Here is a 72089-nt window from a genome sequence, read left to right as displayed (position 1 = left end):
CTGCTTGTTCTATAGGTTGGGCTGAGTCTAGGGTGGAACTAATTCGGTTTAACAAGATCTTTGTGAACATTTTGTACAAAATTGAGAGCAAGCTGATAGGACGGTAGTTTTTAATATTGTGAATACTTCCTTTCTTGTGTATCAGTATAATCTTAGCCTTGTTCCACGATAATGGGATTGAAGCATAGTGCAGGCAGGAAGTAAATACTTTTGCCAAGTGATTTATTGTTACCTCTCCTGCCAGTTTGAGGATGTCAACGCTGAGCTCATCATCACCCGGCACTGTTCCCTTCTTCATGGTATCTAGAGCACACTTGACTTCCGATGGGAGTATATATGGAACACTAGGTACATAATTTAATTTAGATACACTCAAATTTTCCCTTGGATTGCTATACAAATTGCTATAAAAGTCTCTGATGAACTTCAAAACCTCCTCCTTTTCAGTGATTCGACTGTCGTTTCCATCGAGTGCGATAATCTGCTTTTTACCGATTGTGAGTTTGCGTTTGGCTGACTTTAAACTTGTCTTGTTCTCCAAGGTAAGGTAAGGTATCTTCAGTGAATTTCTGTATGTCAGTTTTCATTTCTCTTCGCACTGCCTTACATAGTTCAGAATACGCTACCATGTCACGATCGGTTTGGATTTTCATTTCTCTCGTCTGTTGTAAAAGGGTTTCCGTTTTGGCACTGAATTTCTTTGGTTGTTTATTTTTTTGGCACAGGCCACCGACTTCTTGTGCACTTGAAACAATCATTTCCGCCAAATCACCATATTTAGTTATGTGGAACTTGCTTTGGAGGACTTCTTGGAATTTCGAGGAACGTTCTTCCAGATTTTTGAGGTTGATTACCCTTCTCTTCCCTTTCATATATATATATATATATATATATATATATATATATATATTGTTCGATATAGTTCATGGCGTTTGGTCTGGGCGGACGTCACAAGACATCCGTTCAAGTTGATCGTTGATTCCTGGACTCAGTTTTTTTATTACAGAGAGCACGCAGCCCTCTGACCGAACACGCTGAGCTACCGTGCCGGCTTAAAACTTTGCGCCGGAGGGGCTCCATCTGAGCCACCGAGGGCACAGAGGATAGCGCGACTGCAGAGGACTTATCCCTTGAACGCTTCCCGTGAGAGCCACATTCCAACTGTCCACAACCTACGTTCGTAGTGTTCCTAATAGATATTTGCCCATTCACTCATTACTCGCGACAGACTAAGCTGACGAGTCCCGTAAGAGTTCCCGAAAGAACAGATACCATTGATGACCGTGAAGCTAGGAAGTACAGGAAATTAGTTATACGTGGTGACTATAGTATTAATTGTGTGACTGAGCGTGCAAGAAAGAGATTGCTGGTAGATTTCCTTAATTCATATCATCTGATGCAAACTGAATTCTTTCTAACGGCAGTGCAGGGGAACAGTAGCACAGACATAGATAACATTTTTGTTCATTCTTCATTGCTAGTGTGACATTCTGTTAGCAAAAGGTAAATGGTCTTTAAGACCATGATGCACAAATTTTAACGCTAAAAGTTTTTTGCGCTCTATAACAAAATAAATACAATTATAAACTGCTTAGGAAAGCTAAACCAGTTGCAATAGAGAACCTTTTAAGCTTCATTAAGGAACGAGATTGGCATGATGTTTATAGTGCTGATAACCTAGACGACACATATAATGCTTTTCTCAATACATTTCTCACACTCTTTGAAAGTTGCTTTACATTAGAACGTTGAAAACAGAATACTGGCACCAACAGGCAGCCTAGGTGGCTCACTAGGGGGATCTGGACTGTAGGGTGGATCAGGTAAAACGGTCGAAAGAAGTTTTGTGAGCTTCTCCTTCGCGAACGAACTTGTGTGAGGCCTTACGTTGTCATGGAAAGAGAGACGTCAGTTTGCATTTCTGTTGAGACGAGCAGCACACCGAAGTCGTTTATTAAATTTTGTGAGGGTATCGCAGTACATTTCCGGGTTTATCGTTGCACAATGAGAGTGGATATCAAAAAGAGTAACCCCTTCAGAGCCCCAGAAGACCGTCGCTGTGGCTGAGGGTGCTGCTTTGAAGTTTTTCTTCAGAGGAGATGTGGTGTGGCCCCACTCCAGGGATTGAAGTTTTTTTCCGGTTCGAAGTGATGAACCCATGGTTAGTGACCTGTGGCGATGTTCGACGAAAAATTGTCAGGATGATCCTAATAACGCGCAACTAATTGCACGCAGACGATCCTCTGTGCTCCGTACGGTCTTCTGTCAGACGGCGAGGAACCCAGCGGGTACATGTACTACAACTGATGGACCACTGTGTCAGAAGTACCAACAGAAACGTCCAGTTGTGCAGCGAGGTGTTTGATTGTGATCTGTCAGTCACCTTGAATAAGAGTGTCTGCACGTTCCAACACTGCAGTAGTCACAGCTGTGTGTGACCGGCTGTCAAGCGGGAAATCGGACAGGTTTGCGTGAACTTGTTCGATGATGACAGAGTCCTCACTCAACGACTCGCCTTGCTTTTGTTCACTACTAGGTCTCCGTAGACACTCTGCAAGCGCCTATGAATATCTGCGATGCTCTAGTTTTGCGCCAAAAAAATCTCAGTGAGAGCTCTCCGCTTGGAACGCATCTCCGATACATACGACTTTTTGATGGCTACGTATAGCGCCAGTCACCAACTGCATGAAACTATAGAAGCTGAAGCGGGAATATTTGACTATGTCTCACAACAAATTCCGCAGTTTTTCAACCGAAACTGGCTCAGAAAAAAAATGTGTTGCATTATTTATTGAATGCCCCTCATAACTTTCGCGGCACAGCTCTTCTTCCACTTTCCCTGACAGGACGCTCCTGCGCGGGTGAGATGCTGTTCTCGCACCAGAGGGCACGTTTGGCGGCGTGCAGTCAGTAGAAACGCCACCCGTGGCTACCCATGTCGGCGCGGCAGGGGGAAGGGCAGTCGACTGTACGGAGAAGTACTGCCGACATCATCCGGAGATCAGTGCTGTGGCCGCCGTGGAAGTGGCTGCCAATCCTGTAGTGCGTCACCAGGGCGAGGCATTGACTCGGCGGCCGGGTTGCCTGTCAGCGGGCTGATACTGGCTAGTGCCCGTCAGTGGTGCCCACAACAGCTTGAGGCACTGGCGGTGACTGCGGCGTCTAGCGGCTGACAAGTATTGGGGTGACGCCGGGTTGCGCTGGGCAGCTGCTGCATTTCTTTTGGGTCCAGAGTTGCGGGCCCAAGTAGTCGTCGCAGCCAGCAGTTCACAGAAGAGCGTTCGCTGGTAGTCAGCAAGCGAGACGGAAAGAGGGGCAACCTGGAGTGCCGTGGAGTCGGGCAGCGTGTGGAGGGTCATGACGGCCAAACCAGGCCCTGCTCAAGCTGTACATGGACGTCGCCCACTTGGAGTGTGGACAGCGTTTTTTCCTAGTGTCCAGAAGAAACATTATTTATTTTCTTATTTATTTATTTAGTAACATTACAGAGTGACCGACTGCCTTGATAACTATGGTGGGTCGTCTGCTGCTAAAAACAAGTAACAAGATGCAATCACACACGCTTCATCTTTGTCTACAGCTTCTCTCAGTGCTATTATTTTGTCTTTTACATAATGGAAGTGTGTGGGTTTTATTTTGTCAAGTTGCGCAATAAATTGATCCAACAAGTATCCTTTGGCTCCTGCAAGAAACAATATCCACCTCACACTACTACAGAAGTCAGACAGACGCTCCTAATGTACCAACAAGAACTGCTTGAAAAACATTCAGCAACAAATATCTTCTGGAGTCGTCCACTGTAAGGAAAAGACACAAAAATATTCTATATATTCTTACGTAACTAGTGGGATACTTAGGTACGGGAGTATTGCTTAGTTAGTGTAAGAAAAACATTAAACGAACGAAAAATATTATTTATTACAAAAAATTCTGAGAAATCAAGTGAAACTTTTCCTTATAAAATAATAATAAATTTCTGGGTTCTTTTTGGAGCAGTAGATTACCTCTTATGGATAGGAATGCTATTACTTTACAAAGTATGGAAAGGTTCTTTTCTCCCATTTCTTTAAGAATGTTATGTACTCGGCATAACTTGAACAACTTTTCTAGGTACTGTCAAGGCTGTCGCATGAGAAATGTAGTGGAGTGCACTGTTAGGGAGGACAGATGGGGCTCGCATATACTGTAGTGCACAATACCATGAGCTGTGACGACTGCTGCCTGCGTCGCTCTCTGCTGGCGAATAACACAACTATCTGGATTTTCCTTCGCCAATCAAACTCTCCCTACGCCTTGATGAAGACAAGGACTCCTATCCGCCCCTAGTCTGACTATTCGCGTGGTACACTAGTCAGATAACCATTCCACCGCGATGCCACTCAATCCTCGCTCGCAGGCATTTAACTACTACCGTGTCCGTGTTCACACCGCACAATAAGTGTGGTGGCCAACACAGTGAACAACGCTTAATCGCGAGCGACTCAATATAGAGTGTCACTCCGATTCGCTAATGACAGAGGTGCTCACCCAGTGAAGTACTGAGGAGAGACTTTGTTCCTCACTCTTTGCGTACACATACGAGCGCACTCGCTCTCGTTACGTGTTCCCGCTCAAAGAGCGACAACGGAACGGCCCCTTTTTCTGGAAAAGTTGCAAGGGCATATCATTCGCTGTCTTCCCTCACTCCTCTGGCTGTCTGCGTCAGAAATATTCTGCCAATCAGCGTTGCTCTTTTAAATGGAAGAATGACGTTTCGTTTGAGTCGACCAATGCAAAAATATGTAGCATCTCCGTTAGGCGTATACTGTCCTCCTGTGAGAATTCCGTAACTAAGCAGTCGGTCCATGAAAAAATGCGTCTTCTGGACGCTCCCACACAATGTAGCGGAATTTGCTTTAAAGTCGAACACGGCGGTCGTTATCCCTTCGATCTAGCAAAAGCTGTCTTCTCTCTGGGCAGTCACTTCAGCTGAAGTAGGTATGTTGTTGACCCAGCCCTCTGCAGGGACTGTCTTCCCAATGGGATGGTTTCCTCTTTAGAACGAACATTCCTGTGGCCGTCATGTTGTGTACGCCAGCCTCGACTTTTTCAACCTTGGTGCGCACTTGCGACTTACTTATTAGATTTACATATCGCTTACATGAATTCGTACAAAATTGACGCTACCTTATCGAGTTTGGATTCGAATGAAGCGTCCTGATGTGCAGAATACGATTGTGAGGATGGAATATGTAAGAAATGAAGGTCAGGAGACCACGCCACCTTACAATAATTACATCATTAATAAAAACATGTGATACATAAAGTACATTTTGGAAAAGGGAAACAAATTGTACTATATCCTTAAGCAGAAAACAGTAGACGAAAAGAAACAATAAAATAATGAAAAAAGGCCCCTTTAACTGGGTATTTCAAGTGTGAGGGCTTCAGTAAACACTTTGAGCCTGTATAACGTGAATGAGCATATTATATTCTACTCTGACTACTACTCTATGCAGGTAGGTCGTGAGATTAGCTCTTCTTGGTGTGCGTATAAGGTATGCCATTACTATTTGTTGGTATAGTTACTTCCTGCATTTGCCCGCATCATAATCGGGAGAGAAGCCTCGGAAGTTCGGAAGAGTGACCTCGAGTCTCGTATAAAGGCACTCCTTATCAGTGTACATGAAATATATTCGCAGTTGCAAATATGGACTACCATCAACTGTGTAATGGAATGGAGACAGTGAAAATTTATGCAAGACCGGGACTCGAACCCGGATTTCCCGCTTATAGCGAACGGTCGCTTTATTTATTTTTCTTTCTTTTCCATTTTGTTCGTTGCTGATCGTTGTGTTTGGTCGTTGCGGACGTCACATGACATCCGTTCAAGTTCGTTTGTTGATCCTTCCACTCAGTTTTTTTCATTACAGAGGCCAACCAGCTCTCTGGCCGAACACGCTGAGCTACCGTGCCGGCTAATATCTTTAGGCTAACAGAGCACGACCCACGGCCAGGCCCAAACTTCCACATGTCGTCAACTATGTTTCTACAACCTGTACTCGTACATACATTGTGTATATTTCTGTACAGGAGAAACATTTTACTTCAAAGTCGATTGCCCGGTGACGGCGGATAAATACGATACTGCTGTGCCTGTGTTATTCCAAATTACGATGCAAAGTTCCTTCGCACATGCATGCACCCCTTCAGGATGTGTTCAATATCATTTTAAACCCCCATATAGGCTCCAGCATTCTCTTCGTATTTTTTAAACGAATTGGTACGAGCGAAACTGTTGCTTGCAGTATGTTAGGTGGAACGTTGGCTAACACTCAGGTATTCCTGCTTTCAATTCATCCAAGTTCCGTGGTTTTGTCTTGTAAACCTCGTCCTTAGCCCACCCCAAGAGAAAAAAACTGCAAGGCGTTAAATCAGGGCTGCGGACAGGTCATACATATGCACCACGTCTGTCGGTCCAACGGACCTGGGAAATAATCATGCAGCCATTCGCGGACATGATTTGCGAAATGTGCAGGTGCTACGTCCTGCCTGACGTTAAGCTGAGGGTTGTCCCATTGTGAAATTAGTGGCCATACATGATCTTGCAGCATTTACAGGTATCCATCGCCGTTCATAGTGTTCCGCAGAAAGAAAGGACCAAAACCTCGGATGAAGTGATACCGCACCATAGTGTCACCTTCTAGCGCCCCTGTGCTTTTTCAACACATTCGTGTGAATTTTCCGTTGCCCATTGATGTCAGTTATGCCTGTTTACAAATCCTCCAACGTGTAAAATTACCTCATCGGTCCCCAGAATGTTCACAAAAATTTATAGCCTATCATCATTCCAACCCAAGAAAATTCCATCGTTCTCCATTCTTCTGTCACAGTTATCATGAAACAACTGCTGCATCGTAGTAACTGTGTAACGTGGAAGATCACTTTCACCAGATCCTTGATGATTTCTTAGTGCTTCTCGTGAACATTTCACGGAACTTTGTCAACATTGTCTGGTGTCCTCGAAGTTGGTAGACTTCCTGATATTCTTCCATCAGCGACACTCCCTGTTGTTAGTAATTTGGAATGGCAATTATTAACTGCTTGCGCATCCAGTGTTGAACGGATCCCTCGTTCAGCCTTCAACACCTTTGTACTCGCACCAGAAATCCCCAGACTTCATAACTAGGTGGTATTTTGTCCCGTTCTTCCACAGTCAACACAGGCTGCATTTTACAACTGAAACAAAAGAAAAAAAAATGATGTTAATCACAATATCAGGGAGTGCTGATTCTAACAGAAATAGTTATAAGAAAATTAGTTCATAAGTAAAGAAATTATAACTATTTAAAAACAAGGAGTTACTTATCAGAAACCGTGTATGTTGTGCGTTCGTGTTGTGTAGCTGAGTCTTATTACATTGCATATGTATTTTTATGTACAATATTATAAAGTTCACAAGTTTTACAATTTGTATCTTATACAGTTTACATATTACAAAATTATTTGTTTGAAAATAATGATCCAAAGAACTAAAGAATGACCTCTTATACTTTGTACAAACAAGAAAATTCGATGTTTTATTTCTTGTTACTAACGTATTTCATGTATGTATTACTTGCAGCATTGTTGCAATCGTCTGATCTGCTACTGTGGTGTATCTCGTGATACTGGTGTTTTCGTGTCGACATCTGTGTCTGTATGTTCATCTGTTTCCCATGTGTCATGGGTGTCATGTTGTGGCGTAAAGTTTTTGTCTGGTTGTGATCTTGTATATGGTAGTGGCTGCTTGTAAGTCATGTGTAGTGCTCTTGGTATTTCATTCCTTTCTCTTAAAATTTGCCCTACGTCTTCGTTTTCTGTCATCGTCTTACGTTGTTAGTTTGTTGCATTGTAGTGTTATTTTTCAGGGGGCCCATGTCGTCCACATTCACATGTACGACTTTGGCTGAGGTCAAAGCTGTGCAGATGCGTAGGTTAAGGGCCGTGGCCAGTCAGGAAGTGTACTATATCTTGATTGGTCAACGTGTTTGAGTCTCAGCCGTTCTCGGATGTTCGGGAAGAAGAGGAAGACCCGATGTCCTTGTCAGATGTATCCCACTCTATGTGCCATGTCTCAAGCTTCCAAAGATTTAATTGCCGTTTTTCTTTAATATCCTCTCATGTTATCGCACGTAGTTTGTCCAGTTTTCCCGTTTTGAAGCAGTATGCTGTTGCTCAGTGTCTAATGGTTATGTCAGATGGGTTTGTTGCAAAAACAATGCATAAGCCTTCTACGAAAGTTGTGTCAAATGCCTCCGACATTCTGAGCAATACAGCTCTTTGTCCACGCCTCACAATTGATTTTTTGGGGGAGAGAGGCAGTCGGTGCGCCCAAACATTTGCTGCTAAGTTCGTAATAGACACAAAGAGGGCTGTATGACACATTGTTAGTGTATGCAATAGTAATTAGGTTGTGTGTTGGAAGACAGCATCCCACACCCAGAGACGAAGAACCATGAAGAGTTTAGTTATCTACAGAAGTCTAGCTCTGTGCTTCTATGACAGGTTTTGTGAGAGTTAATTTAGTGTGTGATGGGTATCGAATATAGTGTTGCATACCATACTGAAGAAGTGCTTAACAGATACCACGGGAGGCCACCACACTGAGGCACACCACTTACTTGTTGCCTCTCAGTTCCGACCAGCAGGTTATCACAGATGGCTCATCACAAATTCGGGCCATTTTCTTCTTTTGTACCACGTCCATCTGCGCGTCATAATCGTCCTGTAATAGTGTTGCCAGTTGCCAAAGAGATTTCTGTCAACCGCGGACTACTTTCTGTCCGCCTAGTAATGACAGGGATGAAGATTCTGTCGCCGACAGACTGAACTGACTACACCCCACGGACACTCCTCCGATTCTGCATCGAGACGACTCAAAGTCTACATTCAGCTCAATACAGTTCTTGCAATTACGCTAGGAAACACAGTTACACGAGTTTAGTCCTGGAGACTATTGCGACTTGGCAGTCGCTGTTGCGGAGCTGTAGATATAGCAAAACGAGTGCCTGCATAATTAGGGGAGAGTGTTGTACTTTGGGCAGGGTCCACTTCGGTTGATTCGGTGTAGCTCTGCCATCTGGTTTGATGTAAATTAACTACTGCCATGGTGTTAACTATTATGTCTACTCATTTGTAACCTTTGAAAAGCAAACTAAATGTGTTTATCTTGTTGTTGTTGTCTTCAGTCCTGAGACTGGTTTGATGCAGCTCTCCATGCTACTCTATCCTGTGCAAGCTTCTTCATCTCCCAGTACTTACTGCAACCTACAGCCTTCTGAATCTGCTTGTCCGCAGCTCGTGATCGTGCGGTAGCGTTCTCGCTTCCCACGCCCGGGTTCCCGGGTTCGATTCCCGGCGGGGCCACGGATTTTCTCTGCCTCGTGATGACTGGGTGTTGTGTGCTGTCCTTAGCTTAGTTAGGTTTAAGTAGTTCTAAGTTCTAGGGACTGATGCCCATAGATGTTAAGTCCCATAGTGCTCAGAGCCATTTTTTTTTTGAATCTGCTTAGTGTATTCATCTCTTGGTCTCCCTCTACGATTCTTACCCTCCACGCTGCCCTCCAATGCTAAACTTGTGATCCCTTCATGCCTCAGAACATGTCCTACCAACCGGTCCCTTCTTCTTGTCAAGTTGTGCCACAAACTCCTCTTCTCCCCAATTCTATTCAATACCTCCTCATTAGTTATGTGATCTACCCATCTAATCTTCAGCATTCTGTAAGTAGGCTGTTTAGGTTTTCTTATTGGCAACACCACCTCTGTATGAAAATCACTGGCCGTGCTGTGTGCAGTCTGTGTCTAGTTTGCATTGTTGTCTGCCATTGTAGTGTTGGGCAGCGGCAGCTGGATGTGAACAGCGCGTACCGTTGCGCAGTTGGAGGTGAGCCGCCAGCAGTGGTGGATGTGGGGAGAGAGATGGCGGAGTGTGGAAATTTGTCATGAACTGCTATATATATATATATATATATATATATATATATATATATATATATATATATGATATTAAGGTAAATACATTGTTTGTTCTCTATTAATATCTTTCATTTGCTAACTATCCCTATCAGTAGTTAGTGCCTTCCATAGTTTGAATCTTTTATTTAGCTGGCAGTAGTGGCACTTGCTGTATTGCAGAAGTTCGAGTAACCAAGATTTTTGTGAGGTAAGTGATTTGTGAAACGCATAGGTTAGTGTTAGTCAGGGCCATTTTTTTGTAGGGATTTTTGAAAGTCAGATTGCGTTGCGCTAAAAATATTGTGTGTCAGGTTAAGCTCAGTCTTGTATAATTTTTATAAGGGGACGTTTCATATGGCGACCCTGCCAGGATACCTCACTGGAATCTTTTGATTTTTTCTTGTAGTTTGTGTAATTAGTGTAGCTTTTGTTTATTGCTAGTGCGTAATTGTAGAGAAAATCTCCTTTGTAGTTGCAGTCTTTCATTGTTGTACAGTAAAACAGTTGTGGCATGCATGTAGATTTGCACCAAGTATTTCACAGCTGTGCTTGCAGTTAACTACATATTATTTTCAGTGCTATGTTAATGTGTTCTCTTATTTTTGCTCTTCAAATTGTGCTTTTCTGTGTAATCGTGTGAAATATTGTGATAATAATGGCATGTGAAAAACGTAACACTAGGCTCCAAAGTAAACTGAGAAATAATAGTGACGACGAGTGTAGCTTACCAGCACCGCTGTGTAATGAATTAACAGACATTCAAAGTAGTAATTTGGTAACTGTGCATAGGGAAATGGAGCAGGCGTCAAATAATGGTGTAGACAGTGAAACAGGTAGTGAACAGGGAAGCATTATCGATCGATTGGTCGGCAACAGCTCGCCTTAGGAATCGGGAATGACAGAACACAATATTGCAAATACTGTAGACTCAGGTTTTGGGTTCTCACCGTTTTCTCAAATGAGTCAAGAAACATTTTCTGCTTGTCAAAATGTGAATGTTGCCGGTGCAACTTCACTGCCGAATAGCACTGAGGAACATGTTTCAGACACCAGTGCATTGTTATTACAGTTAATGCAACAAATGGGACATAGGCTGCAAAAATTAGACACAATGGAACAAAATCTTCAAAAGTTAGACACAATGGAACAACACCAGAGACAAACACAGCAACAGTTAGACACAGTGTAACAAAATCTCAAAAAGTTAGACACAGTGGAAGAAAATCTCAAAAAGTTAGACACAGTGGAACAAAATCTCAAAAAGTTAGACACAGTGGAACAAAATCTTAAAAAGTTAGACACAATGGAACAAAATCTTCAAAAGTTAGACATCACACTTGAACAAACACGTGAAGATTTAACTAGTGAGTTACATAACATTGAATCGAAATGTCAAGAAGTCTGTAATGACGTAAAAACACAAATTTGTGAGCATTCTCAATCTATTTTTTCGCGGCATGAAAATGCATTACAGAATCATGAAGCAGCCATAAAAGAACTGCAAACCATTGTTCATGAAAATCATGAGACCTTGTGGGCTAAAATTGACTCAGTTGCATCTACCGATTCGGTTACGCAACTTGCAAAAACTCAGGAAATCTTGAAGGACACAGTAGATTCGATTTCAACACAAATGGACACTCTGAAACTTGGTTCAGAAAAACACACTGAGGAAATGTGTTCACTTTCGGAGAAAGTAGCCGAACTTTCGGATCAGGTCACTAACTTATCTACAAAGGTAGATGATGATCTGAATGACACAAGACCTGTAGCCTTCACTGACACAGAAGAGTATGAACAAATTAGAAAATTAAAACAAAATCAAAATCAAATCAATACACAGTACAAAAGAGAAATCCGGGAAGTACAAGATCAGTTGACGCAGGTAATACAAGAATTACATATTTCAGAGGACACTCGCGCTCCAGTACGGGAAGAAGGACATAGAAATACGGAACAACCACAAAATAATAACACAGGACACTTCGGAAATTATGAAAGAAATTGGCAAGGCGCATTGGATTTTGAGATGGAACCGCCGACACGACGTAACAATGACCGATATGCGACTCGCCGACATGATGATTTTGACTATAAGCTGTTCATTACTACACGTAAATTCAAAACATTTAAGAATTCTGGCAACGACATTCATCCACAAGCATGGCTCCATCAATTCTCTCATTGTTTTCCTCCCAACTGGTCGTTAGAACACAGATTAGAATTTATGTGTGGCTACTTAGAGAATGAACCAGCTGTAAGAATGCGATCGGTCATTCACGATTGCCACAGTGAAGGAGAATTTTACCATGCCTTCCTCTCAGCATATTGGTCTCAAGTCACACAAGACCGAGGAAAACATGGCATCATAATGATGAAACATTTCGAACAACCTGAATTCTCCAGTCTTGTGAAATATTTTGAAGACATGTTGCACAAGAATCAGTACCTGTCAAACCCATACAGCCCCTCAGAGCTCATCCGCATTTGCTTAATCAAATTACCTGAACATTTACGACATATTATTTTAGCAGGACGTTGCAAAGACGACATTGAAGCTTTTCAGGGACTGTTACAAGAATTAGAAATCGACACAGACAGTCGCGGGATGCGAAAACAGGAAAACAATCACTACAGGTCACATCCGTCACAATTTCGTGACGACAGAAACAATAACTGGACACGACAAGTCTATTCTTACAAAGCAAATCGTGACCAAAACAGACGCCACCCATATGAAAACCACTGGCAGAGTAATAACAGTTACAGAGAAAGATCGTATTTCTGTAGTAATGAATATGACAGAGATTACCATAGAAACAGACAATATGGGAACCAAAATAATTATTATCAAGGGAGACAGAATAACTTTAGATGCAATGGTCCAGCGCGCAGTTACGATTCAGGGAGAAATTCTCCACCACATGACCGACAAACAAGAAACTATGTAAACTACCGACAAAACGACAGACGTGATTTTCATCAGAACTGGCGGGATTCTAACAGAGCTGGGCCCTCTCGGCAAGGCGAATTTGTAGAAGTTAGGTCTCCTAATCCCAATAACAACGCGCGCCAACAAAGCGACAGACAATACTCGCGCCGCAGGCACCCACGTGCGCCGGCTGGCTCAGAGAAAAATAACATAGAAGCTAGCCTTGAGAAAAATTCCAGTATTCTTTACCGACGCATACCGTATGATAATTGCGTTCAAGTTGAAACTCTGTGTACTAGGAAGAGTAAAGGTTTACACCACATTTCACATGTAAAACCGTTTATTGAAAGATAATCTGTTTTTTTAACTTTGTCTTTGCCATATAAGTTTTCACTTTACATCGCTAGTATACTTTGTCAGACTTAGAATCTGTTAACATGCAACAATGTTTGATGTTAAATATCCAGTCAAGAACCAAGAGAACTTATTTAAACAGAAATTACGAATGCATTGTTATTGTGAACAGACGACACAGTGGTTAGTTTATGTGACAGCTACACGATTTTATCACGACGCTACTAATGAATGACAATTTACAATGTTGCTTTTGCAGTGTTTCTGTTTTATATCTGCACAGTTTTCTGTTTTATTCTGGAAACTAAAACATGTTTTGGTAGTAACTTTTGTGGTATAGCTACAATGAGCCTGCCTTTTCCATAGCACAACAATACGTTACAGCACAGTACTTTCTTCATCATGGCAATAAGCTTAATAACTAAGATATCTATACGCATAGCATTTCACTTTTGTTTATCATGAGGTAAGTACATTGACTTCTGCACAATTTAGCTTTCGGAGGACAATAACTACGACACTTCCACAGAGGTTCTCACAACAAGACGCACAGTTTAGCGCTACAGTACACGTATTTGAGTGATTAATTTTGTACTTAAAACATTTATTTTTTAAAGATATTTGAAGTACAATGATACAAAGGTTTTCCGTAATAATTTCATTCCATTGTTGTAATCTGTAACACCTGAGGGTATAATTACATTAATCCTCAGGGGGGTACACGATTACTTTGTGTACCATGTGTTTGGCAAGCACAAGGAGCCCTAGCTAATATGGTATTTGCTTATACAACTTTACACATCGGTACCATATTTCTCTAACACAGAATTACACAGCTATCTGATCATTTAACAGAGAAAGAAACTTTTTTTACTACATCAGTGACAGATGTTTACGTAATTACACAGTTGGATAACTTCACACTTATGAAATTGTATTTTGTCTGTACTTTGTGAAATGCTCATATTTTTCGGAACCATTGTGATATTATGAGAGCTTTGAATGATATATTTGGTATGGGATCATGATTTTAAAGTACGTTTGAGGTAGATGACACTATTGAAATGAGCAGAGAATTTTCTTTAGGTTTTGAAATTATTGCATAAAGCTACGACGTTTTTGAGATTTGACTGAGATGTTTTGATGTTATTTTTATGACGACGAATATGTATATGTGTAATAAGGTAAGGAGTAATGAATAGTGGTTAGGGACTCTGACTTGTGAAAAAAGGATGTTGGAAACCAAGAATCGTACTTCAAGAGTTATGAAATGTGTGTAAATGTGTGAATGTATCACAATGCCGGCGAAAATTTTTTGGACACTGTTATATTCATAAGATTTTGTATCTACACATTTGCAACGCGAATTCTCGATCTCTGAAATTTTTTATATGAGACTGCCACTGTAGCGGAAACTGCTGTCGTAAATATTTCCGTAAGAAAGTGACCACCTGCACGTAATGCGTCGTGGGCACCCAGCTGTGTCAGACGCCTGGAGAGAAAGCCATTAGTGTGTGTGCCATTTCAGAGGCACAGGTAGAAAAGACAAAAAAAGGGAGGCCATTATCCTCGCTATTGACATTCCTTTGTAGAAAGCATCGTAAATACGACACGCTCAAACTTGAAAACATGTGATTACACTGTGGAGCTCTTAATTTATGATATTCACTAAAATGCCTAATGAAATGATGAGAAACATTTTACATCTATTGTCTTTCTAGTTAGAGATTGTTCATTTTGTTTAATATCTAGTTTCTAGTGGCACTGCAGCATTGGTTAAAATAAAATTTTATAGATGTACTAATATAAATATTTTCTGTCTACAGATCGAGTAAATAATAATTTTTTCAAAAAAAATGAGGGAGCACAAAAAGACATTTACCTTCACATGAACTGCATTCATAATTTTCTTTTCAAGTACTTGGTAATTTTTTTGGTAGAATAACTTCTTGTGGTGCACCACTTTAATTACTTAGACATTAATATGTGATTATATATTTCCCTTATCTGCATTGTTATCTTTAGTGTACTATTTTTTCTGCTTGAGCTATGTCATGTTTAGGTATAAGTTATTTCATTTTCTGCTGCTGTTTGCCAGGCATAATGTTACTGAATTTGACTTTGTATTACGCTGTTAAGCCAGTTTGCTACGCATTTATTTTTCTTGTTTGCTGCACAGTGCCTTATATTAGTTGTAATATTGCAATTGCTTTGCCAGTTTGAATTTTTTGTCATTGATGTTTGTGTTACTTGTTTTGTGCTGCTGCATTGCCTCGTCCCTTAGTTTAGCATCTGAGCTCAGTAGATTTAAGTTAGCTTAAGAGGGGGTAGACTATATAAGAAACTAACTATGATGAATTGGATGAAATGCATTGAGAAGATATAAGAAAATGGTTTGGCCAAAAAAAAGTAGTGTACAGTGGAGAAAAACTATTTTGAAAGAGGATGTGAACAGAATACAGAAAGCAGGCTTAGATAGTACTTTTGGGAATAATGATGAACAAAGGGAGATCTCCATGCAAAATACTGCAGTAAAACAAACCCTGTCCTTTCCTTTTGTGTCATCCCTCTATATGTTTGTGTACCCTTGTGTATTTGTGTTTTTCCTGTCTTTATGTGTTTAGCTGATGAGAGCTATGTTGTAGAATTTTTCTAATACTATGTTATTTACTTTGTAAAGATGTTGAGACATTATTTATTCTGTTTTGTTGCTCATATGTGAAGGTGATGTTTCAAAAGTTATTCTGATCTTTATGTATGTACTTATGTCATTATTTTTGTAACACTGATGTATATGTTTATTTCTATTCTTTTGTAAAGCCTGTACTACAAATGTTCTCTGTATTGTTATGTTCTTTAATGATGTATTTTGTACCTTTGTAATTGTATTCTTATGTTATAATATTGTAATTGACACCAGTTCATCAAATTAAGTAACTTGTAAGCATTCATTTCACTGCACACATTTCTGTTGGTCATAGTAATGCACAATATGTGAGAAGTTGGGACTGTTAGTGTTCGCACATGTGTTAATAATTCAGCAAAGGACTGGATAACAGCATTGCTGGTTCTAAGGACAATTCCAGAAACTTTGTGAGTGCACAAGTGGTGGTTTATGGACTTGCTATATTGTCCGCAAGACTCTTCAATGGTGATTGTGCACCCGCACAGTCACATCAGATGGCTGCTGGCCATCTCTACAAGGACTACAGTGGGTCTGCGTCTTTGCTGACTCACCAGTACCATTATTTCCACAAGGACTACAGTGGGTCTACACCTTTGATGATTCATCAGTACCATTATTTCTACAAGGGCTGTAGTGGATCTGCACCTTTGGTGGCCCACCTATATCATACTCTCTACCAGGACTACAGTGGGTCTGCACCTCTGGTGGCCCACCAATGCCATAATCTCTACCAGGACTACAGTGGGTCTGCTCTGTGATGACCTACCTACCAATAGCCTTCAAAACTTCAAATGACTCTGTTGTGGGTTTGCTCTGTTGTGGCCCATTACCTGTCTGCATGTCAAGAGTCAGCACTGTCTTTTCGTTGGAAGGACAACACTACTTCTTCAAGACTGCATGGAAATCCACTACTTCCGTGTGCATTTTCTTCTACTGCTCAGACTTCGAGAAAAACACTGCTATTTTACTGTGATGAACGATCAGGACTGTCTTTATGGACTGTGAGAAAATTTTAGCTTTTGACCAACATTGTATCAATAAGTGTGTGCATTTGATTTCTTCGTTACTGTAATTGTGAAAAATTTTATATCATTATTGGCCAGTGCCCAAAACAATTTGTAAAATTTTTTTGTGGGGCTGTTTAGGTTTTCTTATTGGTAACGCCACCTCTCTATAAAAATCACTGGCTGTGCTGTGTGTAGTCTGTGTCTAGTTTGCATTGTTGTCTGCCATTGTAGTGTTGGGCAGCGGCAGCTGGATGTGAACAGCGCGTAGCGTTGCGCAGTTGGAGGTGAGCCGCCAGCAGTGGTGGATGTGGGGAGAGAGATGGCGGAGTTTTGAACTTTTTCATGAACCGCTATATATATATATATATATATATATATATATATATATATATATATATATATATATGATATTAAGGTAAATACATTGTTTGTTCTCTATTAATATCTTTCATTTGCTAACTATCCCTATCAGTAGTCAGTGCCTTCCATAGTTCGAATCTTTTATTTAGCTGGCAGCAGTGGCCTGCTGTATTGCAGTAGTTCGAGTAACCAAGATTTTTGTGAGGTAAGCGATTTGTGAAACGCATAGGTTAATGTTAGTCAGGGCCATTTTTTTTGTAGGGATTTTTGAAAGTCAGATTACGTTGCGCTAAAAATGTTGTGTCAGGTTAAGCTCAGTCCTGTATAATTTTTATAAGGGGACGTTTCAATTCTTCTGTAGCACCGCATTTCAAAAGCTTCTATTCTCTTCTTGTCCAAACTATTTATCGTCCAATATCTCACTTCCATACATGGCTACACTCCATACAAATACTTTCAGAAACGACTTCCTGACACTTAAATCTATACTCGATGTTAACAAATTTCTCTTCTTCAGAAACGCTTTCCTTCCCATTGCCAGTCTACATTTTATATCCTCTCTACTTCGACCATCATCAGTTATTTACCTTAATCGTCAGTTTTCTTGGTGTGGAAGTATTTTTCTACCTCCTCTACCTCCTCTCTACCTCGTGTAATGAATGAACAAAAGAAGACGTTTCGAGAAGATTGTTATCAAGGTAAATAGTGAATATTCTATTTTCATTGAACTGTGTGACATCCTTCTAAGCTGTAACCTCGAAGTATGGACTATTATTTATTGATGCACTGCTGATTGTTCACCTTGGGCCATTCTTCCTGTTGTACCTTGGTGCATCGCCCAAGGTACAACATGACGTTTTAAATATTTTTGTTTTGGTATCCTATTTGTTTATATTATTTATAGGAAAATGCCAAGAAGTAAAACAGGGAAAACCATGGAAAAAGTGGATTGTGTTGCGCTGTCTGAAGCTGTAATGGATGTTTCATCCAATAAAACTAAGGTTAGATCTGCAACAAAGAAATATGGACTTTCAAAAACTACCTTGACTAGGCATTCATTAACCGTGAAGGGTAATGAAGAAGAAGACGCATTTGTATGTGTATCCAGGAACAAGCTTTTCCCGAACTACAACCTTAAATTATGCAAATATTTCTGAATTTTATAAGAATTTGAGAACTGTTATGTCTAGCAATCATTTTCCACCAAGCGAAATTTATTATCTTGGTGAAACTGCAAATTCAACTGTCCGCATTTCACCAAAATTTATTTGTGAGAAAGGCATCAAGCCCACGCCCGGGTTCCCGGGTTCGATTCCTGGCGGGGTCAGGGATTTTCTCTGCCTCGTGATGGCTGGGTGTTGTGTGCTGTCCTTAGGTTAGTTAGGTTTAAGTAGTTCTAAGTTCTAGGGGACTGATGACCATAGATGTTAAGTCCCATAGTGCTCAGAGCCATTTGAACCAAAGGCATCAAGCAGACTGGTAGCATGACTTTTGGAGAGAGGGGAGAGAATATTACGATGATAATTGCTGTCAATGCCATTGGAAATCACATTCCACAGATGCTAATATTCCCAGGCGTGCACTTTAAGGACCACATGTTGTTCGGAGCCCCAGCTGGAACTATCGGACGAGCAAATCCATCAGGGTGGTCAAATGAAGAACTGTTGTGATGAATATGTGCAGACACACAAATTGTTGCAATTTCAGAAAAATTAGACGATTTATCGAGAGAAAGAGCTTCACAGATTAAGTGAATGTCCACCAGCGCACGGCAAGAGTTTCTACTGCTTGTCTTCGCGCTTGCCAAACCCTACCCTGACCAATTTGATCGTTGAATTTCTTCCCAATTGAGAAAGTTAGGAGTATTACGGAAAGGGTCCCGCAACCACCTCGGTAATTTGACTGTTGTGTCCGACATCTTGGACACTGAGGTGGCGGGTAATAGTACAGTTAGCTAGAACTCTTTGAATAAAAAAATACTTCATTGCCTGCAAGAAAACTTATCTTTGCTCGCCATGCTCGGCTGTAGCTGTGAAACTGCACACATGGACTTTTAGTTCAGAAAACACTCAATGAGCCACGATTAATGCGTGGCGAATTGCTACACTTTCAGAACTGCCGCACAGTGGCTTCGCTACAGTCACTAGAAAAAAACAAGTTTGTAGACGCTTGTCGACATACTTCTGATAGCGTTGGCACGTAGGCACAGTTCACGAGAGACGAAAGTCTCTTCACTCTCCGGCGGTTGACACGGACAGTGTGACGGCCAGTAGGCAACACAACGACGGTACTCCGATAGGAACTTCCTGGAAGCGGGCGGGATCCAACCTCGAACACAACTGCAATACTTGCCTCTGGCGACGCTGTTTCAGGGCTGAGGCGCGGCGGTGGCACCTGGGAGCCACAGGAGGCTCGGACTCTTCCTAGCATCTCATTGGTGTCTCGTGAGACCGCTTTGCTGTGCGGTATCTCTGTGGTGGTCGATACTTCTTGCGCCGCTCGATGCTCGAAGATGGCGCATTGAGGATCTAACGTGCCAATTAAACAGAATTTAGCACGGAATCTCACAGGAGGACCTCCAACAACTCTGTCAATCAATGCCAAGCGGAATAAGGTCTTTCAAAAGGTCCAAAAGTGGACCAACGAGTTACTGATTTGCTCAATTTGTGAAGCTCTTTCTCTTGAATAAATTATCCAATTTTTCTGAAACTAATGATTTGCTTGCACTAATGGGTGCGGGAGTTACGACTCCTGGGGAGGTGGGTGGGTATTGTACATGGCTGTGTGTGCTGCCATCTTGGCGGGTGACCTTGAACGAGTTTCGCTCGGCCGCCGCTAGGGCTGGGAGGATCGCGCTAGAGTTTTAACTAAGCGCGATCCGCTGGAAAGACCCGTTTCCGGTCCCGATTCCGACCCATTTGGGCAATTCCCCAGTGGTGCGTCGTTTTTTATTTGATTTTTTAAAAGAATTACTTACGGAGAGAACATTGTTTATAGTTTGACACTGAGCGTGAAGAATTTAAATCGATGTTGTTTATGTTTCTATATTACAATATACGGTTATCAAAGGTTATTTCACATTAAGTCCACGCTCGTACAACTAGAGCCTGAACCCCACCCCTCCCGAATCCTAAGCTACATTATTTTTCTTTCTTTTTTTTCTTTTTCAGCTGAAGGGTTTCATATGTTATGGATAGCAAAAGCCGAATTCTCGTCGGGCATTTACTTGGAAATAAGTCGAACCGAAAATAGGAGAGGTAGTCAACTCTTTAATTATTACACCGAGAAATAAAAGCTACTTAATTAATATATTTTTTTTTTCGTTTGCGGGTACATGTCTACAGTCCTGGAAGACGTTAATATCAGCTCGCCACGGTTGCTTTGAGCGCTGCTAGAGGAACAAAAACAAAACAACGCAGCTCATAAGGTGGAGTATGATGAATTCTCCCCCCCTCCTCCTCCCGAAATTCTCCTAACACGGAATTAAGAGACAGAAGGACAGTGGAAGAGATCGCCTGACTAAATATATTTTACAGTAATTTTGAAATAAAAATAAAAATTTAAGCAGTAAACTCAATACCAGATAAGTATTTTAAGGAGAATTTGCAGGACCTATGGACTCAACGTTAAATAAGGAACGAGACGAGAGCATTACCACATTTGGCGAGGAAAAGGGCAACAGTGACGTCGCAGCCAGTAGCGTGGCTATATAACGGCGAGACAGCAGCAATACGGCTGTCTTTTACCACTTGACAATGGCTGAGGAGAGCTCAGTCGAAAGCTCATAGATTTTTAACCACCTGAAGAGACTGGAAGTCCGATAAGATTTTATTGATTCATATTGCCGTGAGACCATGCATTCATGCAAGTACCTTTAACTCTGGAAACAATGAAGATAAGAATCTGAAATTTTTACAGGTAACTTGTCATTGTTATTTATGTCTACTGAAGCAGAATTAAGAGGTAAGATACGAAGGAACCAAAAAATTATGCAATTTTTTATCATGTATACTTGTACATGTAAGATCCTAAGATTCATACCTATTCAACTCACTACCGTGATTGTGCTTCAGTAGGTGTAATGTGTTACAACAAAACAGGTCACAAAGTTTCATGTAGCTATCACAAGTTATTTTTGATATACATTTATATAGGTACGTAAATACAAAAAAAGTCATTTTGAAAAAATCACGTTTTAACTTTAAAATGCTATATAACTGTCAAAAGCACCCAACAGTTAAGTAACCATCATCATCTTTGCCACCCTTCCTGTCTATTGGCTAATGGACAACGCTGACCATTCCTGCCCTGAATCGTTACTGGTGACGATAAATGCTGTCTTTATACTAACATAAAGAAAGGCAGGAATGTTTAACATCAACCAAGGTAAGAGCTCCCCGCAGAAAGAAGTGCACGCATCCACAAAAGATACATGTTACAAGTCTGGTGGAACAGCGACGGAGCGGAGTACTACGGGTTGCTTCCCCGTGGTGTAACCACCACTGCTGGCATTTTTGCCAACAACTGAGACGTCTTGCAGACGCAATCCAAGAACAACGACCAGGAAGACTGCGTGAAGTGAGGCTACTCCATGATAACGCCCGTAACATTCTGCTAGACTGACAAGAAATACTATTCAGGAATTTGGTTGGGAATTGATTCCGCAACCACCTTATTCACCTGATCTAGCGCCCTCGGATTTTCACCTTTTCCGTTATTTATAGAACAACCTTCAGGGAACTTCCTTTCCGGATGAAAATGCGCTCCAGTCATGGCTGGAGTAGTTCTGCGCCTCAGTACCACATGGTTTCTGCGGTAGCGGAATTGGAAAGTTACTCCATCGTTGGCAGACTGTTATAGATAGTGAAGGATAATATATTATATTACTGATGACAAAAGTCTCTGTTGCGTGTATCTGTTGTCTTTAATATGGGAAACGCTACGAAGGTATGCACCAATCCAATACAACCAAGATGTCAGCAAAGTCACCCATCGTTGTGAATGAAACGTCGTGTTGAAGGGTGAATATGGGTAAAAGGACTAATACCATCATCTAATAGCAACATCTAAACTCAGCAAACGTTGCGGTGGGTACTTTGCGTATTAGTATCATTTTACCTCTTTTCCTGTTCCAGTCGCGAATGATTCGCAGAAAGCACGATTACCTCTGTGTGAACTCGGATCTCCCTAATTTTACGTTCACAAAACCACGCAGTGATACAGGACGCCTCTCTGGGAGCGACTGGCACTGGCGTTGGCTGAACATCTCTTATAACGCTTTCGCTCTTGCTACATGAATCTCTAACGAGACGCAATGCTCTTCTTTGCATCTTCTCTATTTCCTGTATCAATCCTGTGTAGTACTGATCCCAGACTGACGAGGAATATTCAAATATGAGTCTAACTAGGGTTTCGTATCCGACCTCCGTGGGTTAACTAAATTTTCTGAGGGTTCTTCCAATTAATCTCAGACTGGCATCTGTCTTCCCTACGTTTAGTGTTATGACGTCGTTCCACTTTAAGTCATTCCGCAGCCCTTCTTCAAGATATTTAATGGATGTGACTGGTTCCAGTGAGTGTTATGCAATAGTGTAATATGCAATAATGTGTTTATCTGCGTATTTATACACTATTCGTTACAGCGCAGATCATCGGAAAATCTTCCTCCACTTCGCTACAATTTTCTAGCGTTGCAACTTCTCTGTATAGAACAGCGTTCCCCACGCAAAGCCTCTTCAAAATTCCGACGTTATCTACTCGATCATTTACATATACTGTAAAAAGTAATGGTCCAATAACATACCCATAGAGGTGCTTTTGTGTCTCAAGACTTCTCTGTGTTGAGATTGTCGTACTGTGTTCTATTTGTTAGAGACTCTTCAGTCCATTCACTCATCTCGTCTGGTATTGCGCACGATCGTATATTATTCATTAGGCGGCAGTGTGGGAATATATCGCCCGTCTTCCAGAAGTCTAGGAACGCGATATCAACATGGGCGCCGATATCTACTGTTTTCTGGGTCTCGTGGATGAACAGAGCGAGTTGGATTTCGTAGGTTTGTAGTCGCAGCTTGAATTTTTGAGGTGATACAACTTAATGACTTCTCTCGTTTATCCTTTTTACTACTGTCTTTGTCAGTTATTTAGGTCCTCACATAGTAAAACTCGATTGTTTCTTTCGGTGTCTGATTCCCTTTTTTAATCCCGTCAGCATACACTGAGGTGAAAAAAGTCATGGGTTATATTCCAATATTGTGTCGGGCCTCCTTTTGCCCTGCATATTGCAACAGCTCGATATAGTATCGACTCAACAAGTCGTTGCAGATCCCGCATACTGAGCCACGGAGCCTCTACAGCTGTCTACAGTTGGGTTAGTGCTGCCGGTACAGGATCTTGTGCGCCAACTGACTTCTCGATTGTGTACCATCAGTATCGATGGAATTCATGACAGGCGAGCTGGGTGGCCAAATATTCGCTCTAATTGTTCAGAATATTCTTCAAACCACTCGCGAACAATTGTGGCCCAGTGATATGGCGGACTAAATGGCTCTGAGCACTATGGAACTTAACTTCTTTGGTCATCAGTCCCCTAGAACTTAGCACTAATAAAACCTAACTAACCTAAGGACGTCACACACATCCATGCCCAAGGCAGGATTCGAAACTGCGACCGTACGGACGCGCGGTTCTAGACTGTAGCGCCTAGAACCGCTCGGCCACTCCGGCCGGCTATGGCGGACTGTCTTCCATAAAGAGTCCATCGTTGTCTGGGAACGTGAAGTCAATGAATGGCTGTAATGGTCTCTAAGTAGCCGACCATAACCATTTACAGTCAGCAATCGGTTCAGTTCGACCAGAGCACCCAGTCCATTCCATGTACACAGCCCACACCATTATTGAGCCAGCAGCAGCTTGCACACAACCTCAGTCCATGGCTTCGTAGGGTCTGCACTACACTTGAACCCTTCCTGCAGCTCTTACCAGCAGTTGTTACTGGGCCACGGTTTTCCAGTCGTCTAGGGTCCAACCGATATGTTCAGAAACGCAGGAGAGGCCCAGCAGGCGATCTCGTGCTGTTAGCAAAGGTACTCGTGTCGGTCGTCTGCTGCCATAGTCCATTAGCGCCAAATTTTGCCACTCTGTCCTAACGGATACGTTCGCTGTACATCCCAAATTGATTTCTGTGGTTATTTCACGGAGTGTAGCTTGTCCGTTAACACTGACAACTCTACGCAAACGCCTCTGCTCTCGGCCGTCAACCGCTGCGTTGTCCTTGGTGAGAGGTAATGCATAAAATCTGGTGTTCTCCGCATACTGTGGACACTGTGGATCTCGGAATACTGAATTGTCTAACAATTTCCGAACTTGAATGTTTCATGCGTCAAACTCCATCCACCATTCAACGTCCAAAGTCTGTTACTTCCCGTCGTGCGGCCTTATCACGTCGGAAACCTTTTCACATGAATCACCTGAGTACAAATGACAGCTCCGCCAATGCACTGCCCTCTTTCACATTGTGTACATAATACAACTGCGATCTGTATATGTGCATATCGCTGTCCAATGGTTTTTGCCACCTAAGTGAAATTCGAGTGTGGGGCAAACTGCGATTCAAAAAACCGACTTCGACCGTTGCTAAGATGTACTGTTTCACTCTATCAGAAGACTTGACCAGCAACTGAGTTAGATCAACTTGGACCGAATGGGTCGAACATACTGAAAATCGCTTAATCTATTTGTTAGTGACGGGGGGAAACACAGAGACAAAACAAAAAAGTGTCATCCCCGGCTCGGTGTTTTTCTTGACGGAGGAGAGGCCAATTCGTCCGGAAGTTGGGCAAGGCTGCCGGCGTGTGCAGAGGTTCCAAGAAAAGGCGTAGGGGTCCCGCGGTACGTGTACCACATGGGAATGCGGAGAAACCTGCGGGCCGTATCATCAGCGGCGCTCCCGCCTGGCGCGCACTCAGGTGAAAACAGCTGACGGCTGCGCGCCTAACTGCGTTTGTCTGCCGGAGGTGCGGCCGCCCGCTGCTGAATCCAGATTGTATCTCATACGGCCATCAACACGCCGCAGTCACACTGTGTGCGAGGGTCGCAGAACTTGTAGTTGAGGGCAGCCTCTCAGACGCTTCTCACGGATGGTTATACCATTCACTGCCCCATGATCAATGTGTGACCCGCTTTAGAATACCGGGAAATTTTAGTCAAGCAATATATTAATCATATGTAGTTGGCATTCCTTAGACATATAGAGCCCCACCTTCATTTACGATAATCATGCATGCCAAAGTAGTCAATTAAAATTTGTACCAGCACGGAGATTCGAACCCGTTACGCTGTACTGGCACTAGAAATACCAGACCTGCATAGACTATCCGAGTACGTCTCCCATGCCCTTACAAATTCCGACTCACACCTCAGCCCATTGCTATTTAAGTTCTAAACTTGCATCAGTATTGCCAAGGCTCTCCGATATTGGAATAGCACCTTAGCAATGAGTGAAAGAGGCTAATCCTGCCTGTTCCTCAGGTGTAGGTGATATATTAATCATATATAGTTGGTATTCCTGGGACGTATTGAGTCTCACCCTTATCTTTTATAATGGTGTAGGCCAAAGCAACGAATTGAAATTTATAACAGCACTGATGCAAGTTTCCAAAAGGAATAGTAATGGGCTGAGGCGTGAGTTGGAATCTATAAGAGTGAGGTGGGATGTGTTAGGGTAGCCCATGCAGTTCTGGTACCTTTAGTGCCAGTATGGTGCAACAAATAGCGCTTCTAACTAACAACCAGGAAACTAGCATTCGATTGCTGTTGGTAGTACAAATTTTAATTTATTGCTTTGGCCTACATGAGAATCATTAACAAAGAAAGTTAATGGGCATGTTTATTATTTTTGTTACGAATTAATTTTGTGAGTTTCGGCGAAAACCGGCGTTGCCCGCGCCTGCTGGTCTGGAATCATCAGCCAGGAGCTTTTCCGGCGACGTATGGGCGTCGGAGCTACTAGACTTTCATGTTCATTGCCACTTTTCAGCCGCTCTTCCACACAGTCCCTGAAAAAGGTTTTACCAGGAAGAAGGTAAAGCCCAGCACAAGGGCTGTTGTGTGGAAGGGGAACCCAAGGGTAACAACAGCAACACCACTAACAGTTAAAAATTTTTAACAGAAATTTTATCTTACAGTTAGCAAGCTTAATTGCATATAGCACGTATTTATGATAATGACATCTTAATGAGAAAAAACTTTTTTCAGATCTCGCTTAGCTTGAACAATCTGAGATATATTTAAAACAATAATCTCATAAAAAGATAAAAATTGGCTTTAACAAATCCCAAACAGTGGTATTTTAAGTAAAATGTTTGCTTTACATATTCAGCAATTATTAACGCAATCAACATCTTGAACAACTAACAACTTCCTGAAATCGTGTCAAAACTTGAGGCTAACAAATAATGATGTTTATAAATTGGCTGATTAATTTTGTAACATCAAGAATACCAACACTGATAAGTCCATTGGTCAGTTCATTTCAGAAACGATTATTTCTCAAGACACACGACTGGCTAAAATCGTAAAACTCAGTTTCAATAAATGGCTAGCAATGAGATTAAAACGTGATTAAATGAATTTTGTGCACTCGCACGGAATGCAGTTAAGTTTCCAAGTGGCAAGCAAATTAAGCGAGGCACTTTAACAAACCTTCAAACATAATAACTTTAACAGAACTGTTGCGTACATAACGTTTTCCATAATATTCCAAGGCCACGGCACCGACCCGTTTTGCCACAACAACATTAAAAATACGGTTATTGCATTGTGTTGTTTCCTCTCCCGATCAACTGATCGGCTCAGACGATTTGGACCACCATAAACAACTTGCTTGTCCAACAACATGGGCAGGCATGTTTAAGTGCACTAAAACAGAATAAGTTTATAACATTACTAAGGAGCAATAGCCGGCCACACCGAAAGCTTACATTGCTTAAAGGGGCGTGTGGCATATGAGCATTGGCACGAAGTTCAACTCCGTTATCTGACAAGAATGAAACCTGAATGTACTAAGTTGCTGACAATCTGCACTAATAAGTTCAGTGCATCTAATAACAGCAACCACGACACAGCAAGAAAGCTTCTACAGTTGTGAATGCTGTTTCGATCATGTATTTCAGCTGACCAAGGTATACCACAAAGTCACCTCCAAACGTAGGCTTGAGCCTACTACACTTGTGAGACCTTTAAGCAGCATACACAGTTCAAAGCATTAAGCTCAATTCGTAAGGAACATCCACAATCAGCTTGTGATTCAACTCGCCGCTTTATGAACAGTCCTTATACCAAGGATTGTCCGATGCGCAGCAAGACTCACCGTTTCCAATAGCCGGAATTGGGCCCATCGGGCTCCGTCGACATCGTTCCTCGCAAGCGTCTTCTAAACAAACTGCATGCCTATAAAATATCGCCTCAGTTGTGCGACTGGATTCGTGATTTCCTGTCGGAAAGGTCACAGTTCGTAGTAACAGACGGAAAGTCATCGAGTATAACAGAAGTAATATCCGGCATTTCCCAAGGAAGTGTTATAAAATGGTTCAAATGGTTCTGATCACTATGGGACTTAATATTTGAGGTCATCAGTCCCCTAGAACTTAGAACTACTTAAACCTAACTAACCTAAGGACATCACGCACATCCGTGCCCGGGGCAGGATTCGAACCTGCAACCGTAGTGGTCGCGCGATTCCAGACTGAAGCGCCTAGAACCGCTCGGCCACTGCGGCCGGCTGAAGTGTTATAGGCCCTCTATTGTTCCTGATCTATGTTAACGAGATAGGAGACAATCTGAGTAGCCGTCTTACGTTGTTTGCAAAAAAATGGGTCTGAGCACTATGGGACTTAACTTCTGAGGTCATCAGTCCCCTAGAACTTAGAACTAGTTAAATCTAACTAACCTAAGGACATCACACACATCCATGCCCAAGGCAGGATTCGAACCTGCGACCGTGGCGGTCGCGCGGTTCCAGACTGTAGCGCCTAGAACCGCTCGGCCACTCAGGCCGGCAGTTGTTTACAGATGATGCCGTCATTTACCGTCTTGTACAGTCATCAGATGACCAAAACGAATTGCAAATTGGTTTAGATAAGATATCTGTATGGAGCGAAAAGTGGTAATTGACCCTGAATAAAGGAAAGTGTGAAATTATTGACATGAGTACTAAAAGAAGTCCTCTAAATTTCGATTACGCGATAAGTCACACAGATCTGAGGGCTGTAAATTCAATTAAATAATTAGGGATTGAAATTACAAATGACCTAAATTGGAACGATCACATAGATAATGTTGTGGGTAGAGCAAAACAAAGACTGCGATTCATTGGCAGAACACTTAGAAGGTGCAACAGGCCTACTAAAGAGACTGCTTATACCACGCTTTTCCGCCCTATCCTGGAGTATTGCTGTGCGGTGTGGGATCCGCATCAGCTGGGACAGACGGATGACATCGACAAAGTTCAAAGAAGGGCGGCTCGTTTTGTATTATCGCGAAATAGGGGAGATAGTGCCACATACATGATAAGTGAATTGGAGTGTTAGTCATTAAAACAAAGGCGTTTTTCGTTGCGACGGGATCTTCTCATGAGATTTCGATCACCAGTTTTCTCCTCCGACTGCGAAAACATTCAGTTGGCACACACCTTCATAGGGAGAAATGTTCATCACGATAAAAAAGAGAAATCAGGCCTCGCACAGTAAAATTTAAGTGCTCGTTTTTCCGCTCGCCGTTCGAGAGTGGAACGGTAGAGAGACAGCTTGAAGGTGGTTCACTGAACCGTCTGCCAGGCGCTTTATTGTGAATAGCAGAGTAATCACGTTGATGTAGATGTACGTAGTAGTATCAATAGACAATAGACAATAGCCTCCACTTCACAGCCCCACGGACCTCTTCCGCGAAGGACAGTCGTAGCCGACCAAGGCAGCAGCAGCCGACTGATTCCGGCCGGGTCTCCACAACCCGAGTTGACCCACAGCACTCTTCTCAACTTCCTCTCTCTATAGCCGTCCGCACGCATCTCCTCGTTCGCGTCGCAAACCCGTCCTCTCGCGGTTTGTTTCTCTACCCGACCTCTCTAAATTCTCGCAAGGATCTTCTTCAGTCCCTGAAACTGTCTACGGGATTAGTGGGCCAGTCGAGCTGCATCAGGGTGCCTGAGTGTCCCTCGAACCAAGAACGTATGTATGCAATCCTGGAAAGACGCGTATGACCACAGCACGCTCATTATGAAGACGCGGGGGGGGGGGGGGCTTCATCGTATGCTGCAGTGATAGTTGGGTTCTAAAGGCAGAAATCGGAAAATGCCTCTTGCGGTGGTACTAGGAATGTCTGGTGCCAACCTATGTATTACGGACATGTCGGGCATGGTGCCTGTGATGAACAACACCACATCCTTGCCACCTCTCCCCCCCCCCCCTTCCAAAAAAAACTTCCTTACCGTCACTGTGTATTGGATTTGCTGGCAGGGGAAGGTGTGGGCCCAGGTATCACTGGGGAGCTAAGTGCTGGAACTGTGGTCGATGTCAAGCTGCTCCCCACACCCCGACATTCACTTTGCAAATGTCAGGGAACGCCGGCCAAGAAACTGGTCATGTAGTGTACAACTACACCCAGGAATGGAGCGACTTCTGGAACTGGTAATGAAGCAAAGGCGCCAGTGGGTCTTCGGATGCATCCAAAAAAACTGCTAGGTGGATAGGAGCCGACTCCTGTGGCAGAAGCTGCTGACTCTGTGATGACATCGACATACGTGGGATCTCTGTCCAGCGCCGCCAGCTTGAGACCGAGGGGCGACTGGGGATGCGAGATGCCGTAGGGCTCCGTCTTTGAAACCGAGAAATCTGCAGCAGAATCTCACAGCCAACAGGAGAGGAGCTGATTCTCATGCTGCCTGTGTATCCCAGACAACCCTTGTACAAAATAAATAGGTCGGCCCAATAGTCAAATGACGACTCCCCCTCCCTGAGACAATCACATCTGGGAGATCTTCAATACAGAGAACTGACGTGTCCGTTTTGATGGTATTTGCGGTTGTGGTCGATTGCATCAGGCCCGCAGTTAGCCAACGGATGCTCGCAGATAGACCCCCAGAATCAGTGTGCAGTCTCTGCTAAAGTGCGCTGGGCCTTGACCAAAGATCAGTCTATGCACTATGCCCCAATGGCCTTGTTGCAAAAGACGAACTTCCTTCTGTACAGACAGTGGAACAAAAACACTCGATTAATCAATATCCAAGTGAAGCAGCATGGCACCCTGCTGTAGAGACGGCGATTATCACCGAAACAAAACGTTTTCGGTCACGCCGGTCATTTTCATTTCCAGTTTAACCTGACTTTTAAAATCGCTTAGAATAACGGATTTATGAAATAACCGATTTACGATTTTTATGCCTGTTGCTTCCAGTAATAAAAGTAGACTTCGAACAATGACTGACAAATTCTAATGAAGATGAAGGAGTAGGAGATCACGATTGATATGGGGTTGAGGCTGTGTAGTATCCTTATCTCCACTGCAGAGTCTTGTACCGCAAGGGAGAGGATGTTGTTATGGGTGGCCAGTATCTTCTTTCTACGACACAAATGTACATGTGGATTAATACGGTTCTTTATTTATACAAACATTTACGTAACTCAATAGAGTCCATATGTTGTGGTACAAATTCCTCAGTAATAGCCCTCCTGCAGAAAATATCGGTAATCTTGCTATTACAGACTTTAGTCTCACTATAGTCACTACTCTGGTCGCTATGTACTGTCGTAGCCTGTGACCTGCTCTGGGATGAACTGACATACAGTAAACTCGATGAGTGTCAGTACTGCCGTCCAGTCAATGGCGGCGGCCTAAATACTTGCTGTTGAGAGGGAGTTGGCGGCGTGTTTCTTGTCAGTGTGTCTCTGGTCTCTCTAGTGATTGACGCACTTGATCCAGAGCCTACTACCGATGTTCGTGCATCATATTTGCCAACTGGTGACAGCTTATGCTAGCACAGGCTGCTCCAGAAACCATGTTGTTCCCAGTAATGATTTTGGAACTGAAGGAGACAGGTGCAGCGAAGGCAAGAGCGAAATATCACAAGTTGATGACTTCTCTGCATAGTCAGTTTTGGATGGTACCAAATTTTCACGCTGAAGGAACTACAAAATTAATGGTTCAGTTGTTATCCCTAGTTTATAGCAGATCAATAAAATTATACGTATATCAATCAAATTTAACTTTTCTTGCAAGGAACTTTGTGGATGACTTCTCATTAAAAGATTTTGCAACTTTATTGTGCCTCCTCCGTTTTTAATTATTTAAAGCAAATGGAGTATTGTACTTCATTTTTACCACACTTTGTAAAATATTTGCAGGTTAGGGGTGGTGTCAATTTGCAATACAGCTGATGTCTGAGAACGACAGTGAGGAGCTCTGTATAGAGAAGGTGTGGACAAGTCTTGCACACTGTACATGCTGGTTTACCGTCTAATAGGCACCACCACATGGCAACAGGTAAATTATTGTCTCTGTAATACTGTACCGGTTCTTATCCCATGTGTTTGTTGCTAGTTTCTAACTGTGGGAGTTATTATTAAAATAATGCTGAACTTCTTTTCCCAATTTCTATCTAGGCGCGCAGTCCGGAACCGCGCGACTGCTACGGTCGCAGGTTCGAATCCTGCCTCGGGCATGGATGTGTGTGATGTCCTTAGGTTAGTTAGGTTTAAGTAGTTCTAAGTTCTAGGGGACTGATGACCACAGATGTTAAGTCCCATAGTGCTCAGAGCCATTTGAACCATTTGAACCCAATTTCTACAGTAAACCAACATTTCAAACGAATGGAAAGTTTGTGAAAAATATTACTTGTTTCTAAAAGAAGTTTCATTTAAAAGCCAAAATTTTACCACTGCTGCTATGGTAAATTGATATACCCATTGTTTTACCTGATTATCAGCAGAAAATGAAAAAACCTATTATGATCAATGGGTAATCCAACGAGAGTTTCCTGGTCCTGCACATCAATATAGAAACAAGGGTCTTCACATATGTCGAACACCGTATCGTTGCCAACTGGTAAACGAGAGAAGGTGTCTGCATTGGAATCTTTGGCTGTCAGTCTGTAAATGATTTCGTACTGGTAAGAACAGCGCTGCAGCTTCTGCGCAGTGTGTGGTGGGACTGGTTTGGAAGAGCTGATCAACGATGTCAGTGGGTGGTGGAGAAAAGATACTGGTGAAATTTTGTCACATTGTGTATAATGGCAAGAGCTTCCTTCTCTAGTTGGGAATAATTGCACCGAGCCTTGGTCAAGAGCTTAGATGCAAAAGCAATTGGTCTGTCCATAGATCCAACCATGTGCAAAAGCACTGCACCAGTCCTGTATGAGCAGGAATCGACTGCTAGCACCACTGGCTTATTGGGATAAGAATGTATGAAACAATTAGCACTCAATAAAGTGTCCTTCATTCGTTGAAAAGCAGTTTGACAGTCTTGTGAGCACGCAAAAGGAACATTTATCCTTCGCAATCTGTGCCGCAATTTTCATATACTTCAGAATGAAACGAATATTGTGATTTTTCCTAGTACTGCTTGAAGTTCACTTACGTTGCGAGATGCTGGGATGTCATGAATGGCAGTTAAGTGGGATTGTGAAGGGTGGTTGCCTTGAGCGTTGATTACATGGCCTAAGTAATCGATGTCAGTATGAAAAAAGGAACACTTGTATTTGTTGCGCTTGAGACGAGGGGCAGAGAGAACCTTAAACAAACTTCTCAGATTAGAAAGATGTTACTCAGGAGTACGTCCCAAAACCACAATATTATCCTAACGAATCGTGCACGAAGGCACTATAGTAGTCACCTGTTCGAGATAGCTCTGAAAAATTGCATGCCTGAAGCACTGCCGAAGGGCAAACGTAAGAACTTGAATAAACCCAAGTGGAAATTGATCACAAAAATTTTTGAGATTGCTCGTCCAACGTAATCTGCAAATAGGCCTCCAGTAAGTCTGTTTTAGAGAGGAAACAACGTGCACTTACCCTATCCACTAGTTAGTCGGGCCGTGGTAATACAAATGAGTCAATCACTGATGATACACTGTTGACCTGAAATAAGCACGCATTGCGATTTCCTGATGACTACAAGAGTAGCTGCTACTGAAGTGATTACGCCTTTATCCTGGCGTTTAACAGTTGTTGCCCCACTTGATCTCTAATTGCCGTGCCCGATAAAACCACGGTTGCGCTTTTTTCTTTATTGAATTTGAGCCTCAGAATTGGTTGCTTTGCCCAGGCCGTCCTGAAATGGTTGACTAAAGTCTATACACAGTTTTGAAACACTGTTGTGAGGCACAGAATTCACAGCAAGTAATTAGCAATCTGCAAAGTTACAAAAAGTTTTTTTTGTCGTGAGTAGGAGAAGAGTTCTGAGACTTCTTCGACATTAATTTTGACACTGGCTTGGCACTATGACTGTCACTAGTTGGCTCTGAATGTAAGACGTTGACATTCATAGAGAGACACTTGGAATAAGGAACAGATTACGTATGTGACTTTCGCTTTTGCAAACACCTTGAACGTACGTGTCCATGCTTGGCGCAATGGAAACAGTTTGCGTCACGGTAGGGATACGCCTGCCGCTTGTGTGACGTGAACCACCGAGGGCAAGGTTTAACACGACGTGCCGTCTGGCTGGCACGCTCCTGCTGTTGTCTATGGCGCTGGCCTGGCTGTGATTTGAAATGACGCGGTGAGTGAACTGGACGCGCGTCATGTTTGCCATCAGCTCTACTTTGCACCACAGAAATGTGAGTAGAATCAAAGCCTACCGCAGCAGTGTAGTAAGAGTCCTATGGCTCGGTTAATTCCAACACTTGCCTCAAACTTGGGTCTGGTTAGTTTAGTATTTGTTTACTGATTCTAGAGTCAGACACATTCTGGGTGACAGCATCTCGAATCAAGGTGTCTCCCCCAGTATCTACCACATTCACATTTAAACTTGCAAAGCACAATCAGGCCTTGTAAATCAGTTGCCCATTGTTTGTAAGTTAGGGAGGTTGTCGACGTAATCTGAAAAACTTGTAACGAGTGGTAGCCACGTTCAGTTGTCCATCAAACTAATTGTCTTATGCAGCAATCGAGACCGCATAGTGTACACTTTTGGGGCGACCAATGGCAAAAAATTTACATGCCATTCTATAAACTGCGACGCCTCCTGTTACCAAACAATGTGGTTTCTGCCTATGCCTTGAATGTGATATGCATTCAAGTGGGCGTGCAGTTGAGCACGGTTTGAAAATTAGCCTTCCTGCTGGTGTCGAACGCCTGGAACTGTAATGCACAGGCAGCTGGTGCTAGTTGTGGCCATACATCATGTATATTCACTGGTCTCACGGATTTCTATGCAAAATGATTGGGAATATCCAACCCTCGGTGCAGACTGGTATTGGTCTTATGGATTTCTATTTACACTTCAGCCATCTGTCAACAAAGAAATGGTTCAAATGGCTCTGAGCACTATGGGACATAACTTCTGTAGTCATCAGTCCCCTAGAACTTAGAACTACTTAAACATAACTAACCTAAGGACATCATACACTTCCATGCCCAAGGCAGGGTTCGAACCTGCGACTGCAGCGGTCACGCGGTTCCAGACTGTAGCGCCTAGAACCGCTCGGCCACTCCGTCCGGCCATTTGTCAACAACTGTTGTTTGCTGTACACGCATTGTGTAAACAGAAATTCATGAGACCAGTGAATGTACATGGTACCTGTCGTAATACACGCAGGGTTGGGCATCAAAATTCAGTTTGTATAGAAATCCATGAGACCAGAAAAGATACATGGTACCTGTTCTAAATCACTGAATATAGGATATTATCATACAGTTTGCGTAGGGATGGAAGATGATACTAAAAAAAGTGACGAAACTGATCGCGTAATTAATACACTGAAGAGCCAAAGAAACTGGTAGACCTGCCTAATACCACTAGGGCCGCCGTGGGCACGCAGAAGCGCCGCAACACGACGTGGCATGGACTCGACCAATGTCTGAAGTAGTGCTGGAGAGAACTGACTCCATGAATCTGCAGGACTGTCCATAAATCCGTAAGAGTACGAGGGTGTGGAGATCTCTTTCGAACAGCACGTTGCAAGGCGTCCCAGATCAGTAATTTCATGTCTGAGGAGTTTCGTGGCCAGCGGAAGTGTTTAAACTGAGAAGATTGTTCATGGAGCCACTCTGTAGCAATTCTGGACGTGTGGGGTGTCCCATTGTCCTGTTGGAATTTCCCAAGTCCGTCGGAATGCACAATGCACATGAGTGGATGCAGATGATGAAACAGGATGCTTAAGTATGTGTTACTTGTCACAGTCGTATCTATACGAATCAGAGGTCCCATATCACTCCAACTGCACAAGCACCACACCATTAAAGAGCCTCTAATAGCTTGAAGAGTCCCCGGCTGACATGCAGACTCCATGGATTCATGAGGTTGTCTCCATATCCGTAAGCGTCCATCCATTCGATACAATTTGAAACGAGACTCGTCCGGCAACATGTTTCCACTAATCAACAGTCCAATGTCGGTGTTGACGGGCCCAAGCGAGGCGTAAAGCTTTGTGTTGTAGAGTCATGAAAGGTACACGAGTGGGCTTTCGGCTCCAAAAGCCCATATCGATGGTGCTTCGTTGAATGGTTCGCACGCTGACACTTGTTGATGGCCCAGCACTGTAATCTGCAACAATTTTCGGAAAGGTAGCACTTCAGTCACGTTGAACGCTTCTCTTTAGTCGTCGTTGGTCTCGTTCTTGCAAGATCTTTTTCCGGCGGTAGCAATGTAGGTGATTTGATGTTTTATCGGATTCCTGATATTTCTCGTGAAACTGTCGTACTGCAAAATCCCTACTTCATCGCTACCTCGGAGTTGCTGTGTCCCAGCGTTCGTGCGCCGACTATAACACCACGTTCAAATTCAATTAAATCTTGATAACCTGGCGTTGTAGCAGCAGTAATAGATCTAACAACTGCGCCAGTTACTTGTTGTCTTATATAGGAGTTGCCGACCGCAGTGCCGTATTTGCCTGTTTACGTGTCTCTGCATGTGAATACGCATGCCTATACCAGTTTCTTTGGCACTTGCTTGCATATTTTATAAATAGAACAGTTGTTGGAATACCTTATTTGTACAAAACTTGTTTGAAGTTCCATCAATTGCGTCATTTCTACTAGCAGTTGCTGAATTTGTTGAGCTTATTAAAGAATACCTTTGGTTCGAGACGGTAGTACATTGACCACGACTCAAACACAACAGACACTGAACAGAAACAGAATGTGATATGCAGAACAATCAGCAACAGAAGTTGCAGCTCGGGAAGCTGAAACCACAGAAATAGTCAGTATCAATGCAACGCAGCAGGCAAGCACGATGTTTGTCACGAAATGTGGTTTCCAAAGGCAGAAAGGAGAGAATGAGACTAGAACAGTTACGTAAAAATCGTTCACTTAATGACTCCAACACAATAACGCAGTCAGGTCCAATACAATGTCCACAGCGTCCAAGTTCGTAGCCAAGTCCGTTAGTACTGTAATCACTGAGAGAGTGGCTGAGTACTCGCACACGTAGATCACAGTACTGAAGGGGGTTGATGATAGCGGCCTCCGATACACTTAAAATATTGCACTGTCTGTGTTGTTAAGAAGCACGATGCAATATTCGCTCCGAATTCAGATTCACATGTGCTCCCCTATATGGGAATTACATAATGTGTGTACGAGTACAGGCTGCAAAGCAGGAACGACGACATGTGGTAGTTTGGCTGCCTGTCGTGTACGGATAGTCAAAGGGGTTCAGGGGACCACTCAAGTAAAGCGGTGAATTTGAGTTCGAGTCCCGACCCGGCACAAATTTTAGTTATCGTCATTCCATTATGCAGCTGATGGTTGCTCTTATTCGCAACTGCGATTAAATTTCATACATCCTATTTATTTCGATGGCGGTGGTGTTTTGGCTGGCTGGGCAGCATGTGCGCCGGACGGCCGTCGGTTCATTGCCGCCGGTTACTGTGTAGCTGCATTTCGCGGCGGCACTAGGCGTGTCTGGTGTGAGCCCGTCAATTAGGAAGTGACACCCCCAGCGTCATGTCTGCGGCGAACAACTCACACACTTAGTCACCGAAAATGTCGAAATAAAAGTCCTGATTCATGTTCACGGTACTCAGAACGGCCGGCCGAGGTGGCCGAGCGGTTCTAGGCGCTACAGTCTGGAACCGCTCAACCGCTACGGTCGCAGGTTCTAATGCTGCCTCGGGCGTGGATGTGTGTGACGTCCTTAGGTTAGTTAGGTTTAAGTAGTTCTAAGTTCTAGGGGACTGATGATCTCAGAAGTTAAGTCCCATAGTGCTTAGAGCCATTTGAACCATACTCAGAACGAGTGGGCTCATACCGTGGAACCCCCAAATTCCCCGGTCCGAACTGTACACTCTTCACACAGCGGGTTAAACGCCTGGTTGGGCTGTCAGTGTACTCGACACCTGGATATTGTGAAAAGAGGAAGTATCGAGACCTGTTCCACCACACAAAAATCCTCATACAGCTACTCCCCAGTTTCTGTATCGTTTGGCCGATTTTGCATGCTACCCAAAACCAAATATTCCTTGCACATTGTTTTCTTAACAGTATTATAATGTCGATAATAAACAGTCACAACGTAACTGCTCTTGAATACGGGAATAATACTTTAATTCAGTGTTTCGTGAGATAACTTCCGTTTTTAACAATGCTTTCAAATGCTCTAATATGTTATCAACGATTTTTTCGAGCTACTAAGGCACATTTAGTTCCCATTCTTCCTTCAGTTTTATTTTCACATCTTCTTTCGTGTTGATTGCAGTAGTAGTGAGTAGTTCTATCAATTTACCTCTATAAATTCTCTATCGAGTTAAAGTTTGGTGACTGAGGTGGTGTCTGAAAAGCTTTGGGACTGTTACGAAGAAGCCACTCATGTATGTTCTGATGTGCGCTATGGGTCTTTTTACGGAAGATTTTGACTGTACATGTAATTGACAACATCCTATACTTTTGAGCTAATTTTACTTCGGGATGCTGTGATATTGTTTATTGTTTAACCATCTCTCAACTAATGTAATTCGTCCCACTCCATATGATGAAATATAGCTTCATACCAAAACACTACCACGCCGTCAGGTTACCTTCCATCAGGAAAGTCGGTGCACTCAGAGATTGTGACATGATTTATAAATAATAGAAAGCAGCAATCAAAAATTCAAATGGCTCTGAGTACTATGGGACTTAACATCCATGGTCATCAGTCCCCTAGAACTTAGAACTACTTAAACGTAACTAACCCAAAGACATCACACAACACCCAGTCATCACGAGGCATAGAAAAAGCAGCAATCAGTCATCCTTTTTTTTGCAGGTTTTATTTGGCAAATCCAGATTTCGGCTAGTGCCTAGCCATTATCAATGAGCTATTTTCTGGTTTAGATGCATGTCAGTTCCTTGTTGTTCGGGCGTCAGTCACAGTTCTTAGTAGTCAAAAAGTGACGCGAGTTTAATTTTGCGGTCTTTATACAGCAGATTTCTAATGTTCCTGATGTACGTTTACATTTTCAGCTATTTTAAATATTTAGTTTGTTGTTGACAGTCGAAAAGGTTTTACGTGATTGCTCAGCGAATTTTTACTTTCGAAAAAGGTGGATGAAAGAATTTCCATTAAAATTTTGCTTGGAAACAGGAATAAAGTGCAGCACTGCCTTCGAAATGCTGGCGAATCTACTATAAGAAAAATAAAGAGTTTACGAGTGGTTTAACGTTTCGAAGAGGGTCGCGAAGACGTTGAAGACACGAAGACCCTGGCTGACATAGCATATCAATTACTGACGACAATATGGAAGAAATAAAGAAAATGACTCTGGAAAATCACCGAATCACCATCAGAGATGTTTTGGGCATGAAACGTGTAGCAGCAAAGTTTGTTTCGAAATTGTGGAATTTCGTCCAAAAATGACGACAAGTAGACATCGCGCAGGAATTTCTGAATGAAATCGATAGCGATCCATACCTTCAAACGAAGGTTATGATAGGCGACGAAACATCGGTATACGGGCGGTATACGGGAATGATGTCAAAAGCAAGACTTAATTGTCCGAATGGAAACTGCCTAAAGAGCCAAGACCGAAAAAACTTGACAAGTTCGATCACATGTGAAGGTTATACTCAGAGTTTTCTTCGTTTCCAGTGGGATAGTGGATCATGAGTTCCTGCTCTACGGTCGTACTGTCAATAAGGAATACTAACTGGAAGCTATGCGCCGTTTGCTTGAAGTAGTCTGAAGAAAACGACCAGAATTGTGGCAAAAGCACTCGTGGAAGTTGTATCACGATCGTGCTCCCTTTCGCATCTCAATGACTGTTCGTGACATTTTGGCAAATAAAAAACAAACAAAATGAAAACGTTATATTGTCTCGGCCACCGTGTTTGCCGGACTGGTCCCCTGCGACTTCCTTCTGTTCCCGAGGCTCAAGAGAACCATGAAACGACATCGTTTCGCCACTACCGACGAGACAGAAACAGAATCGCTAAAGGAGCCGAACACTATAGCGAACGGTGAGTTCCAGAAATGCTCCCAAGACTGGAAAAAGCGCTCACATATTTATATTATATCTTAGGGGGGGGGGGGGGGGGATTACTTTGAAGGAGATGTTGATATTGTTGAATAAATAACTTTTTTTAAGAAAAACAAAAATTCCCGTTACTTTTTGAACACACCTCGTATTTGAGAGTAGGACACAGTAGTGAGTAGTAATGATACAGGGTGCCCTCTGCCACGCACCGTACGATGGCTTGCGGAGTATTTATGTAGATGTAGAACAGACGATGTTAAAAGACTTACAACGAGCAATTAATTCATGGGAACTCAGTTTTACCATGATTGGTTCAAAAATGGCTCTGAGCACTATGGGACTCAACTGCTGAGGTCATTAGTCCCCTAGAACCTAGAACTAGTTAAACCTAACTAACCTAAGGACATCACAAACATCCATGCCCGAGGCAGGATTCGAACCTGCGACCGTAGCGGTCTGGCGGTTCCAGACTGCAGCGCCCTTAACCGCACGGCCACTTCGGCCGGCTTTACCATCATTCAGTGGCGCTTTATTAATAGCTATCTCTTTATTGATCTGGAGCATTTGAGTGCACGTTTGATAAGTAATAATTCAATTGACACTAAAAATTATTAAAAAATATTTTAGGCCTTTCTCGGGGCTTAGCTCAGGGTCCGTCCTGGCTTTCCACTGGCCTGAGCGTGTGTAGGCACTGAGCACCCATTCTTCAGGGCCGGCTAGTTTAACGACCATTGGCGCTGCCAGACGTGTAAAGGGGTCGGCCGCTGTGTTGTTCGCACACGCAGCGTTGCCTCAGCAGACGTGGCCTGCCGCACAAACTGCCCGTCCCCGCCTCACGCCACAGGCATCGCGAGTATTGGCTGGCGTTGGCGTTGCAGGAGAGCTACCATTGACGCGTCACACGAGACAATAGGGACATTTCTCTATGCTAGGGCCGTAAATACCACACGGACACAGTTGCTCTTTCAGAGCCATCTTCCTTAACGTGACGTGGAATCGGATTTTCGATGAAAATAACGATTTTTTTATTCAGACTGAAGCGGCGAATGAAAATGTGTACCAACCCAGGTCTTTTGCTCAGGAGGCAGATGAGCTAACCAACACGCCACCCTGGCACTGTGAGCGGACTACCCTAGCACGCCTCCCTCCTCAATCCCAATTCCCATTCACGCCTCAGCCCACTTCATTTTCCGCCTAAACCCGAACAATGTTGCAGAGGCTCTCCAACTGTATTGGAATAGCACCTCAGCATCGAACGAAACGGGGGCGTAGTGGCGTAGTGCTTAACGCGTGTGCCTGTTGAGCGGGAGACCCGGATTCAAATCCCACTCTTGATACAAATTTCCAATCGTCGCTTCAGTCTGCGTATGTACATCACAGATGTTTGAGGCTTCAGAAGGTCTCTGGCGCAGTAAACATAGTTTCATTTGATTTTTTTGCTGTCTTAAAAGATTCTACAGGACTTCCTCTTTAAAATTATGTACAATATTACTCTTTGTTGTAGTGAAATTGTAATCTTATTAATTTACCGCTTTTTCGAGGTGGGGTATGCTGTTTCTTTCACTCAAGACTGTCGTGTCTGGCTGGAAATCTGTGTCTTTCATCTGATTTCGAGACTGCTAGTTTCTAGTGATTAGTTTCTGTAGTATGTGACATATTGTACGTTTCAATACTTACCAGCCTGTTTGTATCTTTGACTGTGGGGTCAGGCCCATTCGTCTCTTACAGGGTGCCTAAAGGATGTTGTTTTCTCGGATAGCTGTACAACAATTCAAGTAAATCACATTAATGGTTTTTATTACAATAAAGTAGATTGACAATAGGTAACTGTGGTTTACAAGAACGTGTCGCAAGCGATTCGCGACATGCAAACAATCAATGTCTTTCGCTATACAGGAAGTCCATGTAAGTAATGGATATGGACTACAAGTAACAGTTCTACTTGTGTCCATCTTCTGCTGTCCTGGTCTGCTAGTGCAGGTCTACTACTATCCGGGCGAGGCTGGCAGGAGCGGCTCTTACATTGCCGCTCCTGTCGTGGTGCGGTCCTAGTCAGCGAAATATCGGCTGACGTCGTCTCACAGCATTCTCTTCTCTTGCGTTCTTCATCTTCGTGTCGACAATTTCGTTACGCCGGAACCTTCACCTCAGTGTTTGTTTAGATGAGCTGAATGCAAAAAAAAGTTGAAATGTGTGTGAAATCTTATGGGACTTAACTGCTAAGGTCATCAGTCCCTAAGCTTACACACTACTTAACCTAAATTATCCTAAGGACAAACACACACACCCATGCCCGAGGGAGGACTCGAACCTCCGCCGGGATCAGCCGCACAGTCCTTGACTGCAGCGCATCAGACCGCTCGTCTAATCCCGCGCGGCAGCTGAATGCACAAGAAACGTTTGTGCGAAGACGGCTAGGCCTAGTGGAAGAGTATTGAAAGCTCTTTTGAAATGGCAGAACGAACTGAAGGACAGGTTAGTCAATGCGAAACAATGTTCCAATGCCTTCAGCAGCGGGCGAACCAAGATGCAACAACGCAAATGATCCACAGAACCACAGCGAAATTGGTACACTTTCCTCTCCTGTTAGCGCTTCTAGCAGGAAGCTCAAAGACGCTGAAAATATGAAAAAATTCTTGAGAAAGCCAAGGAGGTTTGTGAAATTTTCGACATAAGTAATTTGTCTGAAGTTGTTGAACAGAATCTGTGTTTAGTGTTTTATCCATGTTAGCAGTTGCAGTTATATAGCCGGCCTCTGTTGCTGAGCAGTTCAGGCGCTTCAGTCTGGAACCGCGCTGCTGCTGCTACGGTCGCAGGTTCGAATCCTGCCTCGGCCATGGATGTGTGTGATGTCCTTAGGTTAGTTAGGTTTAAGTAGTTCTAAGTCTAGGGCACTGATGATCTCACATGTTAAGTCCCATAGTGCTCAGAGCCATTTCAACCATTTTTTTTTTTTGCAGTTGTGTAGATCGAAATAATAAGCCACCGGTTGATTGACAGAAATTTTATTTCCTTAACCGGTTCAGGCACTTAGTGCCCTTCAGAAGATCATAACGCTCGCATTATTTACTGCCGTTCTGGCATGATGTCTGTATTTGGCTTCCTGATACCATTTTCGCAAACGCACTATGAACCACATGATCACAGCAACATGCTGCATTCATCTTACTGTTGATACTCGCAAATAATGCGATCGTTACAACCTTCTGAAGAATTGTCCGAGATCAATCAAGGAAATAAAATTTATTTTGTGCAACTGGTTGCTGATTATTTCTATGTATAGAATCTCTGTGGTAAAAAGTATTAGAAGGGAAAAGTTTCCCTCTACCTTTAACCCAATATCGGTCAGACTGCTCAAATTAACTCGCAACGAATGTAACGGATTGGATTGGATTGTTTGGGGGACGAGACCAGAAAGCAAGGTCATCGGTCTCATCGGATTAGGGAAGGACGTGGAAGGAAGTCGGCCATGCCCTTTCAAAGGAACCATCCCGGCATTTGGCTGGAGCGATTTAGGGAAATCACGGAAAACTTAAATCAGGATGGCCGGACGCGGGATTGAACCGTCGTCCTCCCGAATGCGAGTCCAGTGTCGATTGTAATGACCGTTACAAGTTTTCTGGTTCTGATTCTATTATGTCTCCATGCTCGTCGTCAAATATATGGAGTCCGGGAAAACTGCGGTGGTCTGTTCGCTAGACAAACACTCAAACAAATCTCATTAATGAGTTTTATTACAAAATGAAAAAATATAATACTTAACTTTGCAATTACCCATATGTGTGTCAAGCAAAGGGCGACATACGTAATTATCAAGGTTCTTCAGTATAAATAGTTCCAAGTCTGTGCTACATAGAGTGTACAAGCGACGTGAATAGAGTTGATGCTGCTATGCAAGTTATTAGTCTTGAAGCTACTATTCAACTGGGGCGTCGCCAGTCAGTCATGGCGCTTATGTTCTCTAAAATAGGGGCCACCGCTGTCGCGTTGTCGTCCTGGAGAGGGGTCTGTCAGCGTGCGATTAACTGACGTCTTCCCACAGCCATCTCTTCTCCGTCGTTTCCGTCTGGCGTGCCGGTACTTGACTTTACGCCACAGCAGACACACTGAAGTAGTAACACTGAAGTTTATAATATGAATGTTAGATTAGTGAATGGGCTGTGAGTTACCTGCAAGGGAAGAGCGGCAGAAGCTACGTCGTGTGGTGTAATGAATCTTCCTATACCATCTTCAAAATTCGGGATGTACAGCGATGCAGCTGAGATGTAGCCCACAAAACTGTGCAAGAAGACGCAGAAGTAGCAGTGAAAGAAAGTGACAATTTCCGTGTGCTCACAGCAGCTTTCGACGGTACATGTCAGAAAAGGGTCATATCTCCAACTATGGTGTTGTTACCGTTACAAATGTTGACACTGCAAAAGGTCAATATACTATCGCCGTCCTAATGAATAGTGATCGTAGTGATATGTGTACAGCAAATTACTCAGGCAACTGTTGTGGTATGGAGGTTGCCGGTGTAAAGAATTTTTTTCATCGTTCTTCTCAGTGCTATAATGTACCTTATTTACGCTATCTGGGGGATGGTGATTCGGAAGCTTTCAAACGTGTTTTAAAAAGTAAAGCATATAGAAACAGTGTTGAAATACAGAAGATCAAGTGCATGTAGTACGTTCGAAGAAGATTGAGAGCCAAGCTTGGATGGCTAAAGAAAACAAAAAAGAAAAAAACTGTGATGTATGCTGTAGTCGATTACATTCAAAACTGTTATGGCCCAGCAGTCAGATAAAATACAAATTATATGGAATCCGTGGGGAAAGCTGTGAGGACACTGTTTTTCCACACTGCCTCTACAGCCGGCCGCGCTGGACGAGCGGTTCTAGGCGCTTCAGTCCGGAACCGCGCGACTGCTACGGTCGCAGGTTCGAATCCTGCCTCGGGCATGGATGTGTGTGATGTCCTTAGGTTAGTTAGATTTAAGTAGTTCTAAGTTCTAGGGGACTGATGACCTCAGATGGTAAGTCCCACAGAGCCATTTGAACAATTTGAACTGCCTCTGCAAATCAGCACTGCAGTCACGGACCATGTCCTGATGGTGAGAGCGGTTGGTGTAAATACAGGGAGAAACAACAGGAGAGAACTACAGTCATCACCGTGTTTTATCAGCAGCTGTAATGTAGGAAATTAAAGCGGTCTTCAGGGATCCATCTGACGTAAAGCTCCTGAAAATATTTCTTCACAGGGCAACACAAAACTCAAATGACCGTGTGAATAGTATAATATGGATTGTCTTCCAGAAATAGCGTTAGCGGGTATTAAAACTCTCCATTTTGTTATATGTGATGCCGTCGCATCATTTAACCAAGGTAACATCACAAAATGCGAGGTTTCTTGATATACTGTGATTTCCTGTTGGCTCCCAGATGATATGTGCCACATTGGTCTTAGATCAGACTAGCATAAGAAATGCAGACTACTCTCCCAAATGTTTAGTAAAGAAAGAGCGGCAGATAAAATGAAGAACTGTGAGAAGACCGCATGCAACTGTAACTATGCACCAAAGGAATTTTAAATTTGAAAGCAATTTCCAAATGTCTCATTCTTTCATCTTTAATGTACCTTTTCTCTGCCTTCATTCAAGATAGAACTATCAAATTTCCTGTGAGTGATTAGGCAGCTAAAGTGCATGTAATGGAACAGTATTACGCACATTTCTTGTGAAATAAAAATTTACGGAAAATAAAAGGATGGTCTTTTTGAAAATGTAGCTCACACAGAAAAATATTAATAATATTAGAGTCTTTGAACGATGTTGTGCGATGTGGTAGTCTCATGGTTGACGGGATACATGTAAGCATAAACTATAGAAAAATTAGCTCTATAGATACCTTATACCACATTTAATTTTAGACTGAGGAGGTGTCAGTTTCACTTCTCCTTAAGGCATAATTACACAGAGGAAACATGGGCGATATACTGCGACAAGTCGCATGCTACAAGTTGTCTGTATTTGTACCATGGAGTTCAGTGAACTCCACTGAAACATCAGTTCAATGTCAAGGATCTCGCAACAATTTTTTTTAGAAAACTGGTGGATGATGAGGAAGGTTTTTGCAAAAACTTTACAAAAACGAGTCTAGATTTTAAGTACTTGCTGGATGAGAGCATGCCAGTGACAAGAAAATTAGACACAAATTATTCTCAGATGTCACAGAATGACATCATATTGTTTGAGATATTTACCTAGAGATGACAGTTATCTTTCATTGATGTACATCTCCCAGATCTCTGAATCAAATATTTCAAGAAATGTCCAGAGAATATGCAGAACTACAATACGTGTGCTCCATGATTTTGAGCAGGTAATTACAGAACTGGTTGGATTTCAAATTGTTTCATTTTTATACTTGGTCAGAAGCAAAAACTTCTTTTCCTTAGTCATGAGATATAGCACTTTCTCTTGACTGTTGAAGATTCTTATTTTTGCGGTGGAATTATGCTCGTAGATACGTCAGATTCTTGTTTGTTTTCAAAACACTTCAATCGTATTGCTCAGTTGCCCCGGTAGCTGAGTGGTCGGCGCGACAGAATGTCATGCCAAGAACCCGGGTTCGATTCCCGGCTGGGTCGGAGATTTTCTCCTCTCAGGAACTGGATGTTGTGTTGTCCTTATCATCATCGACACGCAAATCGCCGAAGTGGCGTCAACTCCGCCTAGCATGCGGCATAGCCGGAAACGACTTGTTTCCGAGATGTTACCTCTGTGGAATTGTATCTGCAGAACTACTGAGCAGGAACAAAAACATCACTTTAGACATATGTCAGACAGGACGGGGATTTAAAACCCGTGCTGCCTACCGGTTCTAGATTTTCCGTGGTTTCCCCAAATAGCTGTGATTTCATTCAAAAGCATATGGTTGATTTCTTCAATCCGAGATTATGCTTCGTCTCTGACGCTCTCGTCGTCGATAGGTCGTTTTCGTTGCTTCACTCGTCTGTTTTGATGTCACATAGTCCGGTTGTCATAACTTAGACAAAATAATAAACACGATATTAACTAGGAAAAACATGAGACACATTACAAGGATGTTGAGTATGCCAATATAACAATAGCGCTGCACAGAATTCCACATCACACCTTGTGGTATTATTTCTGATTTCATACAACAATTTCATAGGGTCCTGGTGGGATGATTCCGTCTATGCAGAAATAATCTCGTAATACTTCTGCGTTAGCATATTATTTCTTCCTAGTCACATTAAAATTCTTGCACTTCAATAAATATTCATTTTACAATGATTTTTGTTTTGTTGTGGAGACGCAATTGCAAGCGAATTCTGAAACAGTGGTTTGTTAAGTTTGTTAAGTGATGAACTGAGGAAATGTAAGGTCCATAGCTTATGAAAAAGTATATCCTCGGTACAAAATAAACGTGAAATGTCTTATATTGTTCCAAAACGCATAGCATTTCTCGTTTCATCAGCTAGCAATGGCCCTTAAAAATACATTCTTTCATCCGAAAAGCCTGTTTTTGATGTAATAACACAGAAGATAATGGTTTCTGCGTAATAATCATGTGGAAACATACTCTCCCTTAGTGTGCTATCATTTGCTGAAATGTCATTTCGATGTCTCAAACCGTTTATGAAATATGAGGAATGTTGTGGATATTTCACTATGGTTTTATAGTTGGCGCGATCGTAAATGAGTGTGCTACATCAGATCAATTTTCTCGAGATTGGTGTCAGACAGAGACATCAGCCCAAGTCTAACGAAAAATTCGATATGTTAACTAAATTTCAGACGCAGTAACATATTATGTAATATGTAACAAACGCAAAATCATAAAGACCTCTAATTCCCATACCAAACTTTCTATAATTTCGCGCAGTATGTGACTTCCATTTAAATATCACAGTAACTACGACCATTAACGAAATGATGGGGACTTCATCATGAAGCTGACATATAAAAGCTACAAGTAACGCACAACTGACTTTTTTACCTTGTAGTTTCTGTAAAGCCGTTGAGAAAAATTGCAGGGCCTGCGCCTCGATTGTTTTTTTTGTTGTTAGAAATGGCGTGTGGTCATTCCACATTGGTGGTCCACAAACTATGTTCCAGTAACGTAGTTCGTATTAGAAACTGTAGTTAGCTGTAGTTGTTCTCTTTCAGTGGACACGAGTATCACCATACAACAGATTATGCGTTATATGCAGTACCCTTGTTGGTTGTAGTAAATGTAGTCGACAAGGTAGAGCAAAATGTACCACATACAGAGATTGTGCTATCCGCTAAGAATAGCTTAATAAATATTTCACTGTACTATTTGAACGTCGTAGCTTTCATATTACTTCACAAGACATTAGTCTGTGATAAGACGCACTTTGATAATTTTAAATTCTTACTTAACAGTGTGTGCTATGCGTCGAAAACAGTCCACCTAGCAAACATTACTGTTTACTGTTCCAGTATTTTAGCTTTTGTATTATTTTTTGAGATGATAGTTTATCACGAGAGGCAAAACTTACTTTAGGTTCACAGTCCATCCTAAACAATCTCTACAGCTGCTACGACACATATGCCATTCCCTTACTTAAAGTATATATATACTGAAGCGCCAGAGGAACTGCTATGGGCATGCGTATTCAAAGACAGAGGAATGTAGACAGGCAGAATATGGCGTTGCGGTCGCCAACGCCTATATAAGATAACAAGTGTCTGGCGCAGTTACTGCTGCTACAATGGCATGTTATCAAGATTTAGGTGAGTTTGAACGTGGTGTTATAGTCGGCGCACGAGCGATGGGACACAGCATCCCGTACGACCATTTCAAAAATGGCTCTGAGCACTATGGGACTTAACATCTGAGATCCTCAGTCCCCTAGAACTTAGAACTACTTAAACCTAACTAACCTAAGGACATCACACACATCCATGCCCGAAGAAGGATTCGAACCTGCGACCGTAGCGGTCGCGGGATTCCAGACTGAAGCGTCTAGAACCGCTCGGCCACACCGGCCGGCCCTACGACTATTTCGCGAGTGTGCCGTGAATACCAGGAATCTCGTTAAACATAAAATCGCCGACACCGCTGCGGCCGGAAAAAGATCTTCCAATAACAGGAGCAACGACGACTGAAGGCAATCGTTCAAAGTGACAAAAGTGCAACCCTTCCGCAAATTGCTGCAGATTTCAACGTTGGGCCATCAACAAGTGTCAGCGTGCGATCAATTCAACAAAACATCATCGATATGGGCTTTCGGAGCCGAAGGCCCGCTCGTGTACCCTTGATGATTGCACGACACAAAACTTTATGCCTCGCGTGGGCCCGTCAACACCAACATTGGACTGTTGATAACTGAAAACATGTTGCCTGGTCGGTCGAGTCTCGTTTCAAATTGTATCGAGCGGGTATGGAGATAACCTCATGAATCCATAGACCATGCGTATCAGGAGGAGACTATTCAAGCTGGTGGAGGCTCTGTAATGGTGTGGAGCGTGCGCAGTTCGAATAATATGGGACCCCTGAAACGTCTAGATACGACTCTGACAGACGACACGTACGTAAGCATCCTGTCTGATGACGTACATCCTTTGATGCCCCTTGTGCATTCCGACGGAGTTGGGCAATTCCAGCAGGACCATGAGACACCCACACGTCCAGAATTGCTGCAGAGTAGCTCCAGGAACAGTCTTCTGAGTTTAAACTCTTTCACTGGCCACCAAACTCCCCAGACATGAACATTATTGAGCATATCTGGACGTCTTGCAACGTGCTGTTCAGAAGAGATTTCCACCCCCTCATACTCTTACGGTTTTATGGATAGTCCTGCAGGATTCGTGGTGCCAGTTCCCTCCAGGACTACTTCGGACATTAGTCGCATTAGTTGAGACCATGCCACGTCGTGCTGCGCCATTGCTCGCGAGGGCCCTACACGATATTAGACAGGTGTACCAGTTTATATGTGGAACCTTAATAACTTTAATATATGCATATGTCAGTGTGTTCGTTGTTTTTTTTTCTCTTTGTCGGACAGTCTTCCCACAAAGACGTCACAAAATTTACAGCCTGATGTTTTCTGCATCCGCGCGACTGCTACGGTCGCAGGTTCGAATCCTGCCCCGGGCATGGATGTGTGTGATGTCCATAAGTTAGTTACGTTTAAGTAGTTCTAAGTTCTAGGGGACTGATGACCTCAGATTTTAAGTCACATAGTGCTCAGAGCCATTTTTGTTTTCTGCATGGCCATAAATGCACTACTACGTGGACTACACCTATTTTATACACTAACCGTTTTATGGCCGTGGAACCACACCTCAACACCTGACCAGCTGCTCAGGGGAAGGTAAGCATTAGTGGCTTGGTCTTGCCACATGTACTTGGAGGTATTAACCAACCTAAAACCATACTACTCCTCATAGCTGTAATTATTTGTTTGCAAATGAAGTAAATAGTTCCGGCCAGAGTGGCCGAGCGGTTTTAGGCGCTACACTCTGGAACCGCGCGACCGCTACGGTCGCAGGTTTGAACCCTGCCTTGGGCATGGATGTGTGTGACGTCCTTAGGTTTGTTAGGTTTAAGTAGTTCTAAGTTCTAGGGGTCTGATGACCTCATATGTTAAGTCCCATAGTGCTCAGCGCCATTTGAACCAAGTAAATACTGATGTAATGTTGCTCAGTACACCATTCTCAGTCATGAATACAAGTATCTGCATTTATACACGTGACACCCTGACGCCTCTCTGCTTCAGAAATCACACTGTTATTGATTTTATATCAACACAATACTGAACTCTCTCTGTCGCAGAGTGCTAAGAAAATTACAGTTTTTTAACCTTTAGTTACGATTTTGAGACATATTAATATTACTCGAGACAGAACAAAAGACAGCACCGACGAATACTACGGCAAAAGCAGCGAGAAATCTGTTTACAGGCTTAAAGTGTTGTTTTGTCAAATGTGCCGTGGGAGAGTTGGATAGTACAGTTTTCCTTAAACAAGCCGTAATTTTCCTTGCTCCCACGAAGATGACGTAACTCGTCCAGATCATTTCATTCCAAAGATGGCACAAGATTCTTCTTGATCTCTGTAGTCTCGAAAAAACCTCCATATAACCGAGTTCTCTGTCTGTTACTTACCACCAGTGTGTACAGTATTCCCGAACCATGGTATGTCTCCGCTGTGATGTATGAAAATAAATGATAATATGTACAGGGTGTTTGAGGAGGAATAGTAAATATCTATTGTAGAAGGTGTTAGTATTGACTAGTTCGAATAAAACATTCCATCTAACGTATGTCCAACTTAACGGTCACAGGGGTTCAGCACAGACAAATGATGAAGTTCGAAGATATTCAAATTTCCTTTACGATATTAAAATTCCTTTACAACACGTGCAGCTGCTTTGAGTTTATCTTCACTTTTTTTATGAGGGCAGTCCTATTCACAATTCCAATGATCAATATGTCTCTCACGTTAGCTTTTTCTTTGTAGACTTTGCCTTTCAACCATTCTCATAGCCAAAAATCTAAAGGGGTAAGGTCGGAGGACCTTGGTGGCCGAGAAACGTGACTATTTCTGCTGATCCATTTCTCGCGGAATGTTACGTTCCTTACTAACTGAAGGTCCTCGTCATATTGTAGTCCAATGAACGTCTATAATCCAGAATGAAATTGTCACTCTGCAGCGGAGTGTCCGCTGATATGAAACTTCCTAGCAGACTAAAACTGTGTGCCGAACCGAGACTCGAACTCGGGACCTTTGCCTTTCGTGGGCAAGGGCTCTATCATGTGAACTACCCAAGCATGACTCACGACCCGTCTCCACAGCTTCATTTCTGCCAGTACCTCGTCCCCTACTTTCCAAACTTCACAGAAGCTCTCCTGCGAACCTTGCAGAACTAGCACTCCTGGAAGAAAGGATATCCTTTCTTCGAGGAGTGTGAAGTCGGGAAAGTAGGAAACGAGGTACTGGCAGAAATGAAGCTGTGGAGACAGGTCGTGAGTCGTGCTTGGGTAGCTCAGATGGTAGAGCACTTGCCCGCTAAAGGCAAAAGTCCCGAGTTCGAGTCTCGGTCCGGGATACACTTTTAATCTGACAGGAAGTTTCAACGTCTATAATGTTGGAAATCCGTTTTCAAGGAAGTCTGACTAACGAGGGCCCTGTAAGACGATGCTATAACATAATAGGCCCAATCAAGTGATACCTGTCACACCACACCACACATTTACAGAGAAGCCTTTCTGAAATGCGTCTCCACAAAGATGGTTCAAATGGCTCTGAGCATTATGCGACTTAACTTCTGAGGTCATCAGTCGCCTAGAACTTAGAACTACTTAAGCCTAACTAACCTAAGGACATCACACACATCCATGTCAGAGGCAGGATTCGAACCTGTGACCGTAGCGGTCGCTCGGCTCCAGACTGTAGCGCCTAGAACCGCACGGCCACTCCGGCCGGCTCCACAAAGACATGTGGGTTTGCGTTGGATCATGTATGTGAGCTGCAAGTAAAAGTGGCTTCATCATTAAATTGTATTGATGGATTACGCCGCGTCCGCCCCGATAGCTGAGTGGTCAGCGTGACGGATTGTCGTCCTACAGGCCCGGGTTCGATTCCCGGCTGGGCTGGAGATTTTCTCCTGTCAGGGACTGGGTGTTGTGTTGTCTTCATCATCATTTCATCTCCATCCTGTGCGCAGGTCTCCCAATGTGGCGTCGAATGTAATAAGACCTACACCAAGGCGGCTGGAACTGCCCCGTAAGGGGCCTCCCGGCCAATGACGCCAAACTCTCATTTCCATTTCCATGGATTACGCCGCGATTTTCAAGTAGTCTACTTTCATCTCCTTCCCCAAGATGTTGAATCCGCTGTAAATGTTAAGGATAAAGATCGGACAGACGTAATGTCCGACACATTCTTGTACGTGGATCACCAATACGTGTAGAAATTCTGGGTGTCCGTGTTGAAGGACTACGTTCTGTCAGTTGAATAAAGTCTTCTACCTGAGCTGTGCTCTGTTCATTTGCGCGTTCGGATGAAATGTGACGATTTGGGTGCTGCACAGTTCAACGAAAACACACGTAAACACTCCTGAATCTTGTACTCTGCGGTTAGGGAATCATCTCCCGTATTCTATATAAGAAGTAGCAGCGTTTCAACACAAAATCCGTACACGAATACTGTATTAGTATACTCAGCATTTGTAAATACGTACATGATGCTTAGAAAATAAAATGGACTTGATGCAACAAAAAATAATCACAACTGCAAAACTCAGTTATGTTAGCTCAAGTGCATCACAACTAGAATGTCAGAACAAAGATGACGAGCGTAAAACAAACTCGTAGCAACTGGAGTACCGACGCGAGAAATGGAAACTTGTGTCTGTATCTCTGTAACCAATAAAAACTGGGAACATGTTATATGGTATGTTTTATTCGAATTAGTCTATACTATCAGCTCCTGTAACACCGTGTATTTGAGTACATTGTGGCCACAGCTGTTTGTTATTCTCCTATACGATGAATAAACAATGTAAGAAGTATAAGAAAATTACAGAACAATAATAAAAGTGAAAAAATAGTTCGAATGGCACTGAGCACTGTGGGACTTAACTTCTGTCATCAATCCCCTAGAACTTAGAACTACTCAAACCTAATTAACCTAAGGACATCACACACATCCATGCCCGAGACAGGATTCGAACCTGCGACAGTAGCGGTCGCGCGGTTCAAGACTGTAGCGCCTAGAACCGCTCGGCCACTCCGGCCGGCTAAAACTGAAAGCAAAGCGAAGATAAAGTAGCTCTTTTGCTCGAAGATAAAGAAGGCGCAGAAGATCAGTGGAATAGACTGAAAAGCACATAACTCAAAATCTGAATCAAGGAGAAGCAAAGCTAAGACCAAGTTGCTGAAGACTGATAATACGAAAAATGGTGACACGTTTAAAGAAAAATTCGCGAAACAAACCTGAGCAGAAGTCGTAGAAGGATTTCCGTACCCATCAAGAAAGAGTACTTACGGTGTATGAAGAAAGGAAGACCTTTTAGACTGACGTACAGTAGTGAAGTTGTACAACTACAGAGCTTTGATGCTATCAGGTACTGATATGGGATTGAGGAAGAAGTTTTTGAAACTGAACAGGTGGAGCATAAAGAGCCTTATGAAACTAAACGACGATCAACAAAAGCTGCCTCAGATTGCTAATCGCCGTTTCATCGAATAACTGGCAAAGCAGAGGTTATTTGCATAGAATATTTCATTAGTACTGGAAACGCCCGTGATCAATGAAAACAATTTATTTTCTGGGACTGTTATAACAAATTCAGTACGCACTTCGTTTTTATTTTCAGCACAATCACAACAATTTCAATATTAATAAAATTATTTTCAAAACAAGCTGACTTGCGGTCGGTCTAGAATATGAGTTTTACATAAACTGCAACAGGATATATCGTTTGTCCTAAGTTCTTTCGCTTTTATTTGATGCAGTCTTCCACAATTTCATCTTCTGTCAACCTCTTCATCTGAGAGACGTACTTAAACCCACTGTTCTCAGTTATTTGTTGGATGTTTTCCAACTGCAGTCTCTGTTACTCCCTCAATTATAATGGAAGCTATTCCCTCGTGTTTTAACACACGTCCTATCACCCTGCTCCTTTTTCTAGGCAGAGTTTTTCGCGTATTCCTTCCTGACTTATTCTACTGAGAAACTCCTCATTTCTTAGCAGTCCACCTAATTTTCAAAATAATTCTGTAAACTCCACGTCTCAAATACATCAATCTTTTCTTCTCCAGTTTTCCCTAACCATGATTCACTTACCTGCAATTCTGTGGTTGGCACGTACTTCTTCATATTAAGACTGATGTTTGATACCTGCAGTATTGGTTTGGCGAGGAACGCTCTCTTCCTTGTTGTCAGTCTGCTATTAAACACGTATGTTTTGTCCGTCATACGTTATTTTGCTTCCAAGGAAGCATAATTTCCGTTCCCTCATTGGCTACCTAAGAACACTTGGCGACAAAGCGTCTTGCGTTCCCAACATACCTCACAGCGGAAGCCGCCAACATTACTCTAGCAAGCACACGAGAAGCAGCACTTATGAAGTGACGTTCTGTATCAGAGTCTCCCATATCCATGCAGCAGACGAGAGTCGAAGTGAAACAGAAAGTAGGTTTCAATCAGTGTTTCAATTGGTATTCGACAGCTCCATTTTCTATTTATTTCGTTCGGTGCAGATGTGTTAACAACAAACAAATTGTTACTATTGATGTTGTCGTTGTTGTGGTCTCAAGTCCGAAGACTGGTTTGATGTAGTTCTCCTGGCTAATCTCTCCTGCGTAGGTCTCCTCATCTGCATAATTGCTGGGACCTTCACCCATTATGTATCTCTGTCGACACCTCAACAAAGATTAATGATTAGTTGCCGTCTGGAGATTCTGATAGGAGGACTCTTTCGCCTCTGGAATATTTTACCACCCAAGAGGATGCCATCACGATTGCGCCTTACAGTAAGTAGCGCAGCATGCCCTCGCGAAAAATGGGAGCTGTAGTTTCCCCTTCATTTTATCTGTTCACAGTACGAACATAGCAAGATCATATTAGCGAAATATTAAAAGGCCAGATCAGTTAAACATTCACGGTGTTGCCCCTGCAACTATTGGAAAGGCTGCCGCCCGTCCTCATAAACCATGGATTTGGGTGGCCTCTCCACAGATACCTCTCGGTTGTGATTGTACCTACTGTACGATTATCTGTACCATAGAAGTACGCAAGGCACATCAACTCGGCAAGATCCATGGTATGTCTTAATATCTGCATAAAATATTCTCGCTCATCCGCTCGCATTATGGTCTTTTAATGATCCAAAACTGACTTTTTGAAGTGGGCGTGACTGATACTGCTGTTTTAAATCAGTGTTGGAGTACGACGCTCCTTGGCTACTTGGGAGTCCCAGAATAGTATTAGAAGTGACAGATTTCAAGAAGGCGCTCACGACAAGCTTCATGTCAATTTTACAAAGTTTTAAATTTATTACTATAATGTATGTACCCAAATAGGTGAATGTCCTGGTTCTTTCATATTTTATCCCGACTTTCTTTGCAGTACACGTCTACGAAATGAATTTTCAGTATTTATTCTGGAACTGCACCTGTTCCTTAAGGGCTATAGGAAATAAGGATTGAAACAGACAAGATGACCTCATACACCGCAATTCCACATGGACTCTCTTAACAGTTTATTACATGTGCAGTGCGAGTGAAACTACCTTGAACCTATAAGACAGTTATACAAAAGGAAGGGCTCCAGCTGTCCTTCTGACAGATGCCAAAGAATGTTGCAATTCAGCAAAACAACAAAGCTGATAGCAGCGCAGGAGATTCGTAGGGGGCACAGAAGTAGGAACGTATTACTTCTCTGAGAATTAGCATGTCACTGCAGTGTGAGAAGGCTATCCGTCACTGCGAGAAAGAGTTGCCACAGTGAGGGTCAACAAGCTGCTTGTCTGTGAAAGCTGCTGCCTGACTCTGGAGTACCTCCTTCTGGACTCTGAGGTGTGTGTGTGTGTGTGTGTGAAGGGTACTGCTCCCTCACGAATGCCTTTTTGTTGCCGCTGAGGGATCGATCAGTTTTTCGTCTTGGTATAGCACAAATTTCACGATGCTATCTTTTGTTTATGGTGTTACTGCTGTATGTTGACAGAAACGCAGAAATAAACTTGGCTCTTAACCTACCCCCCCTCCTCCACCTTCCTCATTTAGGCCGACGGCAAGAATAGTGTGATGCACAGTTGTTATTCTGCGTATGTTCTGTACTCTTACGGATGCCTTTAGTGTATGTCTGAGTGTGTTGCAGAATGGGCAGCTAATGCCATTGTAAATTTTTGTTCAAATATCCATACTTGTCCATTGTAATTTCATAATTATCTTCCCTATCTACTCTTTTTTTTTTAATTTTATGTAAGGTTTTAGAATATATGAGGTGAAAAAACATAAGGAAAGGAAACGTTTGTGACGTGTTTAGGGTATAATGGAGCTATTTGCCTGAAATGGTATATATGATGTACATATGAGATTTTTTTGCATATCATTTCAGGCAAATAGCATGATATCCCCTAAACAGGTCACCAGTGAAATCACAGAATTTTTCTGAGCTAATGAAGGAATGTGTCTACTTTTGTGACGTTTTAAAATTTAATGATGCATACAACGTCAAATCTCTCTTTATTTTGACCCATTTGCTTTCGACGAACGAATTTCTCCCAACGAGAGATTACATTGTTGATACCGTCACTGTAGAATCTTTGACTCTGTTGATGGAGCCACAACGTCACCTCTGCTTACACCACATCATCACGATCAAAATGAAGTCCGCGAAGATGATCTTTAAGTTTTGGAAACAAGAGATGGAGGATGATCGATGACTGTGAATCCAAGGTTGCATATTCCGCAGGAGATGTTTCTGGTCTGACACTGAATGAGAGGATACACCATGTGTGGACGAATTCTTCGAATTCGAAGCTCGATTACAGCACACTGTATCTTATGTGTCGGCATAATTACGTTTCACACTGACATGTTACACGCTAAATTAGAAGCCCTCTAGCCTCAAAGAGCTGCAAATACATACATGAAAAATTAGGATGTAGAATATTAATGTTTGTTTCATTTTAAAAACTTTAAGAGTTTTCACATAAAAAATTCGGAGGCATTACGTTTCAGAACGCTTTCGTAATACCAATGAAGATATTTCTTATTCCTGTAGCTATTTCGCATAGGCTTCCATGCACTTCTCGTTTATTTCATTCCCTACCGTCACTCAGTGACCTGGTTACATCAGGCAAAATCATTTCACTGAGGGCAACAAGGTGAGGTTACTCCGTCTTTGAAAGCATTTCACAGACAGAGCCAACGCAATTTGATTCATTCTTGAAACGATTTCACTGAGGGAGGAACGGTGACTTTAGTCTGTCCTTGAAACACCTCACTGAGGAAGTCAAGGTGATGTTAGTTCGTCTTTGAAACCATTTCACTGAGAGAGGCAAGGCAAGGTTACTGACGAGGCAAGGTGAGTTTTGTCTGTCCTTGAAACATGTCAATCAGGAAAGTGAGACGATGTTAGTCCGTCTTTGAAACCATTTTACTGAGAGAGGCAAAGCAAGGTTAGCCCGCCGTTGAAGTCATTTCACTGACAGTGGCAAGTGAGTTTCATCCCTCCTTCTAACGTTTCACTGATCGAGGTAAGATGAGGTCAGTCTGCCTTTGAAACGTTTCACTGGGGAGGCAAGACGATGATAATTTGTCTTTCAAGCTATTTCACTAAGAGAGGTAGGGCAATGTCAGTCCATCGCCGAAACCATTTCACTGTGGGAGGGAAGGTCAGGTCAGTTCATCCTTGAAACCATTTCACAGAGGAAGTCATGGTGCGGTTAGTCCGTCTTTCAAACCATTTTACAGACGGTGGCAGGGTCTGGTTGGTACTTTCTCGAAACCATTTCACTGAGGGAGAAAAAGTGAGGCTACCCTATCCTTGGATTAACCTCTTAATTATTGATCTAGACTGTCTCCTACCTGCTACATGTTGCATTTCTTCTATCGATGTCCTCAAAGTCGGTAGCGCTATCATGCTGCAAATTAATCTTGAGGCTTCTGATTGGCTTGCAGGAAGGTACCATTAATAAATGGAAATCAGAGAAGCCGTGACGATAAGTTTAAGGTGACATTTATAGAAACCCACTTCTACTATTAACGGACGTAATTAACTCAGAAAATATTAATGTCGTAGTGTACACTGGAATACAGCTGAATCATGTCCAAGTGTCGACTGACAGACATGACGCTCCAAAATCATCTGTATAACATCGTGTAGTGTCGCGCTTCTTCCTATTCTTCCGAGTGACTGTCGCCGTCAATTCCAAGTTTACTGCACCAGAATAATGCCACAGCTGTGGATGACAGCTGACAGACTTCGTCTGATATTTTCTGTTTCAAAACTGAGTTACTGTGGTTAACGTTTCTTATTTTAGTTATGACTGATGACCGTCTCCCGGTTCATCCCAAATCTAGATGTCAGTGCGCAATACATGTTTTAATGTGGCTCCACACACCATCCACCTGCTGTAAGCTCCACGTATGGCGACATATGTGCTGCTCAAGTTCTCTCACGCCATGGGATCAGCATCCCACTACGATTAAGTAGCTCCATAAATTATTCGGAATCGTTACATTCAAGTCTCAGTAATAATAAAAAAATAATTTAAGAAAACATAAAATGCCCGATTCCGACGAGGCATGTCAAGTAGTATCAACTTTATGTTTCTGTTTCTATATCTTCGTCTAAAAACGAGTAATCAAATAGCTTACATTATTTGCAATGATGAGTGTCTGTTACATGCTATATAACATTTTAAACAATATATTGAAACATCTAAACTGGAAGGAACAATAAGTAGATTATAGAATATTTCAATAATGTTGTGTCTCGAAATGGATAAATACAGTGCGCGTATGGTTTTAAAGGGAATCTTACAAGAATCTTCCTGCAAAATAAAGGCAAATTCAGGAGGTGGATTGCGATCACGCATCCATCTCTCCAAAGTAGACCACAAAGGCATGCGAAAATTCTTCTCGCGCTCACAAAACCAGTCCTGGAAGATGTGAGCTGAGTGAAGAGGAGCCCTATTGTCTTGAGAAGCAGCGTCGCCGTTGGGGAACAAACATACTATGTGATAGACGTGATCAGCAAGGAGGGTGACATAAACTTTGGCACTAATGTGACCTTGCTGAGCAACCATGCGGCCAATGGAGTACCACGGCGTGGCTGCCTAAATCATCACCGAGCTCTCGCCATGTTCCACGCTTGGGATGAAAAGTCGGCCAGAAGTTGCAAACAGTGTGAAACAAGAGTCACCTGCCCAAATGACTTTCTTCCATTTTTCCATAGTCCATAGTTTATATCTTAGGCACCACGTTTTTCCTGTTGCAGGCATTTGCATCACTGACAAGTAGTTTCGAAATCCCAGCTCGGGCTGCAATTCCAAGCTTCTGCCGCTGCCTTCATGTTGTTTTGGTACTGACACTGTTCGCGAATGCGACACCCAGCTCTGCAGTGACTTTTGCAGCTATCGTCCTCTTACGTTGGTTGACTGGTTGATCCGGGGGAGGGGACCAAACAGCGAGGTCATCAGTTCCATCGGATTAAGGAGGATGGGGAAGGAAGTCGACCGTGCCCTTTCACAGGAACCATACCGGCAATTAAATGAAGCAATGTAGGGAAATCGCGGAAAAACTAAATCATGATGGCACGACACGGGTTTGAACTGTCGTCCTCCCGAATGCGAGTTCAGTGTGCTAATTACTGCGCCATCTTGTTCGGTCTTCCTCCAAGTTTTTTTGACACTGTCCTGTTCAATGATTGTCACGATCACTTGAAACACACTTTTGTCCACGTTGTGACTTAGCGGATGATGTTTTCCCGCTTTTCCTGTATGGAGTATAAATTTTCGATACGGTGCCTCTTGAAACATCAAACACTTCCGCTAGCTTGGTTATGGAAACACCCACCATGCAAACAAATATGCTCACTTTCGAATTCACTTGGCACCGACGTAACTCAACTACAGAGAACAATGTTCTAAACACGAGTAATACGTGCAACGTATTCGGGACATTAGGCAGACGCAGCGCAACCTGGAGACATGGCTAGCATCTGCATTTATGTTCCAGCGTGAATTTCTCGCGGAGCTCCCATATTTTTGTCCAACACCTGTATGCCACTATTAACAACATGAGTCGACCTTTGCCTCAATTAGGATACGAGACATACCGTTAGCCGTGGCACAAGAAAATTTCCGCCAGCTAGTGCCTGCAGAGTGGACAAGACTCGCGAATGAGTCTTCCAGAATGAAAGATCTGTTAAAGTCGCTTGAGACAGATGCAACCCGCTCATCCTTTTGAAGCGGATCTTCTTCACCTAACAGCTACGGGGATTCCGTGCAGCGAAAGCTGTTTCTCCTATAGAGACGGGCCAATTACGGCGTTTGGCCACGCACACTTGTGTGTCGGTGTGTGTTATTACATGTGCTGATTGGCGACGCTTGTCAGGAAGCCGACGTTTCTCTCCATTCCCTATTTGCTCCTTTTTTTTCTTTCGGTCCTTTTCGTCCCGTCATTCGTACGCCGACGGCTGTCCGAGTTTCACGGTGAGCATTGCGCAACTTCCTGCGCTGGACTTCCTCTTTGCGGCTGTCCAGAAGACAGCATGCGGAATTCACCGCCTTGTCGGCGACTTTCTCCGAGCATCCAGTTCACACGGCAGCGCCCACGGCGCCAACGGCCTCCTCGTTCCTGGTTCTAACGAGTGACCATACTTCGACAACTGACAAGTGCGTAAACACTGTTATCAGAAATCTGTAGTAACTACTACGAGGAAAGAGACTTCTCACTGGTTACACTTAATCATAATAACAGGACAAAAATCTTGAATACTGTCTTACCACATATACAGTAAGGTGACAAAAGTCATGGAATACCTCCCAACATCGTGTCGAACCTCCTTTTGCCTGGCGTAATGCGGGAAATCGACGTAGTACGGACTCAACAAGTCGCTGGAAGTCCTATGCAGAAATATTGAGCCACGCTGCCTCCATAATTGCGAAAGTGTTACCGGTGCTGGAGTTTGCGCACGAACTGACGTCTTGATTATGTCCTATAAATGTTGAATAGGACCGATGGCCAAATCATTGGCTCGAATTGTCCAGAATGTACTTCAAACCAGTCTCGTGGCCCGGTGAAATGGCGTATTGTCATCCATAAAAATTCTATTGATGTTTGGGACATGGCAACTATGAATGGCAACAAATCGTCTCCAAGTAGCCGAACATAACCATTTCCAATGATCGATTGAGTTAGCCCAGAGGACCCAGTCCATTCCATGTAAATGCAGCCCACACCGTCATGGAGCCACCACCAGCTTCCACAGTGCGTTGTTGACATCTTGGGTTATGAATTGTGTGGTCTGCGTCACACTCGAAGCCTACTGTCTGTTTGGAAATTGGAAATTTGTGGTAAGGACTATGGGACCAAACAGCTGAGGTCATCGGTCACTAGGCCTACGCACTACTTAGTCTAACTTAAACTAACTTAGGCTAAGGACAACACACACACTCATGCCCGAGGGAGGACTCGAACCTCTGACGGGGGGAGCCACGCGAACCGTGACAAGACGCCCACGACCGCACGCACGTCTACCCCGTGCGGCTAACGTCAGTTCTTACCAATTGAACTCGGAACTCATCTGAACAGGCCACGGTTTTCCAGTCGTCTAGGTTATAACAGATGTGGTCAGAAGACCAGGAGAGGGCGCTGCTTGAGAGGCTGTGCTTTTAGCAAAGGTTCAAATGGTTCAAATGGCTCTGAGCACTATGCGACTTAACTTCTGAGGTCATCAGTCGCCTAGAACTTAGAACTAATTAAACCTAACTAACCGAAGGACATCACACACATCCATGCCCGAGGCGGGATTCGAACCTGCGACCGCAGCGGTCACGCGGTTCCAGACTGAAGCGCCTTTAACCGCACGGCCACACCGGCCGGCTTTTAGCAAAGGCACTCGCCTCGCTCGTCTGCTACTATAGCCCATTAACGCCAAATTTCTCCGCACTGTCCTAACGGTTACAATCGCCGAACGTCCCACTCAGACTTCAACGGTTATTTCAAGCGGTGTTGCTTGTCTGTCAGCACTGACGACTGTACTAAAATGCCGCAGCTCTCGATCGTTAAGAGAAGACCGTCGACCACTGCGTTGTCCGTGGTGAGAAGAAATGCGTAAAATTTGGTCTTCTCGGCGCACTCTTGACACCGTGAACTGCGGAACAGTGGATTCTCTAACGATTGCCGGAATGGAATGTCCCGTGCTTCTAACTCCAACTACCATTCGGTATTCAGAGTCTGTTAGTTCCCATCGTGCGGCCATAATCACGTCGGAAACCATTTCACATGACTAAACTCAGTACAAATGACAGTTCCGCCAATGCACTACCGTTTTATGCCTCGTGTACGAGATAGTACCGCCATCTATATATGTGCATATCACTATTCCATGACTTTTGTCTCATCAGTGTTTGCAACTTGCACCTAGAATTAATAACTTTTAATTGCGAACAATTTTGGTTACAAATAAGCTTCATCGTGGTTTTGGTTAAGCTTTATCGTGACAGTTATTGATATTGAGTAAATCAACAAGTTAGCTGCACCAGCCCCTGTTTCTTTATTTCCATAACGCTCTTTCCGAGTTTAACCCTCCGTCTTCAGTCGTAACGCAGTACATACATGCCACATTAACCCACATAAATCCATCTGAAATGCATTGAATAAGTAAATAGTGACTGGCGATAGTAAAGTTGTATCTGTTGAAAGGCCAGACAAACTTGTGGTTCCTGAAGAGGGCAGCAGCTTTTTCAGTAGTTGCACGGGCAACAGTCTGGATGCTTGACTGATCTGGCCTTGTGACACTAACCAAAACGGTCTTGCTGTGCTGGTACTGCGAACGGTTGGAAGCAAGGGGAAACTACAGCCGTAATTCTGCCCGCGGGCATGAAGCTTTACTGTATGGTTAAATGATGATGGCGTCCTCTTCGGCAAAATATCCCGGAAGTAAAATAGTCCTCCATTCTGATCTCCGGGCGGGGACTACTCAAGAGGACGTCGTTATTAGGAGAAAGAAAACTGGCGTTCTGCGGATCGGAGCGGGGAACGTCAGATCCCTTAATCGGGCAGGTAGGTTAGAAAATTTAAAAAGGGAAATGGATAGGTTAAAGTTTGATGTAGTGGGAATTAATAAAGTTCGGTGGCGGGAGGAACAAGACTTTTAGCCGACCAGAGTGGCCGAGCGGTTCTAGGCGCTACAGTCTGGAACCGCGCTGCCGCTACGGTCGCAGATTCGAATCCTGCCTCGGGCATGGATGTATGTGATGCCCTTAGGTTACTTAGATTTAAGTAGTTCTAAGTTCTAGGGGACTGATGACGTCAAAAGTTAAGTCCCATAGTGCTCAGAGCCATTTGAACCATTTTTCAACAAGACTTTTGGTCAGGTAAATACAGGGTTATACATACAAAATCAAATAGGGGTAATGCAGGAGTAGGCTTAATAATGATAATAAAAATATGAATGCGGGTAAGCTACGACAAACAGCATAGTGAACGCATTATTCTAGCCAAGATAGATACAAAGCCCACGCCTACCGCAGTAGTACATGTTTATATGCCAACTATCTCCGCAGATGACGAAGAGAGTGATGAAATGTATGATGAGATAAAAGAAATTAAAGAAATTATTCATATAGTTAAGGTAGACGAAAATTTAATAGTCATGGGTGACTCGAATTAAAAAAATGGCTCTGAGCACCATGGGACTTAACTTCTAAGGTCATCAGTCCCCTAGAACTTAGAACTACTTAAACCTAACCAACCTAAGGACATCACACACATCCATGCCCGAGGCAGGATTCGAACCTGCGACTGTAGCGGTCGTACGGTTCCAGACTGTAGCGCCTTTAACCGATTGACCACCCCGGCCGGCGACTCGAATTCGGTTGTAGGATAAGGGAGAGAAGGAAACGTAGTAGGTGAATATGGAATGGGGGTAAGGAATGAAAGATTAAGCCGCCTGGTAGAATTTTGTACAGAGCATAACTTAATCATAGCTAACACTTGGTTCAAGAATCATGAAAGAAGGTTGTATACATGAAAGATGCCTGGAGATATAAGAAGGTTTCAGATAGATTATATAATGGTAAGACAGAGATTAGGAACCAGTTTTTAAATTGCAAGACATTTCGAGGGGCAGATGTGGACTCTGATCACAATCTATTAATTATGAACTGCAGATTAAAACTAAGGAAGCTGCAAAAAGGTGGGAATTTAAGGAGCTGGGACCTGGATAAACTGACAGAACCAGAGGTTGTACAGAGTTTCAGGGAGAGCATAAGGGAACGATTGACAAGAATGGGGGCAAGAAATACAGTAGAAAAAAATGGTTAGCTTTGAGGGATGAAGTAGTGAAGGCAGCAGAGGATCAAGTAGGTAAAAATACGAGGGCTAGTAGAAATCCTTGGGTAACAGAAGAAATATTGAATTTAGTTGATGAAAGGAGAAAATATAAAAATGCAGTAAATGAAGCAGGCAAAAAGGAATACAAATGTTTCAAAAATGAGATCGACAGGAAGTGCAAAATGGCTAAGCAGGGATGGCTAGAGGGCAAATGTAAGGCTGTAGAGGCATATATCACTAGGGGTAAGATAGAAACTGCCTAGAGGAAAATTAAAGAGACCGTTGGAGAAAAGAGAACCACTTGTTTGAATATCAAGAGCTCAGATGGAAACCCAGTTCTAAGCAAAGAAAGGAAAGCAGAAAGGTGGAAAGCGTATACAGAGGATCTATACAAGGGCGATGTACTTGAGGGCAAAATTATGAAAATGGAAGAGAATGAAGATGAAATGGGAGATATGATACTGCGTGAAGAGTTTGACAGAGCACTGATAGACCTAAGTCGAAACAAGGCCACGGGAGTAGACAACATTCCAATAGAACTACTGATAGCCTTGGGAGAGCCAGCCCTGACAAAACTCTACCATCTGGTGAGCAAGACGTATCAGACAGGCGAAATACCCTCAGACTTTAAGAAGAACATAATAATTCCATTCCCAAAGAAAGGAGGTGTTGACAGATGTGAAAATTACCGAACTATCAGTTTAATAAGTCACGGCTGCAAAATACTAACACGACTTCTTTACAGACGAGTGGAAAAACTGAGAAGATCTGTTTTGATTCCGTAGAAATGTTGGAACATGTGAGGCAACACTGACCCTACGAGTTATCTTAGAAGATAGATTAAGGCAAGGCAAGCTTACGTTTCTAGCATTTGTAGACTTAGAGAAAGCTTTTGACAATGTTGACTGAAATACTCTCTTTCAAATTCTGAAGGTGGCAGGGGTAAAATACAGGGAGCGAAAGGCTATTTACAATTTGTACAGAAACAAGATGGCAGTTATAAGAGTCGAGGGGCATGAAAGGGGAGCAGTGGGTGTGAAGGGTGTGAGGGTTGTAGGCTATCCACAGTGTTATTCAATCTGTATATTGAGCAGGCAGTAAAAAAAAAAAATAAAAAAAAATAAAAAAAAATTTGGAGTAGGCATTAAAATCAGTGGAGAAGAAATAAAAACTTTGAGGTTCGCCGATGACATTGTAATTCTGTCAGAGACAGCAAAGGACCTGGAAGAGCAGTTGAATGGAATTGACAGTGTCTTGAAAGGAGGATATAAGATGAACATCAACAAAAGCAAAACTAGGATAATGGAATGTAGTCGAATTAAGTCGGGTGATGCTGAGGGAATTAGATTAGGAAATGAGACACTTAAAGTAGTAAAGGAGTTTTGCTATTTGGAGAGCAAAATAACTTATGATGGTCGAAGTAGAGAGGATATAAAATGTAGACTGGCAATGGCAAAGAAAGCGTTTCTAAAGAAGAAAAATGTGTTAACATCCAATATAGATTTAAATGTCAGGAAGTCGTTTCTGAAAGTATTTGTATGGAGTGAGCCATGTATGGAAGTGAAACATGGACGATAAATAGTTTGGACAAGAAGAGAATAGAAGCTTTCGAAATGTGGTGCTACAGAAGAACGCTGAAGATTAGATGGGTAGATCACATAACTAATGAGGAGGTATTGAATAGAATTGGGGAGAAGAGAAATTAGTGGAACAACTGTTCTGAGGCATCAAGGGATCACCAATTTAGTATTGGAGAGCAGCATGGAGGGTAAAAATTGTAGAGCGAGACGAAGAGATGAATACACTAAGCAGATTCGGAAGGATGTAGGTTGCAGTAGGTACTGGGAGATGAAGAAGATTGCACAGGATAGAGTAGCATGGAGAGCTGCATCAAACCAGTCTCTGGACTGAAGACCACAACAACAACGTTTGGTCAGTGAAACCTTTGTAAAATTGTTCATGTACAATATCTGAAAAGATGCAATGCTTTAATCGCATGTTTCTGAGACCAGGTAATAATAACCGTTACTAGACTGACCGGTGCTGCATTGCACTGGAACTCAGCGGTTATCAAACAGGAAACAAATTCGGACAAACACTTCTAACGAGAGGAAAGTAGAAGGTCACATCACAAAAAGTTTTTGATAACTTGAGCTACATTCATCCATATTTGTAAACGAATTTCAAAAGTTACTGATTTTATTACATGTTTTCGTCGGAATCAAGACGTATAATATTTTCCTGGCCACACGGATAGAGCATGACATTTCTAGAACCAGACATTCAAGAAGCCATCTGTTTCAAAATATAAACAAAATTTCTCTCCAAGCGTCCATGTCGCGTTTTTTTCTTAAATTGCAACATTTCTGTCATATACTCGTAAGTTATCTTTTCTGCTCAGCTGATGTTCACCGCTGGCCAATTGCAGCAACACGTTGGTGACCTGCCATATAAGTCAAATTGCTATGAAGTCTGCTAAATGATGGTTATGCATATGACTAACATTTCAGGGCATCGTTGAATCGATGGGTTCAGTATGGTGAAATTAAACAGAAGTCTGCTGACTCATGCTTTATCAGTATCTAATGCTTTTTGTGGTGAGGTTTTCCCTGGATTTTATTTCTCGCTTTGCATTAATAGTACATTTATCACTTCGTCCTTTTTCTGACCACTGAAGTATTAGCATCGTTCTGTAATGCTCATTTCCGAGATTAGCTTAACGGAACTGACAGTGTGTATAAAAGAGGTTTAGATTATCAAAAAAAGTAAAACGGGCGTGGAATGCAGTTGAGTTAAAGCATGTGATTCTGAAGGATTAAGTTTCGGAAATGAGACGCTAAACGCAGAGGATTAGTTTTGGTATTGGGGCAACAGAATATGTATTTGACAACAGCCGAAGTAGAGAGGATATAAAATGCAGACTGGCAACAGCGAGAGAAGCATTTCTGAGAAAGAGGCATTTATTAACATCAAATATAAATTTAAGCTTTCGGTAGTCTTTTCTGAAGGTATTTGTCTGCCATATAGCGATATACGGAAGTCAAACATGGATGATAAATAGTTCAGACATGAAGAGAATGGAAACTTTCGAAAAGTGCTGGTACAGAAGAATTCTGAAGACTACGAGAGTAGAACGAATACCTAATGAGGAGGTACTGAATCAAATTGGGGAGGAAAGGAATTTATTGCCCAATTTGACTAAAGAAGTGATACGTTAATAGCACAGATCCTGAGGCATCTAGGTATATTAAATTTGGTAAAGCAGGAAGTGTGTGTGTGTGTGTGTGTGTGTGTGTGTGTGTGTGTGTGTGTGGAGGGGGGAAGAGGGCAGGAGGAGGTCAGATGAATGTAGAATGAAGTAATTATGCAGAGTCGAAGAGCCTTGCATCGGTTAGACTAGCGTGTAAGGTTGCAGCAAACCAGTCTTCTTCGGACTGAAGAACACAACAATAACGACACTTGTTTGTTCAAAGATCGCAACAACCAAGGGCATATTACTTCGAATCGGACTATGTGTAGTATATTAAACTAACCTTCGGGTCATAGACAGCGTTATAAGTGGTAATTGAAATGAGGTGCAAGCATTTCTGTATATAGTGTCAGTGGCCAAAAGTTATTTGAAGATATGCTCTGTATAACGTTAGAATGTTGTGAGTAGACGTGACGTATGGCTCGATGACTGAGCGGTCTGTCACAGACAGGGGTGTTGTGATCATGGCAGCACATCGCGAATTAACCGACTCTGAACATGGGTTGATAATGGATACAACACTCTTGAGTTACAACATGTCAGAGCTTACACAAGAATTTGTGTTTTCGATGTCACCAGTGTATGGTATACATCTTCAACAATGCGGAGACTTGTTTCTACATTTGTAAAATCACATACATGACGAGCGCAACGGTTTTACGGACGGGATTAGAGCTCCTGTACTATAATCTGAATCGTCCGCCATGTTTTTCCCAACTCTGAGGATTCGGCAGTGTTTGTCTTGGGGGTGGTTAAACTACTCACGCAGCTTTTTACAGTATTCCTTATAAAATATTTGATATTGCAAGTATGCAGTTTGTCGAACAGTAATTAAAGTGGATAGAGATCTTTAGAATACCCTTTTCGTATAACAGAAAAATTGAAATGTAGTAACGTAGTTCGGAACTTGCCTGGGGGTTTGTAAATAATAAATTTAATAGAGTTATGAGCTCGATGCCAGTGTCTTCAAATATGGGTGTTACCCATTAACAACCTGTACCTATTCATTAGTATTTGCCTGTACACAGGCGCTTACAAAAGTGATGTTTATTTTATAATCATAAGTACATATTTTTATAAGAGTAACCACCGTTCTCCCCCCCCCCCCCAAAGAAAAAAGTCAACCGCATATTTTGTTTATCTGGAATTCGCGCTGTTATTTACTGTCGTGGAAATGAAATGAGCGTTTGGCGTCATTGGCCGGGAGGCCTGTGGCGGGGCAGGTCCGGCAGCCATGGTGCAGGTCTTACTACATTCGACACCACATTGGGCGACCTGGGCGCCGGATAGGGATGAAATGATGATGAAGACAACATAACACCCAGTCCCTGAGCGGAGAAAATCTCCAGCCCAGCCGGGAATCGAACCCGGGCCTGTAGGACGACAATCCGTCACGCTGACCACTCAGATATTAGCGCGTTATTATTAATATAAAAATAAGACAGAAAATATTATGCTAGTTGAGTTGTGATCAAAACCTCATTCTTTGAAGGTTATGTTACTCTTACAGGTTCCCTCTCAATGACCAATGCGCTATAAAAAGATCTTAATTAATGGGGTTAAGTATTTTCGAATTTCAGAAGTACGTTTATGAGAACGACGAATAAATATATCACAACAAATATTCCTCTTGACTTTTCCAGTTGACCAAATGCCTCAGGTACCGAAAAGTTTTGAGACGAACTGTTTCAGTATAGTTTTCGACCGGGAGAAGAACTGCAAGTGTATGCAACTGGTTTCATGTTTATAACTACTTTTATTAACATATGTTTACAGCATACAAGTGAGTGCCTGGTCCTGTTTCCCAGTTCTCTCTGTGACACTTTATGGACCATCTTTTTCTTCGTTTGGGGTTACTTGGAAATCTAAACATGCGAATACCATTTTTGCAATGCTTACTACAGTTCACAGTTGAGCAGCCACCCATATATACATATAATTAGATATCTTCACTCACATTGTGAGCCTGCCTTTGTGGCCGAGCGGTTCTAGGCGCTTCAGTCCGGAACAGCGCTGCTGCTACGGTGGCAGGTTCGAATCCTGCCTCGTACATTAATGTGTGTGATGTCATTGGGTTAGTTACGTTTAAGTAGTTCTAAGTCAAGGGGACTGATGACCTCAGATGTTAAGTCCCATAGTGCTCAGAACCATTTGAACCATTTTCACATTGTGACTGATATGTAAACAAGTATGAATATCCAATACTTTGGGGAAAATATGGTGAACAGTTCAGCTGACATTATAAGAGCCTCAGACGGGACGTTGACGACACATCGCAGCCCTACAGCCACCTTGGGCGATCGACAGTTTGCAGTGAGTCAGATGGGCGCCTATTGGTATTTGGGACGCCTGGGAGCCACGCCTACCGCGACTGTACGGAGACAAAAGCACCACATAATGGTCAGCAGCCGACGACGAACATCACATCCAGTGCCTTCCCATGAATTTCGGCCACTCAGTACATTAGCCACACCACGTTGCAACACCGCACTGTTATTTCGCACACTTACGAATAATTTTGAGGAACCGAGAGCCGCGGAAGAGCGGCTGCTAATCGGAAAATGCAGTTCTCTTAACTCCTCGAGCCAAGCCTCGGAAAGGTCTCGACTCTATTCATCATCTGATCGGACCATGCACAGCGCTTGTTGGTCAAGGCTGTCGGGCAGCTGTTGGCTCAGGTGCTTGAGTTCACAGCAGCCGTAACAGGTGACATTTAAAGGTGAGCCGATGAGTGGCGCTATTCCTGTACTTGTGCTTCTAATGTGAACATTCCGACGTCCTTGAAAACTTCTGCTTTATGTACTCAGCCCATTCAGCATAACGTGCGTTAAATTCGCATCAGATCCGGAGGTTCCCTGCTCTTACAACTGTATAGCGAACAACCCAGAGAATTTCTTATAGCATAATGATCCTTCTGAGAATTCTTCTGACTTCCCTTTTCTGAAAATTCGTATTCGTTACGGTTACGTGGTTTCCTTAGTTTTAATTCAATGAAAAGCTAACATTCGATCACGTTGCCTGTTAATAAAATATTCAGATTAATAAATAAATGGCTCTGAGCACTATGGGACTTAACTTCTGAGGTCAACAGTCCCCCAGAACTTAGAACTACTTAAACCTAACTAACCTAACGCCATCACACACATCCATGCCCGAGGCAGGATTCGAACCTGCGACCGTAGCGGTCGCGCGGTTCCAGACTGAAGCGCCTAGAACCGCTCGGCCACTCCAGCCGGCCTGAGATTAATAGTTTAATATACAGGGCGAACCTGAACTCCACTGATAAATTTCGGAGGTTGTTCAAAGACGTTCTGATACAAGGTACATGATGTTTATTGGCTCCCTAGCGCACCAACTACTTATAAAATCGTGTCACGGCTGGAAACATGTATCTCTTCGCAAATCTATCAACTGTCCTCTCCGTTCAATAATTCTGACAAAAACGCATCTATGATGTTGTTACATTATGGCCACAATTAAATTCCTTGCGACGTGTAGTCTGATAAAACAATATTGTTTCCTTAGTTGTTTGGTCACATAATGTATTTGATTGTGGCAATAAAAGTGAAACTGAACTCCTATGGCAGACGTGGAACTCACAGTTATACGTTAGCGGCATCAGTAGGGGGACAATGTTCATTTCAGCAGAGTCTGCATTGTTGTAAAATTTATTCAAGATGGCGGCTATCCCTGGGTGTTCGCCCCTCACCCTCTCTGTGGGAGGGGAGGTAGATGTGACAAAGTCATGCTGATGACATCAACACTCCACTCCTCCCTCCTTCTTATCGATCTACAAGTTAAACAGCTGCT

Source organism: Schistocerca americana, chromosome 7 (genome assembly GCF_021461395.2).
Source record: "Schistocerca americana isolate TAMUIC-IGC-003095 chromosome 7, iqSchAmer2.1, whole genome shotgun sequence".
NCBI lineage: Eukaryota > Metazoa > Arthropoda > Insecta > Orthoptera > Acrididae > Schistocerca > Schistocerca americana.
This window is presented reverse-complemented; position numbering follows the sequence as displayed.